Raw genomic sequence first — 72089 nt, forward strand, 5'->3', positions numbered from 1 at the left:
TGAGGTCATCTCCTTTATGCACTGTACATGATCATCATCATTATTATAGAAAGTGTTTATCACTTTATAAAAATCTTGCACCACCTCAATGTTGGAAATCAAATCCATATTCCAATATTCAGGATCTAACATGTAAGCAGCACTGTGCAGTGGTGAATGCGCTCCAATCCATCTAGCATGAAAGTACTTCAACAGAACTTTTCTTTGTCTACTGGAGAATGGTACACGTCATTGCTTTTCCACCACTGAATGCTCTAATTTCTCAGGACACTCCAAACTCTGCTGGACAGTCCACCATTGCATCCATGCTTTTCCGAGATTAGGCGCTCTTTGATCAAGACTTCGTACAGCATACATAACAGGCATCATTACATGGTATGCATCCATCACACTATTCCACTAACTTCTTCTCTCGTAAGCGCTCCCTTCAAGACTTTGATTTTCTCTTTCACTTTTTCAAGTTGAGTGTTCTCCCAGTCATGAAATGCCATGCATGTAAATGTTTCACAAACTGCATCTTTATTTCTAAGAAGAGACTCAAAAGTGTAAAAGTGAGTGCAAAACCTAGTCTCCGCTGGAAGCTTTAACATAACTGACATGCGAGGTCGAAACATATCTAAAACTCTCTGTCTCTTGAGCATGAATTTCACAAGCTGGCGAGCAGTGTCGACGATTGAGGCAAACCATTTGGTATCATCAAATTTATACCAATCTTTTAATACAAGATTCAAACTATGAGTATTACAGCCTACCGAAAAAATATGTGGATATTGTCGCTATAGGATTCTGGATGCATTTTTATAATTTTTTGCATTGTCCATGATGACTTGGACTACATTTTTGGCACCCACTTCCTCTATCACAGAGCTAATGACTTGAGCACTGTAAGCCTCAGTTTTGATTGAACCAGCTGAATCCACGGCACGGATGAAAGTCTCACCTCTAGGTGAAATAACCATTACATTAATTAATGGTTTTCTTTGCGCATTAGACCATCCATCACTTACTATACTACATCCAGAAAGCTCTATATTGCTAAGAATTATTCTTTGTACACGTTCTTTTACCTGCGCATAACATTTCTCTAATAGATCATTTCGCATAGCATGGTATGTAGGCGGTGAAAACCCTGGTCCAAACTCACCAATTTTCTTCCATGCTCTCTTCCAATGCTCACTGTCCACCATCATCATAGCACTCCCAGAAAAGTAGATCGCTTCAGCAAGGACGAGTTGTGCATCATCGAGTTGACCTTGACGTAGGCTTTCTTGCAATGAAGTTTGACGCATGGGTATATTTCCTACGTCAAAGTTTCGCTTGCAAGAAGATGCACTGGGTAGATTACTTTTTGGTTGCACATTGCCATTCGGGGTACAAGTAGGCGATGTAGTGGGAGTTTGATGATTAGAACAACAGTGTTCTTGCTGCCTTGATACATTAACGGTAGGAGTGTCATGTTTTCTTGAATCTTTCTTTTGAATTTCTTCTCTTATGCGTTTGGCCACTATAGGTGCAGAGGGGTGGGTACATGACTTTTTCTTCGGTCCGCCTAAAAAGTGTTCTCTTAGTCGAGGCGCCCCACCTGATTTTACTGCATGGCATAGCTTACACTCCCAATCTATGAATCGATCACCAACGTTAATTGCATATTGCTACTCTATCCCAGGTGCCTTTTTTTTCCTGCTATTTGAAATTTGGACTCTATTGGAGGTATCACTGGATCCAACATTGTCCTCCATCTCAACAAATAACCTATTCAACCAAGCATATATAATGAATACACAAATGAAAAAACAACAAATCACTCACGTATAACAAAACATACATCTGCAGGACAAAGTACTTCGAAACTATCTTGACAAATACAAAAGATCATCACATAACACAAAACTACTTCAAACTATCTTGCAAGGTCTTATTACAAAACTACTTCGAAACTATCATGCACATTGCACCCCCAATGAAGGATGCCTTTTGTACCCAATTAAGGATACTTTACACAATCAAAGATCTATGCTTGCCCAATACTCTAGTATAGGACAATAGACCTTCTCTAACATTCACAAAAAAAATCAAAGATCTATGCTTGCCCAATACTCTAGTATAGGACAATAGACCCTTGTCTACTCTAAACTATATCAAGTATCAAGAACCAATACAAGCCCTAAGCAGGACTCTTGGCTCCATCAAACCATTCATAAAACAGAATGAGGTAGATTACGTACGTGGCTCAAATGCAAAGCTGAATGACTCCAAATTTGTCCCTAAATCTCCGCAAGTATTAGCTACGAACCACACCCTGCCCCCAGTTCAAAGAACTAAGGACGAGTGGCTCAATAGCCTTAGGAGTGCCTACAAGGAAAGACGACAGCCCCTAAAATAAGGACGTTCTTCCCAAGAGGACACTTCTAGCAACTCGAGAGCTCTACAAGTACTTTGAGGAGAGATATAACGCCCACAAGGACTATCTTCCCAAAAGTTGTACGATGGGTGTCGGGCAGTGTTTATATACAGAATAATACCCCGCCGGTGCTCCTTGTTTTCCCCGGCGGGCCCGCTGGGCTTTTATCTTTCCTGGCGGGCCCGCCGGGAAAATTACATACCTCGGCGGGCCCGCCGGGAAAGATAAAAGCCCGGAGGTGTTACTGGACTAGTGGGTTCCAGCAGGTCATTTCTCAGGTCATGTGAATATACATTGTGATCACAAGGTTTAATATGTTAACACTAGGTTTTGTTAACGTGATCACGAAATTGTGAAGACGTTAATGAAATCCTTGCCCCCAGGCCCAATCCGAAGTGGAATTGCCCCAGTCTTTTTATGCAAGCTTTTGCAGCTTTGTAGTTCTATTGGTGCTTTTTGGGGTTTTGTTTATTTCATCTCTGAACTTCTTTTAGTCATTATTATGACAAAGAGTACACTTCATTGGATGCGATTCTTTTGTGTTCCTTCAAATCACCTCCTTCTTCTGATGTTTCAAGAAATATACCATTTTGTGTAAAGGTGAGACGCTTAGACAAAGAGTATGCTTCACAAAATGTGACTCTCTTGTGTCCCTTCAAATCACCTCCTTCCGATGTTTCAAGATATCTACCATTTTGTTTAGCATCCAAAGGTAAGATGCTCATAAATTGGAAACTCTCCATGTAGTTGTTGGAGGATATTATTATTATTTTCCTTTGGTTGTATCCTAAAGTCCATCATGACATCTTTGAATTCCATGTAGCATAATTGCCTCATTCATGAAAGTATGGCATTCCCATTTGAATCCATAATTAGGCCCCGATTACCATCAATGGAATATTGAATAGGGGCATCATCATTACATGGGGCATCATCATCACATGAGGAATCACCAACGCATGAGAAATAGCTAGCACACGAGGTGCTAGTATGAAGGGAGTCATGGTTTCTAGTGCATGATGCTTGTGATGCCTTCTTTGTCTCATGAGACTAAGACCGCATGCCCTCAGACCTCTCATGCTCTTGCTCCATCTCCCATATAATTGCTCTTGCTCATGGGGTTGCAAAGAAGATTTTTCACTCTATTAGAAAGAAAAAACTTTTAAGTTTGATTTGCTACTACTCCCCTTTGTTGGACGCTTACCACAATCAGTCCACTTGAGCCACTGCCACTAGATGCCACATTGTAGGGATGTGCTTTTAAAACAAAGACAGTCCCAGTGAGAGGAGATATTCTAAAACATCCCATCCCATTTTAGCATTTCCAAAAAACATTTAGTAGAAAGAAAAAAGATCAGATTCTAAAACTGATGCCTTGGGAGGGGGGATTGGGAGGGATGGGATAAGAAAGATAGAAAAATGATAAATTTAGAAGGGGAAAAAGAGATGAGAAAAAGGATGGGATGAGAAATGGATGATAAATGGAAAGGGATAAGAAACAGATGGGAAATTTAGAAGGGGGAGAAAAAACGGAGGGGAAAAAGGGATGATAAGGAGGGAGGGATCAGATGAAATGGGAAAGAGAGGTTACTGGGAAATCAAAAGAGCAAGAAAGGGATGAGAAATGTATGGGAAAGGAATGAGAAATGGAGGGGAAATGGATGAGAAAGGGATGAGAAATGAATCAGGGATGAGAAATGAGGGAGAAAGCGATGAGAAATGGGAGAGAAAGGCATGAGAAATGGATGGATGAGAATGCTATGAGAAGTTTAGAATGGGGAGAACGGAGGGGAGAAAGGGATGAGAAAGGGGGAGAGAAAGGGGGATGGGGAAATTTTACAAGGGGGATGGGGAGGGCAATAGGAAATTTCAAAGGGAGAGGGCAATGGGATATTTAGAAGGGGAATTGGGGATGGCTGAAATTTAGAAGGGAGATGGGGGGAAATGGAGAATTTAAAAGGTAGATGGGTATGGGGGAAATTTAGAAGGGGCATGGGTGTGAGGGAAATTTAGAAAGGGCATTCAGGAAATGGGAAATTTAGAAGGGGAAAAAATAAGTAGAGGAGAAAAGTGGGGGAAAGAGGGCAATGGGAGTGATGGGGAAGAGAGGAGAATGTGAAATTTCTAAGGAGAAGAAAAAAAGAAGGGGGATGAGGCAAAATAGGAAATTAGAAGAGGGATGGGAGACAATGGGAAATTTAAAAGGGCAATGGGGGGAAATGGGAAATTCAAAAGGGGAAGAATGACGGAGGGGAGAAAGGAATGAGAAATAAGAAGGGGGAGGGCCAAGGGGAGAAAGTTGGGGAAATGGGAAAATTAAAAGGGGGATGGGGGAAATTTGGCTAGCCTCGAGACATTAGGGAAAAAGGGAGCTCATTTTGGGGCCTTTTACGGTTTGGAAAAATAAGCTCTCAACCAATGAATAGAGGGCCAACGTAACATTGAAAATTCACAAAAATAAGAGAAAATAGATAAAAGAAACAATATTTTATGTAGGTACAAGCGTGCTACATTAATGTGGAGATTGGTTTTTTATTCTCACAAGATCTTTGGACATGAAGATAGAATCTAGTCTGATATTTTCTCTGACAAGGGCCTTCCCGCTTCCACCTTCCTTTGAACTTTGAAATGTTGTGCTGCCTTTCCTTCGAAAGGTCTACCATTCTACACCACTGCCTCATTGTGCAGCAGCCTCTTCTTTTCCAAAACTGCTCCCTTGATCCTGTTTGGCTTAGAGTAAGATGTTTCTTGTCAACTGTCTGCCTGCCCACTTCCTCTTTCTTGAAACTTCACTTTGTTATCTTGTTTACATTACTTTGCTGTGGTTACAGATTCATAAGGTCTCCATGGTGAATAAAAACTATGGCCATTCTTGTGGAAGACGCTCTGTGGATGATAATGCTATGAAGGCAGAATTATACCACACATCCTTACCTCGTCGACCTGTTTCTTCTATTTCTTCGGTAGAGAATTCAAGTACAGTCAAAACGGAAGGAACTTAGGAAAGGTTTAGTGTTTCGAAAGGAGCATGGGTGCTCATGCAACCTAGCAAAAGAAAGAGACCCTAGACAAAAAACATTTTCTTGGCATCATGGAAGGGAAGAGTACGAGATTTTAAAATCACCAGAGGGAAGATATCGGTGAAAGAAGTAAATTGTATATTTTTCTATTGTGGTTTTGTTCTTTATGAGGTGTATGGATTTTTAAGATAAAGCTTTCTTTCTTTGCTTATTGACATTCTTGTGTTATTTTATTTCAGATTTATACCCTTCATCGTATGAGACATGGCAAAACATCGATTGTATTCTGGGATTTATAGATGTTTTGCATGGATCGATAGGAGAACAACAATACCAAGGTCGATGTGCAACAGAGCTAGCTCAATCCGATATATTTTTTACTGATCATTTTTATCAGTTTGCTAGACAATGCAAACACATATGGTGTGTTAAGAAAACAAGACCTTCCGGCATGGAATTCAGTGGATTGGCCTCTCCCACATTTTAGTGTTACAGAGGCATATAGGGCCAAGCTTTTCAAAGAAGTACAGAAAGCTCTGAGGCCCAATATTGCCACAAGGATAATAAAAATTTCTTTATGCATGCCTCTCACAGTTTTTGTAGACTTGTTTAATACCTTTCCAGTGAAGGTTTCAAAAACAATGTTCACAATTAAAGCAACAAGTCTGGCATGCATGCCACTGTTGGAATTAGGGTTGCAGGAATGCACACACAACTTCAAGAAGATGAGGAAGCTTGAGCACAACACAGTAGTGTATTATGAGTGCCAAAAATGAAAGATAACAAGCCCTAGAAGATAATGGGCGTATATACAATGCACGGGGGAAAAAACCTCCTAGTGAGGGAAAAAGTGCCCCGGCGGTCCTAAGTGTGTTCACACACATCACTACTATAATATGGTAACAAATCCCCCCTGGAGTGATGCGGTGAACAAGAGCTAGCACTCATGTATAGGGAAGTGTCTAGCTATGTGGACGAATCCACAAAAGGGAGTAAGCCCAAAGCTTTGCGAAAAGCTTCGAACTTCTCACGAGGCAGAGCCTTTGTGAAAAGGTCTGCAAGGTTATCCTGTGTTGGCACATAAGCCAAACTGATCTCTCCTGCAGAGAGTCTCTCCCTGACATAATGGTAGTGCACCTCAATGTGCTTCGTACGAGCATGGAACACTGGGTTCCGCGCAACTGCCAATGCGCTCTGACTGTCAGTGAAGATGGTGGTGGCAGATGGCTGCCCAACACCCAAATCAGCCATAAGGCGTCTGAGCCACACACACTCAACCGTAGCTGTGAAAGCTGCCCTGTACTCAGCTTCACAACTAGAAGTGGCCACAGTAGGCTGCTTCTTGCTCAACCATGATATGCATGAGCTTCCAAGCATGAAGCAAAAACCACTCGTGGACACGCGTGTGTCATAACAACCAGCCCAGTCAGAATCTGAAAAAACATGTAAATCTAGCGGCAATGATCCCCCCTTGGGATAAAACAACCCAAGATGCCGAGTACCACTCAAATAGCGAAAGATACGCTTCACTGCCTGCCAATGCTTAATGCCTGGGCTATGCATAAATCTGCTCACCTGTGAGACTGCAAACTGAATGTCTGGCCTCGTAATGCATACATAAATGAGACAACCAACAGCTGTCTGATAGAGTGTGACATCAAAGTGATCTCCAGCATCATGAAGACTCAACTTCAAACCTGTCTCCATTGGAGTAGCAATAGGCTTGCAGTCTTCAAGGCCAAATCTCCGCAACAATGTTTCAATATACTTTGTCTGACACAAAGCAATACCTCCATCACACTGCTTAAATTGTATCCCCAAATAATGATGCAAATGCCCCAAATCTGACATCTCAAAAGAGGCATTCAAATCAGCCTTAAAATCAGCAATATGACTCTCATTTGGTCCTGTGAGCAGCATGTCATCGACATAGAGAGCAATGATTAGATGTACACCATCCACACGTTTAACATACAAAGTGCTTTCTGTTGGACTATTCTGAAACCCATGTGCAGTCAAATATGCATGTATTTTTTCATACCAAGCTCGTGGAGCTTGCTTTAAACCATATAAAGCCTTTTTTAACCTGCACACTTTGTTTTCCTGCCCTCTTTGAACAAAACCACGAGGCTGCGATACGTACACCTCCTCATGCAAATCTCCATTTAAGAACGCAGTCTTTATGTCCAGCTGATGTACATTCCAACCATTATGAGCTGCTAATGCACAGATGCTACGAACAGTGGTCATACGACATGTGGGAGCAAAAGTCTCATCAAAATCAATGCCCTTCTCTTGAGCATAACCTTTTGCAACAAGCCTAGCTTTATGGCGATCCACTGTGCCATCAGGCTTACGCTTCAATTTGTATACCCACTTAGTGCCAATGGCCTTCTTGCCAGGGGGCAAGTCACATAAAGACCATGTACTATTCTTCATAATAGCATCGTATTCTGCTTGCATAGCAGCCATCCAATTTTCTGAACTTTGTGCCTCATCAAATGAAACAGGCTCACTTTCATCGCACATACTAGAAACAGCCAATGCATAACAATCTGATGCATAAGAGGCACCATGAGAGCCAGAACGAGTGCGACTAGACAAAGGGGCATCCAACTTGCTGTCACGCAAAGTCTGCACCAGCCATCTAGGCATATTCCTAGAGCCCTCAATCTCTTGTCTCTCATCCTCAAGTGCATCATGCACATCTGCATCAGATATAGGCTGATCTGTGCCATCATTTAAAACCTGCATAGGCTGAAAAACTGCCTCATGAGGTATTGCACTTGAGTGTGCACCACTGAAAAGAGGCAACAATGTATCATAGACATCACGTGAGCTGATATCTGTCTCCTTAGTACATGAAACCAAGGGCTGAACTGCATCTTCCACAAATACAACATCACGGCTAACCAAAATGCGCTTTGTCTGTGGATGATACAAACGATAGCCTTTGCTCTCAGCACTATATCCAACAAAAATACATTTGACAGCTTTGTCATCCAATTTTCTGCGATGTTGCACAGGCACTAATGCATATGCCAGGCAACCAAAAACACGTAAATGGCCAACAGATGGCTTGCGGCTATGCCAAGCCTCATATGGAGTGACAACCTGTAATGCTTTGGTGGGACACCTGTTTAGTACATAAGTGGCACACATGACAGCCTCAAGCCAAAAACCATGTGGTAGACTTTGACTCTTAACCATACATCTTGCCATTTCCATGAGAGACCTGTTTTTTCTCTCAGCCACACCATTTTGCTGTGGTGTATACGGCACTGTACATTGGTGTTTTATCCCACGCTCAGCCAGAAATGCATTAAATTCTGAAGACATATACTCCCCCCCTCGATCTGAACGGAGGGTGCCCATCTTACTTTCTGACACATTTTCAGCCATAACCAAAAACTGTTTGAAGCACAAAAACACTTCGGACTTTGCCTTCAAAGGATATACCCATGCATGCCTGGTAAAATCATCAATGAAAGTCACGAAGTAAAGGTAGTTTCCAAATGATGGAGTTTGCATGGGACCACAAACATCACTGTGAACAAGCTGCAATCTGCGTTCAGCTCTCACTGATCCATCTTTGGAAAAGGAAGCACGCTGTATTTTACCCAATATGCAGCCCTCACAAACATGCTTGACAGGTGCCTCAAGCTTAGGCAAAGAAGACACCATTTCAGATTTCTGCAGGCGCAGCAAACTTGCAAAATTTAGATGACCAAAACGTGCATGCCACAGTTTTGCATTTGAAATAGCCTGCGTATCCATAATAGCACATGCTGAATCCTCTACACATTTGCCATCCATATTGAGCTTATACAGCCCTCGACATAGTGAACCAGATGCTACAATGATGTCACCACAAGAGAGATCATGAACAGTACATCTGTCATCCATAAATTTTACAACCAAACCTGTTTTGGCAAATGCGGAGACTGACAGCAGATTCTTTTTGATCCCTGGCACATACAATGCATCAAAAAGTGTAAAGGTGTTGCAATTTGCAACATTCAGCACAATCTGTCCAACTCCTTTAACGGGATAAGAGGAGTTATTGGCACAAGTGACAGTATTCCCTGTGGGAGCAGACTTAAGGAAAGTGAATAAACTGCGCTGCGAGGTGATATGCTTAGTGGCACCACTGTCAAAGTACCATACATCTGAATCTACTGCAGACATACATGTGTCATGCAAAGATGGGTCATAACTGCACTGCGCATTGAATGCCCATTCTGTATCTTGAACAACATTAGCAGATTCATTGTTAGAAGGAGAGGCATCTGCAACAGCCATACCAGCCTCTTTCTTCTTAGCCTCTTTCGCAGCCAGCTTAGGACACGCTTTGATGACATGATCATTTCCCTTACAGTACTTGCAAAATGTCTTCTGTTTGTCACCCTTCTTCTCATCTTTGTCTTCCTTCTTTGGTTGCGCAGCATTTGCAGATTTCTGCTTACTAGAAGAAAAGCCAGCTTTACCTTTCCCGCTTCTCTGACTAGCAACGAAAGCTTGATCTGCGACACGCATAATATTCCTGTTTTGCCTTGACTGGTCTTCTTGCAGCAAAACAGAAACTAACTCCTCAAATGATAAGGCATTGGGATTGCCTTTCATCATCAAGCGAAGAGTGGAAGCAAAACCCTGATAAGAATCTGGTAGACCATTCAAAACAGTCTGCACAAGTGAACTGTCTGACAGGATTTCATCTGTAGAAATGAGCTGCTCTTTGAAATCCTTGATCTTTGTCAAAAAGCTATCCATAGAATCACCTTCGTTCATATGCTCACTCTCCAACTGTTTTCGGAGGTAAGCAACACGAGCCTCATTTCTTGCCTGATACAATGTGGCAAGTACATCCCAAGCATCCTTAGAAGTCCTGCAGGAGCGAATATGTGGGATAATGGTACGTTTGACAGACAGCGCAATCAAGGCATGAGCCTGCGCATCTCTACCATCCCAACGAATCTGCTCTGCTGAAAGTGGTGGTTCTCGAACAGCTGCTACAGCACTTGTGCCTGCACCATCATCAACAGTACCTGTTTCTGATGTCTTTGCAGCATTCCCAGCCACAATAGGACGTGCATCAATACCCTGCACAATGTTCCATAACCCCTTTGCTACCAATACATGTCGCATCATATATGCCCACAATGGATAGTTGGTGCCATCCAACTTATCCTCAGCAGCCAACATGCGGAATACATCATTGTTGTCAGCCATGGCCAATGACTGTACTACTAGATGTAAATGCTGTCTGTAAGAGGTAAACCTGTATAAAATCGACCTGTGCTATGTAGCACAGCCCAAAACAGACGAATGGGCACCTGTCCTGCAGATTTTAATCTTGACAGAAAATCTGCACAGCAGGACGATTTTGCCTGCGCAGTACTTGGAATGCAAAAACGGAGGGCGAAATGACTTCAGATCAAAATTCTGAAACGACCGAGCCCTCGTCGCAATCGGAGGAGATGAAGCGGCAGGTGCCGGTGATGCTGCCCGGGAGGAGGAAGCCTGCTCTGATACCAATTGTTGGAATTAGGGTTGCAGGAACGCACACACAACTTCAAGAAGATGAGGAAGCTTGAGCACAACACAGTAGTGTATTATGAGTGCCAAAAATGAAAGATAACAAGCCCTAGAAGATAATGGGCGTATATACAATGCACGGGGGAAAAAACCTCCTAATGAGGGAAAAAGTGCCCCGGCGGTCCTAAGTGTGTTCACACACATCACTACTATAATATGGTAACAGCCACAATTTTTGGATAAAGGTTGGGATAAGAAGACATGTAGTTCAGTGTTTTGTGAGGTTGTCCAACCTTCTATGCAACTGAAGTACATGGTTGCATCACAAAATTTCATTTTTTCTTTTTATTATAAGCGCAGTTGAGAATGGTGATGTGCTAGTCAATATCTCATTAAGACAATGTTGCTTCCTAGCTCAATTGCGCAATGACATTCTATTTGAGACAGAAGGTTCTATTTCAAAGGACTTTTTATTTATCTACAACAATAAGAAGGTATACCATGTGACTTATCCTAGTCTCATTAAGCACTGCTATTAGTTTACTTTACCCTATTGTTTTATATTACTTTTTTGCAGGTGCTCAAAAGAAGAGAGAGTTCAATAAAATGCAAAGACATTGAAAATTTGAAAATTGAGATAACACAAACTCCATAAACAAAGGTATTATATTCAATAAAGTAAAATTTTATACAGAAGTGTTTAATTATATATGTAGAACATATTCTTGACAACAATTTTCTATTTATCTAGAGGCTGATCTAGAGGCTGCTCTACATGGTCCAAGCTCACCGTATCATCTTTATTTGGAGAATCTATTTTCTGCTGCTCCATCCAGTCGTGTACAGTCTCTTGGTGCTGCTCCATTGTCTCCTCTACTGCCCCTGGAGCATCTGTTTACTGCTGCTCCATCATCTCCTCTACTGCCCCTGGAGCATCTGTTTGCTGCTGCTCCATCATCTCCTCAATAACATCAGCAGCAGCAGCAGGTCCTTGTTCTTGTGGCCTCTCCTCATCAGCACTAGGTCCTTGTTCCTGTGGCACCACATCTGCATCATCTGTGTCATCAAGGTGTATGATACCTTCTCAGACTTTAGAGCTCTCACCCAACTCGACAGTAGGCTGGTACAATAGGTTTGGGGGAGGCATACTTCAAAAACTTCTAAATTATATCAGCTCTGAAACTATATACATAGTTCGAGTTGGTACAATAGGTTTGGGGGAGGCATACTTCAAAAACTTCTAAATTATATCAGCTGTGAAACTATATACATAGTTCGAGTTGGTACAATAGGTTTGGGGGAGGCATACTTCAAAAACTTCTAAATTATATCAGCTGTGAAACTATATACATAGTTCGAGCTGAAGCTATCTTCTCTCATCTGAAGCTATCTTCTCTCATCTGCAATGAGATATGATGATTTAGAACACTTTGTACCAATATCAAATTTTTTGAAGCTAAATGAAAATTATTTTTTCTTACAAGCTCTGGCTGTCCTATCTCAAAATAACTTGAAAGTATATATTTGGTACTAATCAGCACTCTCCAGCCGCCGTAGCTACTTGAATCATCTTGTTGTGGTGTCTGGATAGTTGGAAAGATATGTTAGAAACTGTTAATATCTGAACAAAATAAAATTATTCAATAAGTTCAAAGGCATAGCATGAAATAGACATCAGTAGAGGGAACAACTTTCTACCTCTAAATCTATTGGCTCTATTGAATCCAAAAGATTGACATTAGGAGGACAGTGATCCAATGCATCTAGAAGCCTTCTAATACAACTGAAATACATATAATTCAGTTAGTGTGTGTTAAATCCAAATAATGAAGTTTAAAGTTAAAAATAGCACACAAACCACTTACAATTTGACCTCTGTGTGTGTGTTTCTAAGAGAGTTAAATAAAAACCATTGCTTCTGCTGGATGTCAATAGAAGCAAAGCTCCAGTGGTCACTGCAAAAGGAAAAAAGCATTAAGAAATCAAAGGCTACAAGAGTTCTCAATCTTGAAGAAAAATCCCAAAAGAAGCAGTCACCCACATACTTGTTATGGTATGGAAGTAGCAAAATATCAACATGATCAAAATCACAGTGTTTGAACCAATTGAAAATATCCATGGGAGTTTCCTTTGGATCTCTTAACTTGAAGGAAATTGCAGGATCAATAATATGAACTGTATGCTGTACAGCATGGTTAAGCCAGCTTCTCATCATGCTACATTGGACAAAACAATAATTAGGGTAAGGTGTAAAGGAGGAGGTACAATAAGGATTGTTTTGCAAACAAATATAAAATAAAAGACACTTACTAGAGCATTGCAAGAATGATAGTATCTGAGCAATACTCATTCTTATGAGCCAAATTATGCTGCCAAGCATGGTTTTGTCAAGTCAAAATTATTCTCTGAAGTTTCATCTTCAATATGGACAACTATGTTAGGGCCCAGCTCCTGCAACCTTCTTTGTATCTGCAACTCCATCTGTACAGTCTCCACATCTATAGTAGATTTAGATTCTTCTATTTGCTGCTTCAGTGACTCCTCATAGGCAGCTTTCCCTCTGGTGCTCTTTGAGTGGGTTACTTCAACAACCTTCACCTTATCTACCTTCAATTTCCTTGTAGGTGTGGAATTAATAATATGTCTCTCATTTTTATGTCCTGCCGTTCCACAGGATGGACCAGCTTGTCATACCTCCATCTCACTCTGGACAAAGTGTTGAAGTCCTTGGCCATCAGAGTTACCCTGTAAGCATGGGCTGCTACAAGCATTGCATCTTCAAGTAATCCTCTGCCATTTCCTGTAAGGAAAGAATGGCAGTCCTGTTCCACTTGAAACCAAGGTGCCAACTATCACATATTCCTCTCACTAGTCTCTGAAAAGGGGCCTTGGGGAGATTGCAAAGCCTATAGCTTTTTGTTGCTTTCTGATCTCCTTTAGCACACCTGCAGAATGTTTTAATCTCTTGGACTTTTGCTGGAGCATGCTCATTGGCTTCGCCTTCCTGCCATGTGCAACTCTTCCCTTTGGAGGCATACTAGATTCTTTGATATCTGCCCTAGTTGCTGTTGCTGCAAGCCCTGGCCCCTTGCCAGCCATCCTTGCAGTTGCCTTGGTTCTTGCCATCACTCTGAAAAGCTGCATACAAAGCAATGGAAAAAGATTACAACCATGGAGAACATGGAATGATAAAAGAAGGCAATGACAAATTGGATAAAGCAAAATTTAATAATTTGTAACAAAACGCGATTATGATACTTCGAAATTTCTAACAGTTCACCATCGCGTTTTTCTGCAAATACTTGAAACAACATGCTATTGCATTTCTACAGTGAATTCTCTGTCTTTACAACTACAAACAATATAGATTGAGTTTATGCAAGGAGTATACAGCCTTGAATAGCCTAGAAAGACACAAAATCACAATGATAGGGGTGGATGAAGCAGCAGTTTCAAATTTGCAACAAAATGTGATTTGGGCTGTTTGAGATTTCTAAAGTCACCTCCTCGCGTTTTATTGCAAATTCTTGAGGCAGCATGGTAGAGCATGCCTTCAGTCATTTCAGTGTGTTTACAACTTGGTGCAAGATGGATTGAGTCTACAGAAGGCAAGAAGTGATCAAGCTCTCACTCAACAAGCCCAATTAGAAAGTCTTCCTGCTTCTCCTTGCAGTGGAAAAAGCTAAGAAATGCATATAATATTTATCATAATATCTAAGCTACATCACATCAATCAGTACCTTACCCTAATATTCTATTAAACAAGAAGAGAAGGAAATAGAGTGTCTTACTGACCTGGAAGCTATCTGTAGGTGTGCTATGTTGGTGATGAGTATCCTGTGCTGGGGATGAGCCTTTGCTCTACTGGTCAGGATGCTGATCGACACTACAAGAGCTTGAGGGCATACCAACGTTAAAATACCGATGCAAATGTCGAACGTCGGTATGCCCGTTGTAATGTTGGAGGAGACAAGTCGGGCGGGGTAATTTGAAATTTTCGTATACCGACGCGTATACCGAAGCACATACCGACGCTTATTCCGAAGCATATACCGACGCATATTTCGAAGCATATACCGACGCATATTCCGAAGCATATACCGACGCTCGTAAGTTTTTTACAGCCGAGAGCGTATTTTCTCTGTTTTTCGCAACGTTGCAGAGAAGGTATGCAACGTCTATTTTCTCTCCTTCTCCTCTTTTCTCCTCTCTCCTCTTTTCTCCTTCTTTCTTCTTTTCTCCTCTTCTCCTTCTCCTAATATGTTCTTGCTTTTGCTTTTTAATTTAGGATATAGGACGTTTAGGGTTTTGTGTTTTTTTGGCTCTCTATGCATGTTGAGAGCTCTCTATGTATGCATAGATCTCCTAATGCATGCATAGAGATTTTAGGGTTTTGTATTAGTTCTTATTCTTGTGTTTAATTTACTAATTATTTTGTTTAATATTTTGTTTTGCAGCTCTTTCACCAATCTTTCACCAATCCTCTCCTTCAGCTTCGCAAAAAAGAGGTAGATCCTCTTTCGATTTTCCTTGTTTATGCTTTTTTTTATGTATTATTGTATCCTTGTTTTATGGTTTAGGGTTAGTTTAGGGTTCTTGTAAGCTTATACATAGGATTAATTCAAGATCTATGCATAAAACCTATCATAAGCTTGCAATCTCTATGCATAGCCTTCTTGTTGCAAGCTTTATGCATAAGCTCTATTCATAGAGCTTGCGAGCTTGTGAAATCTCTATGCATAAGCTCTATGCATAGGCTTTATGCATAGAGTTTGCAAGCTTATAAAATCTCTATGCATAGGTTTCTTGAAAGCTTGCATGGACATTGTACATAGAGCTTGCATAGCCTTCTTGTTGAAAGCTCTATACATAGCCTTCTTGTAAAAGCTCAATGCATATGCTCTATGTATAGGCTTTATACATAGAGGTTGTAAGATTATGAAAGCTCTATACATAGGGCTTATAAGCTTATGCAAGCTCTATACATAGAGCTCTATGCATAGAGCTATATGAATCTAGCTGAATGCATGAATTAAGATCTATGCATAAAGCTTAATACATAATGTTTTATGTATAAATCTTATGGATAAGCTTTATGCATAAGGCTTCACATGCGTTATGTTTTTATGCATAAAGCTTTTTTTGATGAAGAGTGCCTTGCATGGATGGAGAGCATAAGCTTTTTGAATGTTTATACTCTCTTATACATATAACATATATTTCTTATGCTCTGTTTTTCTATGCATAAGGTATTCTCTTTGTTCATAGAGTTTATATATGTTATCAAGGTAAGATCTCTTATCCATGTAAAACAAGATCATGTTTATTACACCATTGGGTGATGGAATTAAGGGTTAGCATAGTGCATAAGGCTTATAGCATAGAGCTTATGCATAAGACTTATGCATATGGCTTATGCATAGAGCTTACGCATAAGACTTATGCATATGGCTTATGCATAAGGCTTATGCATAGAGCTTATGCATAAGATTTATGCAGTTGGCTTATGCATAAGTCTTGCAGCCTTATTATGCACGCTTATACTTAAGGCTTGCAAGCCTTACTATGCATACGATTGTATAGGCTTCTATGCATAGAGCTCAATGTGTAGGCTCTATTTACAGAATCTATGCATATAGATTTTTGCATAAGGCCTTTATAAATAGCTATTTATGAATAGAGATAGCTTCTCTCTCCATCCTTGTCTTAATTTTGTATGGAGAGAAGATAAGCTAATGTATAAGTTATTTTTAAAATCTCCCTCAACGGCTGGGGAAAAGAAGCCCCTTTGACGCTTTTTTTAATATTTTTAAAGTCTCCCTCAACGGCTGGGGAAAAGAAGCCCGTTTGACGCTTTAAATGTTATTTTTTAAAATCTCCCTCACGGCTGGGGAAAAGAAGCCTTGTTTTATGGTTTACATAATGCTTTGTGTAATGCATAATGATTTGTATTTAATGAGCTGCATATACAGGTTATCCTGCTAGATGGAGCCTCTCAATCTTGAAGAGAGAATAGCGTGTCCATGCATACGATGTAAGTACCAAATCTTTCGAAAACGAAGGATTTGCAACCAGCATGTTCATGACACTGGCATATTTTCAATGGAGCGCTTGCAAAATTTATGGTTTCAATTGTAGAACCAAGCAAGTGTGCAGCCGCATCATCTTGATAACATTGCGCCTGTGAATTCTCGCTCCCGAACAAAGGATGAGGATATCGCAGGAGGGAGTGACAGATGGAGCTCAATTAACAACACCCGAGGGAATGGAAGAAGGTCAGGAAATGGAAGAAGGTCCAATGGAAGAAATGTTGGATGCCTTCATCGAGCAACAAGAAGCTCTCTTCGAGGAGCATGAACATGAAGATCATCAACCACGACATTCTCAACAACGATCAAATTATGAACCAGAGGAAGAGGCCATGCGTAAACTTGCACGCCTTCCATTATACAATGGTGCCAACATATCTGTATTGCATGTCCTGTATGTGGTCCTCGACTTGATTCAAGTTTTTCCCTACAAGTTTATTAACAATCCAGATGCATCTGCTAGTTCATGTTGTAGATGAGGTTGCAATTGCTGGAACAGTCCATTCAAGATGGATGTTCTTTTTGGAGAGGTTTATGAAGACATTAAAGGGATTTGTTCACCAAATGGCTCGCCCAGAGGATAGTATGTCAAAAGGGTGGCTGATACAAGAGTCCCTTGTTTACATCACTGAATATTTAAGTTCCTCAGATCCAGAGATACCTCGACTATGGTCTCAAGAGTTTAACAGGTGAGTCATTGGTGAGGAACCTCAAGGCCAAGGCATTAAGAGAAAGATGGATAACAATTTGAGGGAAAAAATCAACAAATTTTGCATCTTGAACTCTCATGTAATGGAGAAGTGGATTGAGACATATGAAGCTCTCAAGCGACAGCGAGTACAAGATCGTTTAAGTTTCAGAAGGAATCGCACTACAAGAAATCTCCCATATCCAGAAGGTATGCAAGCTCTTCCGGACTTTCCCACAGGTAGGTAGATGGCTAGAAGCTACAATTTTAGAAGCCAAACGTGCTGGTTTAACTATAACAGAGGAGGAGGAGGAGCTTACAAAAGGATGCGACTGGCATGTAAGTGTTTAAGTTCTACATGTCTCTCTTTTTTTTCTCTACATGTCTCAGTGTTTGATTCTCCATCAACAATCTTTATGTGCTATTTGTAGTATCACAAATATGGGGCGTTTTGGTCACATGGACGTCATTTTCGAGTAGAACGAATAGACCAAAGAAGAGCAACCTTTGATTGTGGTGTCACAGCACAGTTTGTTCAAGAAAGTCGTGCAAGTGCAAGTGATGATAACACAATTACTGGAATGCTTGATTACTTTGGAACCATTCAAGATATATTAAAGGTTGGCTTCAGAAGTTTTGAGTTGTTTATCTTTGATGTGAAGTGGTTCAAGGTAATCACGAATGGGCCACATGTAACTGTACGTACAAGAGTGGCCTCATCCAAGTGGACTCCACAAAGGTATGGACCGATCAGCAAGATACTTTTGTGCGCCCAGAGCATTGTGAGCAGGTTGTCTTTAAAGCGGATCCAAAAGATCCATGCTGGCTATTTGTGGTTCAAGTCGCCCCCGGCAGTAAGCAAATTTTTGAAGAATTTGAGCTACAACAAGGTGATGTGGATGCACAGGGTGGTGGAGAGCAGCAAGAACAAGCCGATATCAACAATGAAGAGGAGCAAGCAAATGAAGAGGAGCAACCAGAGCAAGATCCAAATGAAGAGGTGCAAACCAAGGAAGCTGAAAAACATGTTGAGGAAGAAGACATAGATGATGAAGACATCCTTCATCAAGGTACTTTTAATGATGAGGATGCTGAAATGTACATAGACATAGATCTCTTTGGGGCTATTGATCTTAATGAGGATGATAGAATAGATAATGATTTTTAAAATGATGTATCTTAATATTATGCAAATAGTTATGACATATTTGTAATGGTTTTATGACATTGAAGGTCCTTTCATTGTTTACCATTGTTAATGTTTACCATCATAATCACTACTGTAGGAGCAAGTTGATATAGTTTTACCAATGTTGTTTATCATTGTTAATGTTTGTCATATGGTTCTTTCATTGTTTACCGTGTAATTTTCATTTCGCACAAGTTTGTCATATGGTTTTTTGTCCGACAGGCCATGGGTGACTCACCGCCCTACGACTACAGTCCTGATTTCTCATTTAATCCTACACCGCAGGGCATGAGTCCCCAGTAGTTATATGGTTTTCTTTCGTCCATGACTCCAGAGCAGAGAGCCATGGCTGAGAGTTATTGGGGTTCTGGAGCAGGGATATCTGCCTCACCATCTGGCTTCCCGACGCTAGTTCCCACACCCGTGGGTACGACAGCAGCTCCCACACCTCATACCACACAGCCTTCCACTCCTCTTACAGCTCGATCTACCACCTCTTCACATAGACGGCGCTCACGTAGTAGGTCTTCAGGGGGAGGTTGTTGTGGTGGTAGTGCCATAGATGCTGTGACACCACCACCACGTGAGCGTCGTCCTTCGCTCTCATCTGTTGATAGCACACCCATAGGGTCACCTTCCACTCCTTGGGGTGCACATGACCATGACAACAGTAAGATATACACAATTAGAGATGGGGCACCAATAATGAATAGTGTAGGGAAGGCAATGAAGACACGCATTCGACAATTGTGCACTATACAGTTTCACGACTCTGTCATGACTAAATGGGATCAGCAAGATAAGGGGAAGAAAAATTATATAAATACAAAGATAAAGCAAGAGTTTCAGCCATCTGACCCTATGAGTGGATACAGTATACAGCTCGCATTTTGATGGGGCATCGTAGGTCAGAGGCGAGGGACGCATTTAGAGAGGGGAAAGAGAAACCTGTTTGGCTAGATGACAGGGAGTGGGCAGCCATTGCTCAGGAGTAGGGATTTCATTAACGTCTTCACAATTTCGTGATCACGTTAACAAAACCTGTTGTTAACATAAAAATTCTTGTGATCACAATGTATATTCACGGGCATTTTTTATGACCTGCAAAAACCTTCTCTGCCAGTAATCCCGCTGGGAAAATGTAGTTTTCCCGGCGGGCCCGCCGGGAAAACCCATTTTCCCGGCGGGCAAATAAAAAAAATAAAAAAATAAAAAATAAAAAATAAAAAAATAAAAAAATCATGTTCACAGTCATTCTTACCATTTTTGGGCCTTCTGGACTCATTTATGATGTCAAAAGTTCAAAATTCTTGGCACAAAAAAAGTTTTGTATAGTTTGCTGGCCTTAAGTTCAATTGACACACCAATTAAATCTAACTATACTTACATCAATTGACTCAATTGTCCATGACATCATTGCACTCAATTGAGCCCAATTGGACTCAATTACACTTGATTTACACTCAATTGATATTAATTGGGTGTCAATTGATGTCAATTGTGCCTAATTCGACGTAATTGAGCCCAATTTACACCCAATTTGTATTAATTGGGTGTAAACTAAGTATCAATTGAGTCGAATTGGACTCAATTGATAATAATTGGATGTTAATTGATAGTAATTAAGTCCAATTGACTTCAATTGGGTGTTAATTTATTACAATTAATGTCAATTAAGCTCAATTGAGCTCAGTTGACATCAATTGGGTGTCAATTAATATCAATTGAGCTCAGTTGACATCAATTGGGTGTCAATTAATATCAATTGAGCTCAGTTGACATCAATTGGGTGTCAATTAATATCAATTGAGCTCAATTGGGCTCAATTGCACTCAATTGACACTCAATTGGGTGTTAATTGCATCCTATTGTGCTCAATTGAGCCCAATAGGATGCAATTAACATCAATCGGGTGTCAATTGATCACAATTGATATCAATTGGGCTCAATTGCACTCAATTGTGTGATCGATTGTGTGTTAATTGATGTCAATTGAGCCTAATATGATACAATTGAGCTCAATTCATGCCCAATTGGATGTAAATTGAGTGTCAATTGAGCCGAATTAGACTCAATTGATAGCAATTGGGTGTTAATTGATATCAATTAATATCCAATTAACATAATTGAAGTTAATTAAGTCTAATTGACTTCAATTGGATAATTTGGGTGTCAATTGAGCTCAATTGGACGTAAATGACATTAATTGGGGGTCAATTAACATCAATTGAACCTTATTGACATCAATTGGGTGCCAATTAACATCAATTGGACTCAATTGACATCAGTTGGGTTTCAATTGAGCCAAATTGGATGCAACTGACATCAATTGGGTGTCAATTGATTACAACTGAGCTGAATTGGGCTCAATTACACTCAATTGATATTAATTGGGTGTCAGTTAAACCTAATTCCATGCAATTGAGCTCAATTGACATCAATTCACATCAATTGATATTAATTGGTTGTCAATTGATGTCAATTGAGCCTAATTCGATGCAATTGAGCTCAATTCACATCAGTTCACATCAATTGGGTATCAATTGATGTCAATTGAGTAAAATTGAGTCTAATTGGGTGTCAATTGAGTCAAATTGAGTATAATTGGGTGTCAATTGATATCAATTGAGCCAAATTAAGTCTAATTGAGTCTAATTAGACTTAATTAAGTCAAATTGAGTCTAATTGGGTATCAATTGATGTCAATTGAGTCAAATTGAGTCAAATTGGGTGTCAATGGAGCCTAATTGACATCAATTGGGTGTCAATTGATGTCAGTTGAGCCCAATTGAAGCTAATTGTGTATCAATTGACACACAATTGATGTCACATGGGCTCAATTGACACACAATTGATGTCACATGGGCTCAATTGACATCAATTAACACCTAATTGATGTCAATTAATATCAATTGGGTATCGATTGATTATAATTGATGCTAAATTGAATGAATTGAGTCCAATTGACATCAATTAAGTCTAATTGGGTATTAATTGATCAATTGGGCTCAATTGATATCAATTCACACCCAATTGGACTCAATTGACATCAATTGGACTCAAAAGGGTGTTAACTGATGTTAATTGAGCCCAATTGACATCAATTAAGTGTTAACTGATGTTAATTGAGCCCAATTGACATCAATTAAGTGTTAATTGAGCTCAATTGGACACAATTAATAATAATTGGGTATGAATTGAACTCAATTGACATCAATTAGGTGTCAATTGAGCCTAATTGCATCCAAGTGAACTCAATTGACATCAATTGGGCAAATTGCATCCAATTTAATTCAATTGACATCAATTAAGCCTAATTGCATCCAATTTAACCCAATTGGACTCAATTGAATCCAATTGGACTCAATTGACATCAGTTAGGTATCAATTGAGCCTAATTGTATCTATTTGGACTTAATTGACATCAATTGGGTGTTAATTAAACCTAATTGGAGTCAATTGATATCAATTGGGTGTTTATTGATATTAATTAAGTTTAATTGATATCAATTGGGTGTTTATTGATGTCAATCGAGTCCAATTAGATGCAATTGGACTCAATTGGGTGTGAATTAGACTCAATTAATATCAATTGGGCTCAATTGATATCAATTAGGTGTGAATTGATGTCAATTGAGCCCAATTCGATGCAATTGATATCACTTGGGTGTCAATTAGACTCAATTGGCACCCAATTGATGTCAATTGAGTCCAAGTGGATGTCAATTGATATCAATTGAGCCCAATTGATCAATTGACACCCAATTAGACTTAATTGATATCAATTTGACTCAATTAGGTATTAATTGATATCAATTAGACTCAATTGGATGCTAATTGATGTTAATTGAGCTCAATTAGACTCAATTGGATGCTAATTGATATTAATTGAGCTCAATTAGACTCAATTGATATCAATTAGGTACTAATTGAGTGTAATTGATGTCCATTAAGCCCTGTCACTTGGACTCAATTGGCACCCAATTGATGTCAATTGAGTCTAATTGGATGTCAGTTGGTACCAATTGAGCCCAATTGATCAATTGACATCCAATTAGACTTAATTGATATCAATTTGACTCAATTAGGTATTAATTGATATCAATTAGACTTAATTAGGTATTAATTGATGTTAATTGAGTCTAATCGAACTCAATTGATATCAATTACGTGCCAATTGAGTGCAATTAATATCAATTAAGCTCAATTCCGCTCAATTGGCATCAATTGGGTGGTGTCAATTGACTACGATTGATGTCAATTAAGCTCAATTGACATCAATTGGGTGTTAATTGATGTCAATTGAGTCCAATTAACATCAATTGGATGTTAATTGAGCCCAATTGACATCAATTGGGTGTGAATTGAACCGGATCGGACTCAATTGACATCAATTAGGTGTGAATTGATGTCAATTAAGCCCAATTGGATGCAATTGATATCAATTGGATGTCACTTGGACTCAATTAGCACCCAATTGATGTCAATTGAGTCCAATTGGATGTCAATTGATATCAGTTGAGTCGAATTGATTAATTGACACCCAATTATACTTAATTGATATCAATTTGACTCAATTAGGTATTAGTTGATGTCAATTGGACTCAATTGGGTGTTAATTGATGTTAATTGAGGACTCAATTGACATCAATTGGGTACCAATTAAGTGCAATTGGTGTCAATTCGGCTCAATTGGCATCAATTGGATATCAATTGACTAGGATTGATGTCAATTGAGCTCAATTGACATCAATTGGGTGTTAATCGATGTCAATTGAGTCCAATTAAGCCCAGTTGTGTCCAATTGGGTGTCAATTGATTAAATCCAATTAAGTCCAATTAAGCCCAATTGGGTGTCAATTGATTAAATCCAATTAAGTCCAATTAAGCCCAATTGATTAAATCCAATTGAGTCCAATGGGGTGTCAATTGATGTCAATTGAGCCCAATCGATCAATTGACACCCAATTAGACTTAATTGATATCAATTGGACTCAATTGGATATTAATTGATGTCAATTAGACTCAATTGAAAGTATAATAAGATCTAATTGATGGTAATCGAGCTTAAGGTGATAAATTTAGAGAACTTTTTTTGTACAAAGAATTTTGAACTTTTGACATCATAAATGAGTCCAGAAGGCCCAAAAATGGTAGGAATGACTGTGAACATGAATATATTTTGATCATTTTTTAAACTTTTTTTCTCGCCGACGGGCCCGCCGAGAAAACAAAAAGCCCGGCGGGCTCCGACAGGTTACCAGGTCACTGGTAACCTGCTATTTTGAGAACATGAAAACATGAAAACATGTGAACATGTGAATAACATGTTCACAAGTGTTATTAACAAAAAAAATCTTGTGATCACGTGAATATAAAATCCCTGCTCAGGAGCTCACCGAGACACCAGAGAGGTTTCAACAACAAAGAGAGGCGGCAAGGGCAAGACTCTAAATAGTAGGGGCTTCTCATCTTGGGAGTGGTGGTTACGAAACCATGCGCCATGAATTCGTAAGTATTTGTAGCAATTTTATTTATGTAAATGTATGTATGTGGGCTAAATGTTGATTTTTAAAAGTTATAATTGTTAATCGTTTGTGTAGGAGTTGGCCATGAATCGCCCTCCACCAAGTAGGCGAGAGGAGAAGTACGCTCACAAACATGGCCTTGTGGCCTTATTTGAGATGCTTGAAGAAGAAGGAGAGACCGTCAATTGGGAGGCATTGCCATGATGTAAGATGACCTTCAAACTAATGGTATATGATCAAAACATTCTTGAGTATTAATGTTTAATTTAATTTCTTGTTTATCGATCTGGAAAATAAAAAAACGAGCACGGTTGTTTTTGTGCTCTATTTTAGACAGAATGGTGCTGTCTGTTTGCTGCTGTTGTTGATCCTGTTCATTGCAGGCAGCCAGGCATTAGCCAAGCAACACTATTCTCCCCAAAAATTTTTTTTTGTACAGCGTCGGTATATTCCCCGGTATGCACATCGGTATATTCATTGGTATATCTGCTGCTGCCAGTACTGGCGTCGGTATAGAGCTCGGTATACACCCCGGGGGATACACCCCGGTATAGACCCCGGTATAGACGCCGGAATAGACGTCGGTATTAGCGCCGGTGAGCATCGGTATAGACACCGGTATAGGCGCCGGTATTACGCTTATACCGACGTCGTGGTTCCGGCGCGTATACCGGCGTTTATACCGATTTGACGGGGCTTTTTTAGACCCCGTTGAATGACGTCGGTATAAGCAGGCTAACATGTAGTAGTGTGATGGTGTAGAGTAGGGAGGTAGAGGGCAAGAGAGCTGAGTTAGGAGAGATTAAACAGGAGTGAATAGATTATTGCAAAATACAAATAAAGTAGCTATTAAATACCACACGTGTGAAATGTAGTCGTTTTTTCACACGTGTGGGTCCCACCCAGATCTTTTGGAATTTGAAATTTGACACGTGTAAAAGTCACTTTTTGCCTTGGAAATTGTGCCAATCATCATTTCATAATCAGATCCATTAACACTTTTCCCTCCCCGTCTTCCATCCCTGCCACCAGCACCCTCCCATCATCCTTTTCCTTCCCCCCTCTGATCACTTCCTACCCAACTCACTCCATCCACTCTGCAACACTCTGCAACCTGTCTGAAGACTACTACCACTGCCAGATCTCTAGGTTACCTAGGCAGGTTACCTAGGCTGCAGCTCAAGTTTGGAAGAGAGCAAGAGAATCACCAGGGCAACTCCAACAGTATGGAAGAGAAAAAGAAAGGTCAGAGATCTATATTCTTTTCAATGTTTTTTGATATATATTTCTTCCATCTATAGAATTCTTGAATCTTGCAATCTGGTAAATCACCCTATGATTTGATTTAGTGATGGATATGAATAGGACTTAGAATTTTGCAACAAAATGCGAGGAGAGTGCTTTACATTTTCCAAATGGTCCAAATCGCGTTTTCATACAAATTCTTTTATTAGTTTTAGTTTTTATTTCTTCCTCCTTGTTTTGCTCTCTTTTGCCTTGGGGAATTCCTCCTAGTATCATTTACTGTCCAGAACATTGTAAGATGTTCCTAGCATTTAATTGGAGATGGATGTCAATAGAAATGGAGAATTTGCAACAAAATGCGAGGAGAGTACTTGACATTTTCCAAATGGCCCTGCATCGCGTTTTCTTGCAAATTCTTGTGTCACTTTTGGTTTTCACTTCTTCCTTATTGTTTTGCTTTCTATGTCCCTGGGGATTTCTTTCTTAATGATGAGAAAAGTTTTTGCTTTGGAACAGTTGATTCTCAGGCCCCTCCTTTCAAGAGGAAGCTGGACTTTTCTGCTGCTATACTCAGACCACAGCAATCACCAGGTGATTTATGTGTGCTCATGAAGAGAGTTGTTTGGTGATATCCTATACATTCCCTGATTGCATATGTCAGCATATAGAATTCATGATATATAAATTTTTGTTCAGGCAAAAGCAAGAGACTGGAGCAGAAAGGTGAGTCTTCCCTTTCAAAGCAAAGGGAACCAGAAGAGGACAAATCTCCAGATTTGCTCCTATTTGACTTTCTTCACAAATGCAAGGCTCAGAGGAACTTCCACATATACCACAGTATTTTCAACAGGGAGTTCACTATGAGCTCTGTTTTGGAGCATCATAGAGATTTTCTTTCAGACCATTGGGATACCTTCAAACAACTGACAGAGGCAGGAAGAATTGTGAAAGGTGAAAAGGTTTTTGTGCATATAAATCATATTGTCTCCATTGACAGGCTGAGGTACCATGTGAATAGAAGATTTGATAGCCTGCCTGAGGAATATAAATTCAGCTGTAACTTGCACACCAGAAAGTGTAGAGTGCTTGAGGAAACCATGGCATTCCTTATGTACATTGTCTTCCATCAGTAATCTCTAGAAGAGCAAGGGCAAGAGGCTGAAGAAGAAGATATATCTATAGCGGAGGTAAAAGAGGATATTCCTGTGGGGGTGGCAACAGATATGGCAGAGCAGGAAGAAGATATCAACCTCGAGGATGAGGGGCTGCAACAAGTGGCTGCTCTTGACCTTGTTCAACTGAGGACTGAAACTCTTAGGGCAGCACAGCCAGTTGAAGATTTTGATGTTCAGAGTAGCAACTATGCAGTGCCCATGCTTCCAGGTGTCTTGATTGGTGGTAAAGATTATGTTTTCCTCCATGATATAGAGTGTATGTTCAATTTGAGGGAGGACTATGCCATTTCTCTAATTGCCCAGGCTTCAAGGCTTGACAAGGAGGTTGGCATAGAGGATGACCATTCACTACTAGCTTTGGAAACAACTTTTGATCCTGCAGAGGCCCTTACTATTTGTTTCAAAGAGGCTGAAAATTTTCAAGAGCCAGATGAAGCTGCCTTCCAGCTCACCCAGGAAGCTATGAATCTCTCAGCACTTCATAAGGAAAAGCTTAAAGAAGAGGCTGGACTGGAGGGGAGAGGAATAAATCTTTGGAAAGATGAACTTCTTGCTGATGAAAATGAGAAGGTATGAACACCATATTAGTGAATTTGGGAATTTCCCAATTCCCATTTTTGAATACTTAAAAAAGGGGACATGGATAACATGTTTGTAAGTTTCTCAAAACCCTATCATATGACCTATCATTGGAAAGCGCTTGAAAAATGGAATCTAAAGAGCTATAAAGCGCTCATTTTGGATTAATGGTGTTCAAGTTATGGTTAATCCAAACTTTTGACCACGTGTCCCAAACTTGTGGGAAATTCCCATATTCCCCAATATGGTGTTTATGATATTATTACTTCAAATCAAATACTTTATCTTGTGTTTAAATGTTTGGTAGTTATGTATTATTGTCTCACTCCAATCTTTTGATACGTGGCAGCTACAAATTGAGGATGACACATTCCTCCAGAGAACAAGTGGAAGCAGGCCGGCTGGGTTTGGCAAAATGTCAAGCCTAGCTCATTATATTCATGATCTAGGCAGTGCTAAGATCTTGATTTACCATAGGCAGTTGAGCAACAATGGAGAAGCCATTGTTTACTTCTTTAAATGTTTGTCTAGGGTTTTAGGTGGACATGATCTTCCATGGCAAAAGGAAAAGATCATTTTAATAGAGAGGTTGTCCGCCATAGATATATTTGGGGATTATGTGAATAAGCAGGCCTCTAGGGCCTCTTAGTTTTTGTCTTACACTTCTTATGCATTAGCATGTGGTGTTAAGGAGCCCAAATGTCTGGAGGGCTATGGAAAATACAAGCTCATAAGGTTTCGAGAGCCACCCATGATTGTACGAGGCCACACAATCCAAGAAGAAGAACACGTGGAGATAGCTGAAGACAAGGATACCCCTGTCAGACAAGCAACAGAGGCAAGCATTGATAAACAGACAGTCGACATCAAGCCAACAAGGAAGAAAAAGAGTCCAATCAAGTTCAAAAAGAGAGTTCCGACTGGCAGGCCTTGGGAGTAATAGGATTTAGTCATCAAATATAGCACAAACATTATGTTGAAGTTGAACTGATTTGTACAAAGTCTTTGATCCTCATCAGTTGCTTGTCCGTACGGACGATCAGTACCCTTTTGCATTTGTCCCATCACCGTACGACACTTCAATACTCTTCCCACACTCAGTAGCTTCTAAAAGCGTTTGACACTTAGTACCTTATTGGTAAGGATCAATAGTGTGTCTAGCATAATTAAGTAGTATTGATTGAATTTTTTGTGTGTAGCTCATGGATGTATTGATGTTTGTTAATATAGATCACATGTTTCACAAAAGAAATACTTTTGATGGAGTCTCAAAACATATAGGCATAACACCAATAGTCACTTGTTCCACAGAATAAAAATCTATTGATTGAGTTTGAAAACATGTGGACATAACACCAATAAGTTACAAACTGCTATTCATGTTTACTTGTCCATTTATGGTTTCTAAATATCTTCGAATCCCTCCATTGTCTATGTCTCTCTGTTGCCATTGAATTGTCCAAAGTTTGTCTTCGTCTTTGCTTTTGGGCTAGAATAAAAGCAAGCTTGACTTTGGAACTAGCAACTTTTCTTTTAGCATGCAGCCTTTGTAGAATGCCTCGGTAAAACCATTGGAAGACTTCCTTCAGACTATTTGCCTTTTGACTCCCTCCATAGTGTTGTGTGTGTCTGAAAAATGCATTACGTGCCATGTAGTGAGACTTCTCCATGCCTTGGGTAGACCAAATTGCTGGGCATCCATACTTTTTGACAAAATAGGGAAGGTGGTTGTAGATGATATGCTGTTTTCACAGAGACATAAGAATGCATAGTAAGTTATAAAAGAAAAGAGGATCACACTTAAGTAAAAGAAGAAATCACTTTACCATGTAGTGAGTTATATTGCAGGCTATCCACGCGTCTTTCATTGACTTCCCAAAATGTTTAATTGCCTCTTCAAAGTTCTTGTAATCACTCTTTGTCCATGTTACATTGTCACAGAACATGAAGAGTTGATCAAGAGACCTCCACACCTCTGCCTTCACATTTCGTGCTTCCCCATCTGCCTCATGATCTTTCACGGCATTATGGACTTGCTTCCACAATCCATAACTAATCCTTGAAACTGTTCTGCCTTGCCTTACTTGCTAACTACTGTGTTTGGGTCGAGACAAGAATCTTCTTGCCTTAACACCACTAATAGAGGGCTTGATTGGTACCTCCTTGCCATTGGTAGACTTTTTAAAATCCTTTGTGATATGAACATCACCTCCATGCAGACCTATATCGGATAACACTTTTTCCAATGCATGAAGAGCATCCTTTCTATTTCTTTCGGGACGGAGTTTCCAAGCAAATCCAATATACAAAAATACCAATTTCTCAATAATTTGACATAGAGCATGCAATGTGCATATGTGAACATTACATAGTGGAATGTCAAGAATGGCCTTGAAGTCAGGGTCAACTTTATCTCTATTAGGGGTGCTCTCTTCTACCATTTGGAATCCATTACTTGAGCTGATTCTTTGCAGTAAAGACAAGGAGACTTTGAGTTACCTCCTTTACTAACGTTATACATGCACTTAAGTGTTTTAAGATCCCCCGCCATGTGCCACTCTACTTGAAAATCACCTTGTCCTGCAACATGGAGATTCTTTCCTTGCACTTGTCTTTTAATTATTCTTGGTATTTCCGTGTGGTGAAACACCCAATCTAGTGTTTCATGGTCTTCTGTCTTCACCTGTGATTATACAAAACAAAAGTCTTACTATAAAAGATTTGAAAACATTGACTAAAATCAAGTACGAAACAAAAAATGATCATACCTGGAACGAGTCTAACCACCATATGTGTTTCTCCGACTGCACACTAAAATACTTGGAACTCGCTTCAGTCAATGATGTATCAAGTGCTCCATTCATCAATGTAATAGTAATCCTTTCCATTTTCTTTTCCTTTACAACCTCACACTCATCCAGTTTGATAACAAATTTCAAAATGCCTTTGCACTCTTCAAATGTTATTCCATAAAACTCGACCATTCTTCTTTGAAGTTGTTGTAGATCTACAAATATATTGTTCCAAGGGTCATACACAGTGGTTCCTTTACCACCATGAAATATTTCTTCAATATGGATATATTGTCCAATAAACTCATCTATACTTTCATTCAAATGACCTCTTATCTTCCACACGGTTGCTGGATTTGGCAGTAAAACCCGTTTAATCCTTTGATCTCTCAAAGTTGAGGATATCGCATGGAAAATTGAACTATATCCCTTCCTGCTAACTCCACTAACATCAAGAGCCTCTTGGATTGTAGTACCATCAACTTGATTATTGGATATAAAGTCCTCTACAACATTGCGTTTGATTGTTTTGTATTTTTTTCCTTCAATCAAACCTTTTGCTACACCACAAGAAAGCAATCCTTTCATTTGTTTAACTGGAAGAAGGTTGGGATCCATATTTTCTTTTGCAGGCTCCAATAGTTTCCTATAGTAACAACACAATATGCCTATATTATTCAACACTTCCAATCCTGTTTTGTGTTAATGGACAAAATAGATATAGTCATTTGAGAGCATTTTTGAGTATAAAAAATAAAAAATTACAAACTAGCCTTGCTTCCTGAATTCTTCGCTTGCATCTACTAGTCCCAGCCTTCAAATTTGCAATGTTTTTAATCTTCCTACTTCGTTGTCTGTCTCCAAGCACGGTTCTCTTCCTTCTTGATCTTGTCAACTCTTTTTTATTCTTTGAATGCTCCTCAATTTCATTTTGCAAACTGCTGCTCCAATTTTGCACGAATAGCTATCTCTTGAATCCTGGCCCCCTTTTCTTGTAGGTACATTGTTTTATATGTTTCTGCAAATGCAGACTGTGCTGAAATATAACCAAGAAGTCCATTTTGTCCATCACCCACAAACCTCAGTAGTGTGGTTGGATTGACAAATGGAGGTGTAGAGTTTTTTACTAGACATTTTGGATATATGCTTCCATCACACCATAAGTCAATATGTTGGAGCCCTTCTCTTCTCATATTTTCCCGTTGTTGAGCATTCAGCACCGTATCCTTTCGTCTTTTTTGTGCTGGAGCATATTGTTCTTCTAAGTCGATGTGAAGATGGTGTAATCGCTTCTTCTGAGATTGTGACTCACTAGTATCGACCATTTTTTGTGCTTCTGAGGTTGCAAAGTTTGCTTGTCAATCTCATAGTCTTTTTCTAACATGAATCGTGGAAGTGTGGCCGTATCCATACAATCATTAAGTTCAGTGATGGATACACGTTGTCAAAAGAGATGCGGAATCTTCGGGAAACAAAAAAAACTAAGGAGATATTTAATGCAAAATCGTGTTAGTTAGACAAAAGATTATCTTATTCTTTTCTGAACTGACAGTTCGGTAGTCCTTACTGACAGTTCTGAGCCATGTTTCCATATTTTATTATTTTTGAGGTCTTTTAGGAGAGAAATAAATCGAAAAATAGTGAATTTCTTACAGGGCCCCAAAATGAGCTCCCTTTTTCCCTAATGTGAGGGGAAATGGATAATTTAGAAAAGAGAGAAACAAACAAGGGTGAAAGAGGGGAGAAATATGGGACAAAGGGATGCATCATAAATTTTGAAGAGGGAGTGGACGAAATGGGAAATTCAAAAAGTAGAGAAAGAAGAAGGGGAGAAAGAAAGAAAGAAAGAGGGCAAAAAGGGATGATAAAGAAGGAGGGGAGAAAGAAAGAAAGAAAGAGGGCAAAAAGGGATGATAAAGAAGGAGGGGAGAAAGAAGTAGAGGAGAAATGATAAAGATGGGAGAAAAGAGGAGAAAGGAGGAAGGAAGAGGGAAGAGAAAGGAGGAGAAAGAAGGAAGGAAGAGGGAAGAAATGAGGGGAGAAAAAGAGAACAAGGGAGAGAAGGAGGATGGATGGGAAAACAAAAAATTAAAGACAAAAACAAAGCTTATCCCTTGTGTCCTTTGGAGTGCAAGATTCCAAGATTGATGTCTCTATGTCCTAGCTGACTGTGGAGAGGATGAGGGTTGGATGGAGCGGATGGAGGGTTGGATCGAGAGAATGAAGGGTTGGATGGAGAGGACGAAGGGTTGGATTGAGAGGATGAAGGGTTGGATGGACAGGATGGAGTATGGGAAGGAAATAGTTACTTTTCCCAAGTGGGAGGAAAAGGGTAATAAACAAAGGTGATTTGATTACTATTTTAGGATGATACCATTGATAGTGCCATCGATATAAGCATCAAAAACTTCTCAATAGCATTGATATAACTGCCAAAATTTTCCCCAAATATGCTTTGACAATTTTATCAATTGTATCATTGATGTTTCTACTGGAGACATAATGATAGCTATTACAACGTTGATAATCATTACAAAAAAAATTATCTCGATGTTTCTATTGGAGACATAATGATGGTTATCACAACGCTGATAATCATTACAAAAAATTTGGACTAATAAAGGGCCCTGTAAGGGAGCCCTTGGGCTGGTAACATGGAAGAATAAGGTGAAGAAACCCCAATATAATATTGGCTAGTGGAGGACAATAGAATATTGGAAGTGGCCTAACTTCTCTACTCGGGGGGGTCACTTAGTGTAATATAAACCATGTACATGGGGTTTTTTTCAATATTAATCTATCTCTCAATGGCCTCCTGGAAACGACATTTTGAAAATATAATTTTTCCTGTGTGAGAAGACCCTAATTCTTATTTATTCTTGAAGAAGAATGTTTGCTTAATTTATATAATCACAAATCATGGCTTAAGGTTTTGATGTAATATGTTGGTTGTAGGATATCTTGTGGATCGATGAATATGTTGGACGCAAGGGTGGAACTAGAGGGTCTTCTCGGGGGGGATGGCTTCAATTGGCCACTATATCATTCCTGTTGTTCAAAAGGTAGATATAGATGTTGGTGATGATGTACTTGTGGTTGATGTGATCATTGATGGTCAAGTGATTTCTAATGTGTACATTGATGGAGGTGCATCGATTAATGTCATGAGTGAGAAGACCATGATAGATGCTGATTTAAACAATCAATAGCAAGGCAAGCACGGTTGCAAAATTTCTCTTTGATCAAATTTGTTCACGCTTTAGTTGTCCTTTGGAAATTCTCACTGATGGAGGAACCTCTTTTAGAAATGAACTAATTGAAGATGTGGTGCATAAGCTAAAGATAAATCATAGCATGTCCACGCCATACTATCCCCAATGTAATGGCTTGGCTGAGAAAACAAATGGATTGTTGTGCAATTCAATGGGAAAGCTTGTAGACACCAAGAAAAGGCATTGGGATAGGCACTTAGCAGCAGTTTTATGGGCTTACAGAACCACACACAAGCTAGCTACACCATTGCAACTAGTGTATGGAATAGAGGCCATTTTGCCCATTGAATTGGAGATAAATAGTCTTCGCACTGCTGTTGCAAGAAAAGAAGTACAGGAGGATGCATATGCTCACAACACTTGGTATAGCTAGAAGCCTTGGATGAATGTAGATTGTAGGCCTTACAAAACTTGGAAGCTTCTCAAAATAGGCGCAAGGCCCGTTTTAACACCAAATTACGCAAGAAGAAAGATATTGCAGAAGGAGATTTGGTCATGAGATTTGATGGCCGTCTGGACAAGCGGCTAGACAAAAGGTTTATCGGCCGATGGGAGGGACCATATCAAGTCAAAAAGAAGTTCACGAATGGAACCTATCAGCTTGAGGATGTTGACGGCATCGTGATACCCGGACGCACCAATGAGTATTGCCTTAAATTCTTCTATGCTCAACCACCTTGAGGGCCAGCAGACCCTTTCTGTCACTAGAGAGGATCTGCTGGGGGGGGAAAGATGTGACGCCAAAAATTGATATTTTTTATTTGGCATTGGTATTGTTTTCTTCTATGTTTGATAAGAGTTTGAGTATCAAGTGATAGCCTAGCGGCTCTCACTTATTTCTACTTTCTAAGATATTGTATGGGATTGAGAGGATGAGTGGAATGGATCATTGTAAATAACATAGGTATGAATTATAAATACCTTGGTATGGGATGAGAGTTATTTGTGTTGTTTGTAGTATTTTGAGTTGCATTGGAGTGGAGTCTCACTCTATTGGTAATGAAGGTCACTTCAGGTTCTCTCTCTTGAGTGTCTCTTCCCTTTTCCCATTGTTTTCTCTTCCAAAGTGCTCAAAAGTGTTGTCTATTCGGCCGTTCATTGCGCATACATGGTTTATCTATTTTCCAAGCCAAAAAGGGAGCTCTTCCTTCCCTCCTAGGTGACCTCTATGGGACTTGGATCGTTGATGAAGTCTAAGCATGGAGGTAGTAGAAGGAGTAGGTGTTTTTCATGACAGTTTGACCCCATATCAGTATTTTTCTCATAACTTTATGCTCCGTTGTCTGATTTGGACGAAACTTATATCAGCGCGAACTCTCTTCAAGGAGCATCATCCTATGTCTTGAGTTATTTTATTAGAGTTTAGAATGAAAATCTATGACTCTCTGTGTGTGACTGTTTTTTTTTCATACAGTTTTTACCCTCGTCCAGTAAACTGCCCATATCTTCTCGACTGCTTCTCTGTTTCTTATGAAACTTATATCAGAGCAAAGAACATTTCATATCATGTCTGTGCTGAAAGTTATGGGTCTCTGTGTCTTATGAGACAGTTTGGAGAGTGTTTTGAGCTAAGTATAAAGGTGTCTATGAAGGAGGTGCAATGTTTCCTCAGAATTTGCCCATCTGACCCAATCAGCCGCTTCAAACTCCTCGATATATATCAGTTCATGTCATGTTGAGCCGCAAGATCTTCTTTCAACAACGTATCACTCTTCTCTTTGGCGCAGATCGGCTTGCTGAGATTATGGCCTTCGCTGATCCTTTCCTTCTCCCTATGCTTGAGTACAACATCACTTGGGATGTTACAATCTTCATTCTCATATAAGGGAGGATAGTATGGTGTGGTCTCTTGGTATAAAATCTTCTTTTTAATGTCCCTATCCTAGTGATGAATATCTCTATCACTCAGTTCAAAAGCAATAAGAAGTGAAGAGGTGCATGAAGCTTATTAACCCCAACTTCATGTCACAGTACTGACATTCATGTGGATGGATGCTTTTGTCACATAAGTTGCATACGCATTTCACAAGATGGGAAACCATTTAGAGGCTTTACATGCCACCATTGCAAGGGGATAGTTAAACTTGTTGACCTTAGAATGAGATTGTATAGAGAAGAGAAGGTTGAGAACAAGAGAGGAGATAGGGGTACCGATTGTGGAAGAAAGCTAGATTATCTTACAAGGAGTGAGCTGAGAAATGCAACTCTTTTTGTAAAAGGCGAGTAAGAGAGCTTTCTAAGCAACTATGGTGGACAAAGTCTTAGGTTGCCATTCTTTCTTTAAGAGAAGCTAGCATAGAGTCTCTCAATCAAAAGGATGTAAAAATATTTTGCAACAATATAATCAAAGCCCATAGATTGGAAAAGTTTGGTGGTAAAGTTTCCTTATGGGACTTTCTACAAGATGTTGCAGCCACAAACATAATCAAGTCAAGTGCAGGATAAAGATATAGTGAGAACACAAAGGCAATATTTGAGGTTGCAAGGATGTGGGAAGGCCCAAGGTTACATGACTTTTTGAGTTCCAACCTCAATGGACCTTCTTTATCAACAACAAAGCGAGGGCAAAGACTTGCTACTCAATTTGTACCTAGTATACATGGATATATTTTTTATGCAATCACTAAAATTTATGAAAAAGAAAAAGAAAAGCATGGAATCATGTCAAGGATTCCCTTCATCATAGTGGAAGATGAAACTGCAATAAAGAAGCAGATAAGGTAACCATGTCAAGCTCCTTTTTATCTAAATTATTTTCATAATCTAAATCTTGTTTTTAAATGCAAGAGGATTGCATGTGAGCTTACAAACTTGTGCTTATTATTGCTTGTAGGTGGAATCCAAAGGATGACATGCTCATGGGTTTTGATGGATATAAATTAGATGATCATGAATGCATGACTACATGCATGATCAAAGTGGGAGAAGGACAAAATGATATGATCATATTATTGATGCATTTCAAAATTGTTTTATTGGTGGACGTGCAAGAGTTTTTCTTGCCAATCCATTGCATGATGTGCTTCCACGCTTGGTTCTCGGTTCTCGCACTTCATTGCACTTGCGACAGTCAATTTGATGCAAGTTTTGTCCGCAAACAATGGGATGCTATTTTAAACTTATGGAATGAGAAGCTAAAGACCACGGTTGGTCCAATTATTGGACATGCATCTGCTGATGGTGATAGTCGACGAAGAACATTGATTATCTCCAATTATCTAGATAAAAGAGAGAGTAGATTTGGGATCAAATGGGATGGATGGCTTCTCTCAGCAAAAGTTTTAGAAAATCAAGTTTTTGGTCTACATGATCAAGATTTTGTGCATAATGGAAAAAAGTTAGTCAATGTTCTTGACAAGCCTAAGCGTCAATTGGCTATTGGCAATGTTTGGATCACCTTAAATCATGTCATTATTGTGTATGATGCTTTTTCTATGGACAAGAATATGCTAAGGGAGGGAGACATTAGGCGGGATGACCGCCAAAATTGGGCTGGAGCTCAAAGAATAAGCAGTAGACAAGTGCAATGGTGCTTGGGAGAATTGGCAAACAACAAAATTCATAGAAAAGAGAGGAGAATGCTAGGAACACAAGCTTATCTTGAAATTGATGGAGACTACATCGACATCTTCTTAGCTCCACATTTGAATTTTGTGGATCGAGTGTATCTTGCAAGCAAAGTCTCTTTTTTCTTTCAAATTTGGAGGTCTTGGATTGTTCATCATACCAACTATACGTTGAATAGAAACTTCATAACTAAGGAAGCCTTCTTAGATGTGCAACTCTCATGCCATTTTGTGGTCCTATTGATCAAGTACTTTAGAGAATTTTTTCCAGGCTTAAGGTGACCTTCACATCTTACAGGTTTAGATGCAGTTGAAATCTTCTTCAGCAAGATTGGAAGCATGGTGGGACAAGAATGTGCTTACGACTTGATGGATATACATAGTGTAGGTAGTATGAATAGGCTTGCACACTTTGAATGCAAAGAGGATAGTCCTCTATTTACTAGGGAACATAAGAAGCAAGAACATGTCTGGAGGGAATTGAATCTCAAAGAGAACATGCCAGAAGCTAATCTAGGAGACTATGAGTGTGTGTCACCTGATGATAGAATCATCGAAGCATTGAAGAAGGGACTGGAAAGTGCTCAAGAAAGGTGTGAAAGTTTGCATATGAAGCCAAAGGGTGAGAATATGAAGTGGTGGATATAACCTTGGTCAAATGGATTTGCAAATCCATATTCACAAGAATCCGATTCTAAAGAACAAGACCAACAAGTAGATTATGTGTCAGAAATAGATGATAATGACAACGATGCCTCCATAAGTGAAATCAAACATGTGGTGGATTCTCTCCTAGATGAACAAGAAGCAGTGAACCCAGTTGTTACCATTGATTGTAAAAATCTCTTCAAGTCCACATTGGTAAGCCAACTTAATGGAATTCCCACACTCTCTAAAGATAGACTCACAAGGGTTCGCCAAGGAGTATACTACTCTAAGGAAGATATACCTCTTGCTACATCACATGAGAACCTATTTGGAATAGGTTTCGATTGTGCCATATTCTCTCAAGAAGAAGACAAAACAAGGAAAAGCAAAAGGAAATGCAATCCAAGATCTTTGCAAAGAAAGAAAACACAAGCTATATGGTACCTTGGATGAGTTCAAAAAATTGAGGAGAAAGGTTGGTGGGGGGTATGTGGAATATAAGAGAGGGTTCAACCTCTCAGATAGACCTTTTGGAGTAGAAGTCTACCTTGGGTGGTATCAAAAGGAAAAAAGTTCAAGATGCTTCACATATAATGATGTTATAGACCTTGACATGGTAAATACTGAGAGCGTAATTGCATTGGCAAACCTCACCTATGAGTGTAATAGCAATAAGTATACTTTAGATGAGAATGATTGGAATGTATTCAATGACTTTGTAAAGGGGCATTAAACGCACTTGGTAAGGGCTTCTTCTTTGTAGTCTTTCTAATATGAGAAAAGCTACATTTATTACTATTATTAGTATGTGTTGACTTTTATTTGATTTGTCTTGATGGATTTTTTAAATTATTATTTTGCAGGACCTTGAATCACACGTGGATGGTACTTTTGTTTATATGAATGCCATAAAGCAAGTTTGAAAATGCTATTTTGGCAATGGGTACAACAAGATCTTGTATGAATGTAGCCTCTATGGTTTTAATACCATGGTTTGATATGACTAAGGGTCTTCATGGAAGAAAAAAAGTGGAAAGGTCTTCTATAAATGTGGCAAAGCAGAATGATATTTCCATGTTTTGCTTCTCTAACAATCAAGACATGGAAAAAGTGGCAAGTCGTATGTGAATGTGGCCAAAAGCATGGTGTTTCAGTTTTCTCTTCTCTAACAATAAAGACATGGAAGAAATTAATAAGTCTCAGATATGCAACGTTTAAACAGGTTTCCAATCTTTGACATGAGAAAGCTCTAGATGTTTGTATTTGGCAAGAAATAAATATTATACATTGTCATCGAATGCTTTGTAAAATTGGCTAATCTATCATCCCTTCTCCTAGATAAAACACCCATACATATGGTTTTGTAAAAATTTAAAAGATATATAGCATTTGTAAAAGCTCCCAATCTTTCATGTAGTATTTTTATAAACGTTGTTTCTTGAGCTCTTTAAGTGTTTCAAGTGACTTTGCACAATTCTTTGCTCTTGGTGTATGGCACACATGATTTGACTTGTTTGATCTTTGTTCCTCTTAATTTTTGCACATATGTCTTTATTCTGTGTTTCTCTTGCCTTATCGCATCATCAAGACACAAACCCAGCTTGAACTTATCCATTTCCCATCATTGCAGTCGATAGAGTGTAGATTCAAATAATGAAGGTGATGTAGACATCTTGCATTCTAAATATCTCATCCTACCTAAAAGTGACTCCAAAAGTAGTAGGGTATGACTCACATAAGGACTTTTAAATTTATAAAATTTTCCAAATTTTATAGAGGGGATACAAGGAAATGCTAGAAATAGGTTACATAGGGATTTAGAAAAGAAGCCTTGAACGCACGTGATACATTTGCAGTGGGAGTTGTTAGCCGGTATATGGCTAATCCAAGAAAGAGGCATTGGGAGGCAGTTAAGTGCATCATGAGGTACATGAAGGGTACCAAGGAGATGTGCATCTGCTTTGGTAGAGGAGACATGCGTGTACTTGGGTACACAGATTCAGACTATGCAGGGCATGTGGATAGTAGGAGATCCACTTCTGGTTATGTGTTCACCTTTGCAGGTGGTGCAGTGTCGTGGATGTCTCGCGCACAGAAGTGCGTTGCTTTGTCTACCACAGAGGCTGAGTATGTTGCAGCCACAGAGGGTTGCAAGGAGGCTATATGGCTTGATCGGCTAGTGGGATATTTGGGGATTCATACAGGTGTACCGACATTGCATAGTGATTCCATTCAGCTAGCACAGAATCCGGTCTTTCATGGAAAGACCAAACACATTGAGGTCAGGTACCATTTCATCAGGGAGGTACTTGAGGACAAGCGGATAGAGCTTGTCAAGGTTCATACAGATGATAAACCTGCAGATATGCTGACAAAGAGTCTACCTAGTCAGCGGTTTGAGTATTGTCATGTATTGATGGGCATTGGTGGATAGTATGCTCACTCGTTGTTCTCCCTTAAAGGCACATTGTCCTTTAAGTGGGAGGTTGTGGGGGTTAAAGGTCACTGTGCCTTTACCCCGGTTATGTACAATACTCAAACACATATATAAATGAATGAAAAAGAAGATTAGGGTGTTTTTCAAGATTAATCATGCACATGGAATATAATCTCTCAATGGCCTCCTGAAAATAATATTTTGAATATATTATTTTTCCTGTGCAAAAACCCCTAACCCTAATTTTGTGAACAAATGGAGTGTCAAGGGCGTGGCAGGGGGTATGGGAGTGGAGAGTTTTAAGTTATTCAATTTTAAATGGTAGGGAATAAAAATAAGGTTTAGGGTTCAAAACCCAACAAAAAAAAAACTTTTGCACCCAACTATCCTGCAGGTATACCAGGTATGGTTATGGTTTTTCAGCCCAAAATATGCCCTGGAAGCATGATATCTGACATCGTGCAACCAAGGCCTACTTTTTGAAAAAACAGGGCCTTGGACGCATGATGTTGGATATCATGCTTCCAGTGCATATTTTGGGCTGAAAATCAATATCCATACCTGGTATATCTACACTGGTATATCTACATGATAGCTTGGGTTCAAAAGGAAAAAAATTTGTTGGGTTTTGAACCCTTAATACTATTTTTTATTCCCTACCAGTTGAAGACAAAACATGGATTTTCCTTGCTAAAATAGAACCTAGAATTATAGAGATGATATTGAATAACATGATAAAGCTGGAAAAGCTACATACCTTTTCTGCCTCATCGTGCGAACGGTGTTAGCTGTCCATTTGGACTTCCTTTTGTGGTTGGTCTTGAACTTCATGATGGCTTGGAGATGCCAGCTTCTTCCTCTCTCCCCCCGAACAATGCCCTCTGAAAATTCACGAACTCCTCATCGGACATGTCATACTTTGGTACGGCATCCTCGATTGCCTTCTGTGTTCTTTGGATTGCCTCCAGATCAATGAGGCTAGAGTCATTGAAGTGTGCAATCTCAGGGGGTCCACTACTTAGAGATCCTAGGTATCATTTGAAGGGGTATTAAAAAACCCCTCAACTAAAATCCCCCCCCCAATAAAACCACCCCTCTTTAGTTATGGAGTAATATTTTTTTTCTAAATTTGAAATTAAAAAACCCTCCTTTTATTGTAATCCTGTAAATTTTTTTCTAAAGTGGGATTAAAATACCCCTCCTTTTGAATGCATGTGGGACACTAAAAGTTTTAGGGGTGAAGCCCCCGAGTGTGCAATCTCATCGATTACTAGATCGATCGGAGCATCAAAGTCAATGACATCATTAAAGGTCTCATTTGAGCCAACATAGCACCTCATCCTCTTGAAGACTCATTTCTTCCATCACTTCCAATAGGGTAAGGTATTCCTCACCCTCAATCCTGATTGGATCAACCAAAGCGAGGTGTGGCTTGGTTACTGTCTCATCTGGATTATAGGTGAAGGATGAATATGCACGAGTCGGATATGATGATAAGATTACCACTTGTATATGCAAAAGGACCCTCGGGTTGTTCGCCAACATCTTATCAACCTTGCTAGTTGGAAGGAGAATGGTAAGGGCTGCATCTCTCTCAATCAAATGAATTGGGGTAGATGAATCATCCCCAATGGGAATAGCGTACTCACAGAGAGCTTGATAGGGACATTATCCATGGCTGCCCTCTCTATTAAAGTTAGCACTCTGGTCAAAAGAGCTCTTGGAGAGAGGGATTATCAGTAAGAAGGAGAGCTCTCAAGTGAGACTCAAGATGGAATGCCTTGCAGAAGATAGGGTAAACTTGATCTGTAGAGGCATGGCAATCAGCTGATAAAATCCACTGGTCAAACGCCTCCCTAGGGGAAGCCTTGACTACTGCTCTGCAGGATGATGCTTAGGAAGATGAAAGAGGAGGCTGTGGAAAGCAAGGTTACTCAAGAGTGGGAAACTCAAAATGTGAAAATGACCTTAGAAGTGTACTTTATAAAATGGGCATTGCCCTTAAAAATGCTTTTAATTAATATATTTTTATATTTATTCTTTTTACTTTGGAAACTCTCTCTCTTTCTCTCTTGTTCCCCTTAGCTATCTCCCTCTCCTCTCTTCCCCCCCCCCCCCCTCTCTCTCTCTCTCTCTCTCTCTCTCTCTAGCACCCAATGACCATCTTGTTTCCTTGTTGCCCTTAGCTATCTATCTCATGGACATTGGACATTGGACTTAAACAAACATCCAAAAATAGTCTTGTAGTTTTAAATATCATCTACCTCAATCTCTCCCTCCTCCTTGCCTTTTGTAACAAACATACATATAAAGTGAGACAAAAACATATCTAATTAATACAAACAAAACTTTCAAGCCAAAATCATTGCATTAACTAGAAAGTATGTGTTCCTTCTTCTGGAGTTGACTCTCTATACTTCAAAAAGGGAGAGAAAGATCCGAAAATGATAGAACGCCCATTTTCTCACTCCTTCCAAGCAAATTCAAGTTGCAACTTTGGTTTCTAGGAGAGAGTGCCATAAGTAGAGAATGAATGGAAGAGAATAGGGATGAATAGAGCTTGGGCAAAAGTTTCTCTGAGAGATTTTTGTAGGTGGAAGAAACATGTGAGCAAAGAGGAGAGAGAGAATGACTAATCAAGAGTGGAATGAAGATAGTTTGAAACCAGCTTGTAGAAAGTGGCGGGAATGAATGTTTGAAACATTTGGGAAGAGAGACAATAGTGAGAGATTTGGTTGGGAAGTCAAAGTTTGGGCCAAATGGTTGAACCAAATGGAAAACGTGAGCATAGTTCTATCTAGGGGATAGTTTGCCATGGGAGGAAGACAAGGAGGCCTGACATGGTTAGGGTAGCCCTGCCAATTTTTTTTTAAAATTGTGAATCACCAATGAAGTTTTTTGGGGTATTTTGAAAAACAATTGGAATTTCCCCTAGATTTGGGGATCCTTTGTTACAAAGTCCACATGGCATAATCTCCTTCATGGATACCAGATTCCCTTATCCAAGCCTCTAATATTTTAATAGTTCTCCAAAGGGCCCCCTTTTTAGTCCAATTTTTTTGTAATGGATGATGCCTAGGGTATTTGAATATGCTTTAAAATTTACATGTTAGTAAGAGTGAAAACTTACTCCAATGGTGTGAATTCATGAAAGGTCCAAATGATGAATCTCCTTGATGCAAAGTTTTATCTTGACTAGACATCATCAAGCCATCTTAAAACTTGCCCCTTAAAAATTTTAGTGCTTTATGTGTAAATGACTAATTGAATTCCAATGGTGGTGCAGCATTGCATGTAGCACTATTTGTGTGCCATTATTTATGTGTGCCATTATTTATGTCAAAAATTAGCCCTTGAGGAAGATGCTTAGTCCACTCTATGTGCTTACTTGATGGAAAACTTGTGAGAACAAAGGGACATTTGTCACATGGAACCATTGGATAATAATTTGTATAATTCTAAATTGCCTTTGAGAATAATGGGGCCTAGATTAACTTTCCATGGTCTAACTTGATTTGTTTGCCCATTGTATATATCCATATTTTATAGAAAAAAATTAGGCCCTTGGGGTGAAATCACATCCAGCAACACATAGACAAACTAAGGTGATTATAAAAGCCCATGTGACAAAGCACATGAGTATTATAAAGATCATGCTTTAACATAAAAGTTTAGGCAAGTAAAGTTAATCGACCCTTGAAAAGGGGTTCTGTACTAGTGATGTTGTGTTGGTTTTACTGGGGTTACTAGTTTTGTATCAATGAGTATTTTCATGGTTAGGGGTTTACATCCAATTATTTTAATGGTTAGGGTTTTGCATCCAATTATTTTGACACTTAGGGTCTTTGTTTCTCATTTTTTGGATGAAAACTATATTTTCTATGAAAGGTAATCATTTGTTTTGCATGTTTTGTAATAATTTTCATGCAATTTTACATAGTTTTGGCAGTTCTTACACAGTTTTGGCACAATTTTACACAGTTGTAAGATTTAACACACTTTTCAATAGTTTTAGTATAAATTCACCATCCCTTCCCCCCTCTTTTAGGTATGTATCCACTAGGAGTGTTCATGGTGTTAGTTTTTATTGGGTCTATGTTCTTCATGGCCTCTAGTGGAGTGGTCACTTTGGAGAGCGTGAGAGTTTGTATAGATCCTTTTTGTCTTGAAATGCAAAAAAAAAAAGTTGTTTCCATCGAAATATGTATCGCTAATAGTGCAAATGTTTATTGTGTTTTGTTAGTTTGGTGTAAGAGATCAAGTACGTCACTTAAAAGGACAATTGTCCTAACAAGTGTAGCCACAACCTCCTATAGGTCTCTAGAGTGCTAAACCTATTGACTAGGATGTGCTAAGGTCTCTACAAGATTTGTTCTAGTACTTCACCAAGACTAGGTATTTTGGGACATTGTGCAAAAATACGTTATTCTTGTTATATTAAAAGGAGGACACAGCAACATTATACCAATTAGTATTCTCAATAGATGGGATTGACCGGTGTATCCACTCTTTACCACACACTAGGGCATGCAATTTGTTACATTAATGTGAAATTGTTAAAATAACTATTCAAACACACTTCCTTTGGCTCTATAATTTCTTAATATTTGTTAGGTATCCTTCTCTTACCTTCTACAATGACTATAAGACTTTTACTCTCACCCAATTCATCTCTGTTACCCTTTGTCATGGACTTAAAGAAACCCTTGTAGCATTCAGTAAATATTGCATCATGTTGTATTTTAGCAATAAAGAGTATCTCACATTTTGTATAATACCTCAAGTTTTCTCCCATATATATGAGTTGTCAAACATAATTCAACATTTTCCAAGAAGATTATCATAAAATTTACTTCCTCTAAGTCAATGTGCGCTAGTACAAAAGTATTTTGAGAATGTTGTGTTCAAAGCATGTGGTGTTTTCATATTGACACATCATGCAAGCTTTACGTTCGGTTAGTATTGGTGAACATCACTTGTGTCTGGCTGACATTTGCAGTGTTCAATACAAGTTTAGTACCTTGAAGTTGTTTGGTTTTTGTTAGTGTGGATGGGCATAAGTTTCTACTTGTATTTAGACATTTTGGTCTCTGATAGAGACGAGCATAGCGGAGCTTTAGTTGTTCTTCCAAGTCAATTTGTGAGCTTATATAGATGAGTGTGAACAAACATATTGTCCCTATTATTATTTATGAGCTAGATAATGATTAATAGATAGCTACATAAGCTAGCAATCATCATCGATAGATGTCCAATGAGAAGGCTTTGAAGTCTCAAGTTACAAATCATGTTTTTTTTTTTGCATATTTTTTTATTTTTCTAAAATAACCAGCTAACTTTGGTCAGACCTAAAAAGACCTAGGGACATTAACATCCCATGAAGCTCTGCCAAGAAAAGAACTAATTTCCTTGACTAATTCCATTATCCAATTCCTTGTCAAACCACATTGCTTGCCTTAAAAGGCTTAACTAGTTCTTTAACAGTATCGGTAGCCAGTATGGGGAATGGATTTTGCTATCCCTCACTACAAATAGCAAAAAAGGTTGGTCCTCTAATTGTTGCAAGCCATATCTAGAATCTCTTTAAGAACTAGAAGGCTCTTTACGAACAAAAAGGGTATTGCAATGCAACAATCATTGTATTTTAGCCAAGCCTTTGGATTTAAGATCTTTTTGATTGCACAAACTTCAATGAGACATTTGTTAACATGTAGTAGAAACGTGGTCCGAGCCATTGCTACTTAGTGATGCTTATTGGCTGTAATTCAAAATGTTCCATATTCTCCTTTTTGAAAATCAAATGTAATTGCGAAATCCCTTGCTAAAGCTTAAAAATAGTTTAAAATATTAGAGTTGAGCATGGACTACTCCATCCCTCCCTCTACCTCTCACTTTGATATATACCACTCCCTTTTTCACTCCCTTTTTTGCCTGCCCTTTGGGTAGCCTTAGCAATGATGCAATTTTGGGAAAGCAGAAATTAGGCATTTCTTGAATTTTTTGGAAGTGCATTTTTCCTATTGGCTCTTCTTCATTGGACTTTAATGCAGTCTTTAAAGTGGTTGACTCTCTCTCTCTCTCTCTCTCTCTCTCTCTCTCTCTCTCTCTCTTGCCATCTTTATCTCCTCAAGTCTTCTTACAGAGGATCTCCACCTTTTCTCCCACACCCTCCCTTCTCTCTCTCTCTCTCTCTCTCTCTCTCTCTCTCTTGCCATCTTTATCTCCTCAAGTCTTCTTACAGAGGATCTCCACCTTTTCTCCCACACCCTCCCTTCTCTCTCTCTCTCTCTCTCTCTCTCTCTCTCTCTATCTCCTCAAGTCTTCCTCCACACCATTTCCAGTGGATTCCTTTTTGTTTACTTTCTTTATCTTGGGCAAGCCTTATGAATGATTGAATATTATTCACCTTGTTGAAGGAGCGTCAATTAGTAAAATACGTCACGAAAGTGTAAGAAAAGATAATGAAGCTTGGGAGTGGCAAAAGGAGTGCAAACGATCTCATCTTTCTCATGTATGCAAGGGGACTTCTAAAGCTTAACCGTCAAGGTCGCCGCTCGCATAAATAAACAATGAAACTAGGAGAAACGTCTTTATGGTCATTGTCTGACCGGACAAAACATCGCCTCCATCACTTTCAAACCGTGGTTGTTTCTTTCAACGCTCTTAGTCGCCCTTGACGTCAAAAATAGTACGTGGGTTGACTAATAGGCTCCCAGCTACTAGCGCAGGTCGCCTGCAAGCCTCCCTATGACCTTAGGGCGTTTACACACTTGACCAAGGACAGCCCGCCAATGGTTCAAATGCATTTATTGCATCTTGGGCGCCCACAATGTGTAAACACCAAGCCTTTTTTGAGGCCTTTGCTCTGGCTTTCCTCAACACTTTGCTCAGCACTTGGCTTGCCAATGTTTCTGCTTTGCCTTTCCTCGACATTTCCCTAAGCACTTTGCTGGCCAATGTTTCTGCTGCAATAATCCCAGCTCCAATATCCTTACTTCTTCTTGTGCTGCTGCTGCTGCTGCTGTTTGCCTGCAGCTCACCACCATTGACGCCCAGTTTGCAGTTTCTGCTGCAGGCTGCTGATGCTAATTAACCTCCTCCAGTCCGCCTCTCCTTCCCTGCCTTCTTTGACCTCATATATCTCCCTCGTTAGCTTCATCAGTTGCTCAATCATCTCCTCCTCTGGATACCCGCATCGCTTTGCCAATCTGTCCCTTGCTCTCGCCGCCAGCCTCACAAAACCCACTTGAAGTATCATCAATCTCAATGCGCTTCTATTCTTGAAGTATCATCAATCTCAATGCGCTTCTATTCGCTGGGAGCGTCTCCTGTAGCTGCAACATTTTAGATACGTAGTTCGCCGGCTCCAGCATGTTTGCCAGGCCAGGGAAATCCTGCAGATATATAAACACCTTGCGTACCACCATGTCTTCCACAGGGCACCCACAAAAGTTCCGCCAGTCGAAGCTGTTGTCGTCTGCTACGAGGGGCAACATGGCCACAAGCTCGCCCAGATATGGCGCGCTTTTCGCGTGGCGTTCGCTCATGAAGCGAAGGACTTTCTTGTGAACCTCTTCTCGCATCGCAGAGTGTCTGTTCCCAAGGTGGATAAGCAGATCGACAAGGAGGCAGTATCCTTGTAAAGCCTTGCGAGTGGCCCTAAGATCGCAGTCCTGAGAAACACACCAGCAAAAATTGTGTCGATCACAATTCACGACTAGGTTTAGTACGACGGATGGCTGGCTTACCTTCATCATATCCACTATCATCTGGTTCATGAGTTTTGGAATCAATCCCACCAAAGGTACGGAAGAAATAGGGCTACTCTCTGTGCTCCTTCGATATATTTTACCCAAGTTCGCTTTAAGGATTGGTAACGCTCGTGAGAAATGGTCGTCGTCGAAGGCCAGAGGGAGAAAGTACTCAAAGCTCTCGCCGTAGACGCCCTTCCGCAAACCGCAAACCTCGAATGCCTCCTTCGACAGGAGATCCAAGGATTTTACCTTGAACTCGGGTTTGCTGAGGTTTTGCGTCTCCATACGTATACGCACTCCCAGTACCGATTCTTTAAACGTTTTGCGTAGAAAGAAACACAACAGGTGCCGCCGGCCAACCACATTGTATTCCCGAGCAAGCTTTCCGATCACGCGTGGAGAAGCTTGTGAGAGGCACATGAGATCCTGATCCGAAAGCCGATCAAAGATGTGTAGCAATAAATCCACAGGCGCGCATTCTAGCATGCATAGCTCTGCAAGTACGTTATCGGTGTCACAACTAATAGCTGTCCCTGTTATCGAACGTCGTCTTGAAACTTCTACGTCAGGCTGGGTGACCCTTGTTATTGAATCAATCGTGTTATTGAAGCCGCACTTTCCACACACATACGCCGCGTCATCACGAAACCAGCTGGGAACAATAGGAACCTTCTGGCCATCGTCCTGCTCCACCTCTTCAGATGAAAACAAGGTGAGGAGTTGCAAGAACAGGTATTTCAAAAGGTATCCGGGAGTGTAACCACCGATATAGGAGTTAGGATGATGGCTAGCAGAGTGGTCAACAGATGTCGCCGTCTGACAGTACGTTGGGGTGAGGGACAGGGGTCTGGATGGAGACATCGGGGGGGATCTGAGGATAAGCAGGGGGGATGAAGACAGAGAGATGGAGGTCCACGCGCGAATGAAAAAGATAAATTGGAGGTAGTCGGTTTCTGGCTGGGCGAGATCTATGCCTCCTGCTGCAAGGGTCTCTGCTGTGTCAGGACCCATGAAAGATATATCTTCCTCAGTCTCTCCTATTGCTAAGAGAGTCAAGGATGATCAAGCGACGAGAACCACTGTCAGTCACGAGTCCGACGACGACGAAATGGAGATCCTTGAGGGCAGCGCTTTCAACCGTCAAGGAGTCACGGACGAGATTTCCAACGGCCTGGGTAAGCTTGCCCAGGGTATGCCGAATGATGCTGTTGTCTTCAAGGCCTCCGTTTCGGGAAATGCAATCATCCGCGAGTATGCGGAGCTTAGGGAGAAAGGACTCTTTGTTTTTTTTATGGGCAAAACATACAAGGAGTCGGATCTGGAACGATGGAGAGCGAGCCCCGCAATGCGGAGGTTTGGTATTTCCACTGTCTCCTATGTTGGAAGGGGCTTCTATTTGCTCCGTCTTCGCTCTGCTGAGATGGTTGAGGAGATCCTTGACAAAGGCAGCATCCCGTTTTACGGCTCAGTGGGATACGCTGTTGCATTCCATGCTGAGTTCGACCCTGCAACGGAGCTTCAAAGCGTGTGTCCTGTGTGGATCTCTTTCCCCGGCTTACCTTTCATGCTCAGGCCCGTTGTCCACGAAGTTGCAAAGGAGTTGGGGCAAGTCATCTTCGCCCCCCCGCCAAGGGCTGTTGAGACGAATCCTACCCCCAGAGTTTGTATCCTGTGGGACATTTCCCAGAAGCCTCCTGAGATCATTGAACTCGACACAGGGGATTTCGAGCCTTTTCGCATCCGTGTCCGCTTCAGTCCTTTCCCCAATGCATGTTTCGCATGCAGAGAGATTGGACATTTTGCAAGACAGTGCCCCCAAAGGGAAGGGCAGAAGAACTCGACTCAGAAGGAGACCCAGGTGGAGGACATGCAGGTGGAAGCGCAGGAGCCAGTATCTGGTCAAGCAAGCAAAGAATCGCCTCCAGCCACTGAAGCTATGCTGGAAGATCGCATCAAAGCTAGAGCCCCTCAGCGTCCAATCCCTTACGAGCCACCCTCCCAAGTCCAGAAGGCAGCACCGTTGGGGGAATCCTCCAAGACTAATCGGATGGCGATCCCACAGCGCCTCGGTCTCTCTGAGGATGAATTCCAAAGCTTCAACAGAAAGATCCCGCAGAAGGAGATCCAACCTGGGAAAGGAGGAGGGAAGAAAGGGAAATCGAACAGACAGAACATGTTCGATGTGCTGGTCTCTCTGAGGATGAATTCCAAAGCTTCAACAGAAAGATCCCGCACAAGGAGATCCAACCTGGGAAAGGAGGAGGGAAGAAAGGGAAATCGAACAGACAGAACATGTTCGATGTGCTGGCTAACCCAAACCTCCCTTGTAATCATGCAGGTTAAACTAGTGACGTGGAATGTTCATGGTCTGGGCCTTCGAGCTAAGAGATGGATTTTAGCAGAGAGGATTCGTTGCTGGAAAGCTAATGTGGTCTGTCTACAAGAATTGAAGCTGGGAGAGGAGGATGTTTTTTTCCTATCAGTTTGGTACAAAACGCATCCATGCTCAAGAGAAAGTACGATCTAGAGATGCTTAAACAAAGCAAAAAAGGAAAGAAAAGAGGAGCAGGAGGCTCAGCTATCCTCTGTCGAAAGGAGCTTAGAGCCACGCAGTGCTTGGTGCATAATGAGGGTTCAGCAGTAGGTGTTGACATCGATGCTGAGGGAGAACTTCTATGCATAATCTCGGTGTATGTTCCTACAGATGCTGGGGAGGCGAACCAATTTTGGGACTGGATGGGAGACCAAGAACTCAGTGCTAGACTGGTGACAGTCGGTGACTTCAACCACTCTGGAGCTGCGCCTGGTCCACGATGCAGGAGCAGCATGGATTTGTAGAAGCACGTCAGCTAGGCCTGTTGGATACGAGACCTACATGGTACAGAAGAAGAGCTTGCAATCTGCAGTCAGCTGTGCTTGACCTTTGCTGGTTCAGTGGGGGTGCTTCTTGGATCTGCCCACCTTGGGAAGGGGAGGTAGACCGCTCGCAAACCTTCTCCGATCACATGCCATGTGTGAGGTGAAAAAAAGAAAGAAAGACTACTTCCTCTATAGCCCTTCACCTCCCAAACTTAGAAAAACAACACGAATGAGGCACCACCGTGAGAAATTGTTCCAGCACTTTCTCACGGTTGACCACTCACCCACACCAAAAAGACAGCTCAAAACCACGGTAGACAATTGATTATCCAGCAAAACACACAGCACCATTCACATTTCAAACTCAGCATTTACACCAAAAACCAGGACTCTGGCCAGGATTAACTGCCAAGGGAATTCACCCATTGCGTCTGACAACCAAGCCTCTGTCTCCCGGTCTCTGCACTCTTCACTAGAGGACGCCCCACCAGCTAACCCTCATTCTCTGCTTCCTCTGTAGCCCGGCTAATCTTTGTCCAGCTGCTACCTGCCAAGTGTCGTAGGCGAGCCCCACTGTCTCCAGCCCACACATCAGCACCTCTACTGCAGCCAACACACAACACCCAAGGCTCCCTCTCTGGTCAGCATCCACTCTCTGCCCACACAAAACTAGCCACTCTCTCTTCAGAGGGCGCCCACACCAGCTAACCCTCAACTCAGCAGCTCTCACTCTCTGTGTGTCGTGACCGGCAGCTTCGCCAACCACCAGAGCCTCTGCAGCTTTCCCTGTTGTCAGCTTCTCTCTCACAAGGCAGCAACCCCTTGTATCTGGCCCATCGACCAGTCCATCTCTTTGCCTGCAGAGCAGCCAGCCTTCCTCAATTGACCACACCAGTCCTTCGTACCAAGGCAGCTCCTAACCTTCTCGTCTTCAGCTGAACCACCAGCCACCGGCTACCAAACCTTCACGCCTGCTTGCTCTCCACACTCGTTGTTGCAGCACCTTCAGCTCCCAAGCCGTCTTCTACAGGGCAGCTACCAAACCTCCTTCACCTCAGCACCCAGTTCCACAACCAGGCGACCACTCCACAGCTCCTCTGCAGAATCACCCGAGAGGCCCCGTAACAAGGCGGCAACTCCTCTCCTTTTGTCCCCGTAGTTCACCAGCCAGCGATCTCCAGCACCTGCAGAGCCTCCGGCCACTGTTCCACAAGGCGGCTTTTAACCCTTCTTCAGCTCTTCACCTGCACCTTTGGCTGCACTCCACGTTGCTACGATCATCGCTAAGGCCTGTACGCCGACGTTTCAGTCGCCCCACCAGCAACCACGTTGCTCACACCAGCGCCGCGGCTGCAGCTCTTCGCAAGGCGGCCTCCAGCACTTGTAGGCTACCCTCTTCACCTACACGCTCTGCTCTCGAGCGCCTCAGCAAGCGATCTCCTTTTTGACCCGGGCTCCATTCCTTCGAAGCGGCCACCTTCACTCTCTTCGTGTCTTCGCCAGCCTTCCAGATGATCACGCTGGCAACGCACCAAGCTTCCACGTGGTCCTTTATAAGGTGGCCACTTAATTAGTGTATATATTTTTTATTTTTAAAGCCTCAAAGCCTCAAAGATGGCCACACTCTCCTCTCTTATTTTGTGCTTCAGATTCACGTGCGCGCTCATAACCTTCCTTCCAGTGCCAGAGCTACCCATGGCCTTCCATCAGCTGCACCTCAACTTACCAGAATACGACCAATTCAGTCGGTGCCCTGCAACAACTGCAATAAAAAACTTCCAATCTCAAGCACCTGCTCCCAAAAAAAATGACACGCATACCAGCTCACTGCAAAACCACCCGCTCTATACATTTGCCAGGGCATTCAGAGCAAAACTTATTCGTAAACCACGCACACCATATGTACACAGACCCAAAACACTTCTCAGATTTTCACCTGACACCATGCATTGTTTCTTTTGTAGTTGGGATGCAGCCAGTTAGGTCAAGGACCCTACCGAGTAACAAAAATGAATCCCATCGAAGCTATGCTAATACTAGAAACATTGGATGGAGTCCAATTCAACACAACCATCTACGGGAGCTAGCTGAAGCGCTACTACTTTAACATGCAAGCCATCCCTGATAAAAATGAAGATTTGGGAAACCCAAGCCTTCCTTAGTTAGGATTAGATTGTATCATGAGCACTCACTTGCATATGTATGTCTTCGCACATATAGGTAGCATCAACCAATGTCAACCTAGGGCTCAGAAGTGATGCGTGAGTTCTAGCTGCCCTATGAAATCCATGCAACAACAACAAAAAGCATATAGCTAGTCCCTACCTAGCTACTAGATCATGTGCACTCACACGCTTTCACTTAGACACATAGTCGATTGCATGAATAATTGTGCCACACACTTTCATTCCACACTCTCAAAGCATGTGTAAAAATAAGATCTCTCACAAACACACAAATGTCAAACTTGCATGCCAACTAATCTAATGATCAATGGTACATTATATGCACATGGATGCAGGGTCAAAAACAATGCCGCCACTAAAGAGGATGCGTAGAAAGAGCCCACCGCCCCAACAATGAGACTCCCTCTAGAGTTTGCAACTATCTACCTCCTCTCAACCACAGTGACCACAAGCATTTGTGGTTCAGAGCAATAGCTCTGAGAAGGATTCTGTGCATGACAGGGAAACCCAAGAAGAACAAATGCCACCCTAGTCACCACCAACCTACACAACCATTGACGGGGCCCAGTCATTGGAACTTGTGTGACCACCTACGACTTATGCTCTTTCCAATGCAACAACATCTTTCTTAGAGCAAAGGGGTCTGGGCAATTTGTATGAGAGCCAAAAATCCTTGCAGGATAGTCCTACAATGACCATATACATCAGGGACTTTCTCCATTCTTACCACTCCATCAATGCACAGGTTGGCAAGTATGGCACCATCACTGTACAGTAGAGCCCACTCAACATTATCCTCGATAGTACAGTCATTCAAAGGGCCTTCTCACTCCCAAACACAAGGTGCCAAACACCCTACAAGGCCTTCTAATGCTAAATTTCTCGAAGTACAACCTCTCCTCTCACCAAGGGCACAATGTTCCATAGGGACGGCATATTACTTCGCACCATCATTAATCCTCGCCTCAAGGAAGAAACGCAATTATTATCTACAATCCTGGGGGTTAAGTGTAGCAAGAATCGATCCCTTCCACTCCGCACATTTGTTTTGCTAAGTAGGGAACTAAAGCAAGACTGGATCCAGCACTTAGTCTTCTTCACAAAAAAACTAGATGGTTCATCAAGTCAAAAATGTAAAATTCCACACTTAAAGAGCTACAAGAATGAGAAATGACTTTGCCCCAGTCACACTGTAACCTATTGGGGAGTTGGACATTCCCTTAACCAGTATGGGAGCCGTCACCAACTTCTCCTATTCTAACATTGGCAAATGCGGATACCTCACAAGAAATGCCTATTGTGGAGATTGGGATCGAGGAATTGCCCCACGAGATGCTACAGCTTGGTGCACAACTGCACCCAATATATCTCCAACAACAGCAGTAGCCAGAGCTTGAGGCAAGATCGGAACCTGAGCCTGAGGCAAGATTGGCACCAGAGCCTGAGACTACATCGGCACCAGCACCCTGCATGCTAGTCCATGAGCCACAAGGGGAGCTAGTGCCAGATCAATAGTATGACTAATGTGACATAAAGTTGGGGGTAATAAACTTCATGCACCTCTTCACTTCCTACTGCTTTTGAACTGAGTGACAAAGATATTTATCATTGAGAAAGGGACATTAAAACGGAGCTTTTATGCCCAGATACCACAGATACTTTTCTCCCTTAGATGAGAATGAAGACGGTAACATCCCTAGTGATGTTGTACTCAAGCATAGGGAGAAGGAAAGGATCAGCAGAGGCCATAATCTCAGCAAGCCGGTCTGTGCCAAAGAGAAGAGTGATACGTTGTTGAAAGAAGATCTTGCGGCTCAACATGACATGAACTGATATATATCGAGGAGCTTGAAGGGCCTGATTGGGTCGGATGGGTAGGTTCCGAGGAAACATTGCACCTCCTTCATAGATACCTTTACACTTAGCTCAAAACACTGCAAATTGTCATCAGACATAGAGGCCTATAACTTTTGGTAGAGACATGGTTTTAAACACATTTAGAGATGCAGCTTCGCACTAATATACATTTCGTAAGAAACAAAGAAGCGGCCAGAAAGTTATGGACGGTTTATTAGATGGGGGTAAAAACTGTCATGAAAATAGACTGTCAAACACAGAGACTCATAACTCTTTGCTGTAATATCTGATTCAAGGTTTGATAACACAAATGCATGCACCTTGAAGAGAGCTTCGCGCTGATATAAGTTTCATCAAAATCGGACTAACGAGCAGAAAGTTATGAGCAAAACACTAACAGGGGGTCAAACTGCCATGAAAACAGATTGTCAAACACAGAGACTCATAACTTTTTGTTGTAGTATTTGATTCAAGGTCTGATAACGTAGAGACATGCACCTTGAAGAGAGCTTTGTACTAATATAAGTTTTATCAAAATCGGACTAACGAGCGAAAAGTTATGAGCAAAACACTAATAGGGGGTCAAATTGTCATGAAAACTTCGCTCCATCCATGCTAATTTCGCCTGAGTAGGATGCTCCCTCAAGACTCCACCTTTATCGATCCACCACTCATAGATTTCGCTTAGAATAGGGTAAGTAACTCCGTTGGTGGCTCGAGAAATGGATGGACCATGTGTGTGCAATGAGCGGCCGCATAGAAAGAACTTTTAAGGCTTTGAAAGAAAGAAAAGGGCAGAAAGACTCAAGAGAGGGAATACGAAGTGATCTTCATTGTCAATAGAGTGAGACTCCACCCCAATGCAACTCAAAATACTACAAACACAAGGGAGAAGAAGAGGTTTCATATGCACAAGAGGGAGCAGAAGCTCCAAGACTACTTATAGAGAGAGAATGAACTAGAGAGAGATGGACTCAAGAGTCTACATAAGAGAATATCTACAAGAGGGAGAGAAGGCTCATGGAAGAGGCTTGAGGAGACTAGAGCTACAGCAACATGAGGCCTAATGGTGGAGAGATATTGAACAAGGGAGAGGAGGGCTCCTTTTATAGAGATTTTGTAACCCTCCTTCACCCATTTACAATTGCTGCCTGTAGATTCCTTTCCCCATCACTTTGAGAAGGACACCTTCTTTCTAGGGCGGCCTGGTCCACGGTTTGGAGAGGGGTCCAAGGTGGTACAACTTCTTTTCCCGAGGTCAAGGATCTCTACGTTAGAATCCTCGGTGCCTGATTCACTTAGAAGATTCACCCTTGGAATATTGGGACATTCCGTGCGATAATGACCCTTCTGGTGGCACTCGTAGCACACAACATTGGCACGTTCTCTTGGAGGGCGATTGGCTTGATTTTTGATGCCCACCATCTCAAGCTAAAGATCATTCAGAGCCTTGGCTAGATCATTGACTCCGGGTTCTTTAGCAGGAGGGGCCGAGAGACTAGGAAGGAGGGGGGCTCGTGAGCAAGGCTGGGGAAATCTTCCAAGCGGAGGTTGAGGATATACTCCTTGTTGAGGGTAAGCATCTAAGGGAGGACCATACATTTGAGGTGGATACATCCCTAATGGGGGGTGGGGGTATGAGGACCCCCCGGGTTGTTGCAAGAATTGAGGGGGTTGCAGAGGGACAATCATCTTCTTTGAAGCGGGGTCAAATTGAACTTTATCAAACTTTTGAGCAATCTCATGTGCTAGCACCATGGTTTCTGGATTCTCCCATTTAATCTTGAGGTGGAAGTCATCACTTGCTCTCCTGCTATACGAGGTAGCCCAGCACACGTTGAGTCATTCCAGCTCAAAACGTGGGAAGAACCAATAGCCATCTATCTTCAGTAAGAAAGTTGAGAGAAACACAACGGCGCTTGAAGGCCACAAGATACTCATTTGGATTTTCTTCCACTCGACCACAGAACACGGGAATGTCAACCATGCTTGGAAGATGGAAAAGAGAGAGATGAAATGAGGCTTATCTATTGGCAAACAATGGAAAGAGGTAGCTTGAACTGAAAATCAGGTGAAGATACATCTACAAAGCACACATAGGCAGGGTAGGGTGTGACTGGTGTATTGTGAAATATTATACGGAAAGAATCTTCAGCATAGAATAGCTCATAGACAATCTTAAAAGGACCAACCCTCATTATATTGCATCCATCTTTACAAGCGAGGGTTAGAGATGCGGCGCTGCATGAGGTTGTTCATCAAGGTAAACAAGAATGCCATGACAAATGTCAACAGTTGGAGAGCTTGCACATCACCTTCAGCTTCTTCCAGTTCTTATAGTCGCCATGTTATTTCTTCAAGGGGTGTGCGGTTTGGCATCCTTCTTTTGTGAAATATCCTTAAGGACCTTTCTGATGATCTTTTGAAGTCGGTAAACTCGTATCAAATATACCCAACACTTAGTTTCATGATGACCACAACCTTTGCATTCCTTACAAATGATCACACTCATTCGTGGCTTGCGGCTTTGTTGGGGCGGTGCTTCCACTCGCTTCATGCGTGATTGAAGCACAAGCTTCACGTGCTAAGAAATCAGGAACTATATTTTGAGCTCGAGGGATATGCTGAATTTTTACCTCTTCAAATTGTTGGCAAAGTTCCAATGCTTGTTGATGTCGTGGAACCAAGACTTCGCTCCACACCTTCCACCTTCCACTAACTTGTTCACACACGAGTTGAGAATCTCCTTGCACCTCAAGTTGCTTGATGCGATGTTCTTGCACCTTTTGTAGCCCAAAAATGAGTGCCGAGTACTCAGCTTGGTTGCAAGTACTTGATGGTGCAGACTTGCTATAACAATACACCTCACCCCCTCTCGAGTCTTTGGAACCAACCAAGTGTGCCCAAATAGTAGCCCCCACATTCTTGAAGATATGCATGGGATCCAAGAGATGATTGATTTGTAAAACTGACCCCAATAAGGAAGCTCGTGAAAGATCGATAGCCTCTTCATACCATGAGGAGGTTCCTCTCCATTTGCCCTCCAAGCCTGAATCCAGTCACTTGCCTTCAAATATGGTGGTGGTGGATCAAGCTGACCTCCACGCGCGAGATGGGGTCCAGCGGAAGGTATCGAGCATGACCTTCATAAACATTTTTCCTCATATGTTTGAAGTATCGTGCAAGCGATTTCAAACCCGGTCCACAAACAGGACAAGCATGGTACCCACTTGTAACAAGTCTTGCACGCGTGCATGAATGTGTTAGTATAAGACATGCTTGCGAAAGAGAGTCATAAAAGCATAATCCTATATTATACATGTAAAGACACAACCACGTACCTACACAGTCTCTATAAACATGAAGGTATCGAGCATGACCTTCATAAACATTTTTCCTCATATGTTTGAAGTATCGTGCAAGCGATTTCAAACCCGGTCCACAAACAGGACAAGCATGGTACCCACTTGTAACAAGTCTTGCACGCGTGCATGAATGTGTTAGTATAAGACATGCTTGCGAAAGAGAGTCATAAAAGCATAATCCTATATTATACATGTAAAGACACAACCACGTACCTACACAGTCTCTATATCCTGGGTAGTCATGCATGGTCCACATCAAGATACCCCTGACCAAAATATCATTGGTATGTCTAGGAGCTCTGGAAATATCAAAGACCTGCACTCCTCTCCATAAGATCTGTAACTCCTCTATCAAAGGTGCCATGTACACGTCCATATTTTTAGCCTCTGGCACAAGTAGTGCAAGCATGTGGTGTCCCTTCTTTATTGTTAGCCATGGTCTCGGGGGGGTCACTATGTATAAACCCTCTATATCACGTGCGTTCAAGGCCTATTTGTAAAATCCCTTATCTATAATTTTTCCATTAATAAAATGTACCCTTTTTCTATACAAATCTGTAAAATTTTTCCAAAATTATTTAAAAAACTCCCTTATGTAAATTAATTTCTATAAAACTTAGATATTAAAAATATCCTTCTGTTGAACTCACGTGATAGGTTTACATATGATGCCTAACCTCCCCGAGGCCATGGTGGGATATTGTAATTCACCAAGACTATGGGCCATGTCGACCAAGATGTCGAGCGTAAGCCGAAAGGATTCACGCCATCCATGGCGAGCCCAAGATGTAAGTTGCGTGGCTCCCTCGCAAAGTCCGATTCACTGATTGTCTATGTGCTTCCAAGCTACACAATCTGCGGGAATCCTCAATGTGTCATCAGTGGACCAATGAGATGCATGCCAAGTCATCAACTCCGCTATGGATTTGCATCGGAACATGTGCTATATTATTGCAATGATGGGAAAGTGTCTCAAGACCTTTACTGGTATCTGCTCACCCTGCAAGTCATCTCTATATCGTGGTTCCCCACACTTCGGACAACTAGCCAAATCTCCATGATCACAACGAAAGAGAATACAGTCATTACGGCAAGCATGGATGGTGTCATAATCCATACCCACCGTTGTTAGCATCTTCTTCGCTTCATCTCTTGATGCGGGCATGGTATTTGGTGTAGGCAACATCTTTTGGAGCAATCTATCACAATTCAAACATACATAGGCTTCGAATAATGATGATCCTCAAACATACATGATGATTAGAATACCTGTAAGACATGCTTAGAATACCTATAAGACATTGAGCAAGCTTAGAATCCTACAGCCTGACATTGAGCAAGCATTTGCAAACTCCTGCATTCTTTGAATTAGAGTGACAGAAGTCTGTATTTGCTTGCTCAATGGTAGGCTATTGAAGCTTCACGAGGGGAAAAAGAGAGAAGAAAAGAGAGGAGGAAAAGAGAGAAGGAAAAGAGAGAAGAAAAGAGAGGAGGAAAAGAGAGAAAAAGAGAGGAGAAAAAAGACAAAAAAAGAGAGGAGATAAGAGAGAAAAAGAGAGAGTGAAAAGAGAAAATGTGGGGATAAAAGAGAGAAAAGGAAAGAGAGGAAAATAGAGGAAAAGAGAGGAGAAAAAAGAGAGAAGAAGAGAGAACACCATATTCGTGAGTTTGGGAATCTCCCAAGTCCCATTTTTGTAATACTAAAAAGGTGGGACCCGATTAACATGTTTATAAGTTTCTCAAAACCCTATCATGTGACCTATCATTGGAAAGCGCTTGAAAAGAGGGATCTATTAAGCTTTTAAGCGTACAATTTGGAGTAATGGTGTTCAAGTTATGGCAAATCCAAAGTTTTGACCACGTGTCCCAAACTTATGGGAAATTCCCATATTCCCCAATATGGTGTTAGAGGAGATAAGAGAGAAAAAGAGAGGAGAAAAGAGACAAAAAGAGAGGATAAAAGAGACTCACAATTCAAACATACATAGGCTTCGAATAATGATGATTCTCAAACATATGATGATGATTCTCAAAACAAACAATATCCAAATAATGAGTCAAATTAATGCGGGAGCTAACCTCATTAAGGCCGAGACACTTGTATCCGACCACCCATACTTTGCTTGCAGATTCAAGATTAACACTAGTTCTGTAATTGGACACTAAAGTGTCCTGAGGACACTAAAGTGTCCTGAAAGTTAGCATTTTTCTTGAATTTTTGTGGGCAATCTATTAAGAGTTTTGAAATGCTTAACATCCACAGATGTTCCTCAAGACCCAAAAAAAATTGAGATTTTTTAAATTGCACTTTTCTTAGCTTTTGCAAGGCAATATTTTAATTTTCTTAGACACATGCTGATAAAACGCATGATTTTTGCTGTTTTCAAAATAGTAGTAATTTGTACATAACTTTTAGAAGGGACATAGTTTGATCATGAAACTTGGCTTGATGGAAAGCCCATGATGTAAACTAAATCTTGGAATCATCAAACGATAATTATTGGATAAATTTTTGACTCGCTAATATTGAAATGACGTTTTTTATACAGGTGGAGCATGAATTTTTCTCCTTCCATATGCAAGCTAATAATGTAAAACTTGAGGTGCACCCATGTTATATAGGGTAAATACTACTTTGTTTTGAATTTTCCAAAACTTTATAGCCACTTTTTGGGCCTCTTCTCATACATGGCCTTTTGCGCAACCTGTTTTTAATACATAAAATGTCTAATTATGAGCCTAATTTTGATTTTCATCAAAGGGGAAAGCTGTGTAAGTTCATTATTTATTGTAACTATAGGTGTAGACTACTTGTGCAAGCATAGTTATGATTAGTTTTTGAAAAAAGATGATCAAATTTTGTATTTTTATTTTTTACAATTTTTTTAGAACTAGGCGATAAGAACCTACTTAAGTAGAGGCTAAGTTAGTGTCATACACATCAAATTATGGCTTATTTATCTCATCTCAAGCATAAAAACCAATAATCAACATTCTCATTGATAGGGCTACAATTTTTTTTAGTGGCGTGATTGAGTTTTGATAATACGCGTTACTTTTGCTGATTTTATACAACTTTTTTGGAAAAAATTCTAGGAAAGGAAAATGATTTTTTTTGGTGAACTTCTACCTCCTTGGACTGATGTATGCTATCAAAATATCTTGGGAAAAATGCTATTGATATCATTGGATTTTTTTTTTGAGAGAATGATGCTTGCATATTTGTAAAAATCCTGAAAAATCCTGAAAAATGTTCATTTTCAAGACATATGCTACTTTGTTGCTTATGTACTTCCAAATAAAAAGGCATTTTATATGTTTAGCATTTTTTACATAAGCATAGGGTTATGTTCTACATGCCCAATGAAGCATTTTGGTTTTAAAGCCTACATTAGGAGTTTGATTTTTTTTCGCAACCCCCAAAAAAGGACACTCAAGTGTCCTGTTTTGGTACCAAACTAGTGTTAAGAAACAAACCCATAGTTTAGACATCCTAGGACCCTCGTACAACTGTGTTGATTGCAACTCTTGCATATTGACCTCAGACTCTAACATCATGTGTACATGTGATGTAGTGCCCCTAAAAATAGAATCCATCATGTCCACCATACCCTCGTCATCATCTGGCACATCCGAGAGACTATAGTCTTGCACAAAGTGTGAAGGTATGTGCATCCTCGCCACCCTCCTCATCCTGTCTCAAGATTTCGTGTAAATATAAGATCTTGTCTCAAGGTTTCGTGTCATAATGGTATCCAATATTAATCATGAACTCAAATAGCATTGACTTACTGATGATCCATCACCACGTGCAACACCAACGGTGAGTACTGGTTTGGTCTCCTCCCCTTGGTCTCCTCTCCATACATCCGCAACAAGTGGCGCATCACAATATGACATTGATGTCATACTTCTCACTTGCAATGAGTGCAATGACAATATAACCTCTCCGTAAGCCACTCTGGGATCCTGGGCATTGGCGCATCATTTGACGAGCTTCCACTCGTCCCTTCCATCTGCACACTTCCAAAATCACAACATGAGTTGCAAGGAAATCTATTAAGATCCAAAAAATAGCCACCCATGAGCTCCTTTTCTCTCTTCTAACAATAAGTGTCCTAAATCGTCGCTATATAGCGACGCTTTGCCCTGTTTCATCGCTATATAGCGATGCTTTTTGGATATAAACGTCACTATATAGCGATTGACCAACGTCGCTATATAGCGACGCTGGGGGCTTAAACCCAAAACCCCGTGCTTCGTCTTTCACATCTCTATTGTGGGAAAAGCAAAAATCTCTCCTCCCACCTTATATTCGACGACCTCGCTTTCCTCCTCTCTATTCCCCACTCCTCACCCCTACCCAGCCCCTCTCCCAACACTTGTGCTCCCTCTCCACCCTTCTCCCTCTCTGCTTGTGTGAAAGGAATTTTTTCAAGGAGGAGCATCTCTTTAAGCAATGTAGGTTAATTAATGTGAGATTTCGTTTCGTGAGTGTTGAAGCATGTTTCTCCTTATATTGCTAAGGCTATGTGCTAATTTTCATGCTTGATTTCGTTTCGTGATTTCGTTTCGTGAGTGTTGAAGCATGTTTCTCCTTATATTGCTAAGGCTATGTGCTAATTTTCATGCTGGATTTTCAGAGGTTAAGGACAAAAAACAAGATTTGGTGAATTTCACATCTCTATTGCGGGAAAAGCAAAAATCTCTCCTCCCACCTTATTCGATGACCTCGCTTTCCTCCTCTCTATTCCCCACTCCTCACCCCTACCCAGCCCCTCTCCCAACACTTGTGCTCCCTCTCCACCCTTCTCCCTCTCTGCTTGTGTGAAAGGAAGTTTTTCAAGAAGGTGCATCTCTTTAAGCAATGTAGGTTCATTTTTTGTGAGATTTCGTGTTGTGAGTGTTGAAGCATGTTTCTCCTTGTATTGCTAAGGCTATGTGTTAATTTTCATGCTTGATTTTCAGAGGTTGACAAAAAATGAGATTTGGTGAAAGAAGGAAGATTCACCTCTTCTCTTTTTGGTATTTCTCTTCCTGCTCTTTTTGGTATTTCTCTTCCTGCTCTTTCTCCTTGTTTGTAGGCTTATGCTTTCTCCTTGTTTGTAGGCTTCTCCAAACTCATCCAATCCCTTTGAAATGTTGCTTCTCCAAACTCCTCCTTCCTCTAACTAGTTATCTGAAAAAATGGTATGTTTTCTCTTTTTTGTAGGGCCAGTCCACGAAACACGGTTCGGGACTTTTCCAGGTAAGAAAGTGCTTCCTCTTTTTCCCTTTTGTTATTTCCGTTATTTGCATTGGCCTGCAGCAGCTAACGTCTTAAGCGCTAGCTGTAGTGATGGGCGTAGGAACCCTCTCTTTCCCTCTCTTCTCTTATTCCCTCTTCTTCCCCTGTTTTCCTCTTTTCCTCCCTCTTTCCTCCCCTCTTTCCCTCATATGCTCATGCATAAGCATAAGCATAATTTTTCTCTATTTTTCTCTTATGCATATGTTTTTCCTTCTCTTATGCTTATGCTCTTTTCCCCTCTTCTTTTTCCCTTCTTTCAATCTCTTTTCCCCTCTTCCTTCTCTTATTTTCCACTCTCTTTTTCTCCTCTTTTCATAAGCATATGTATATGCCTATGCTTATGCTTATGCATGAGCATATGCTCATATGCTCATGCATAAGCATAAGCACAAGCTTATGCTTTCTCTCTTTTTCTCTTATGCTTATATGCTCATGCATAAGCATAAGCATATGCTTTCTTTCTTTTTCTCTTATGCTTTTTCTCCTCTTCTTTTTCCCCTCTTTCAATCTCTTTTTCCCCTCTTTCAATCTCTTTTCCCCTCTTTCAAACATATGCTTTCTCTCTTTTTCTCTTATGCATATGTTTTTTCTTCTCGTATGCTTATGCTTATGCATGAGCATATGTCTCCTTCTCCTTCTCCTTTCCTTCTCTTCTTTTTCCCTCTCTTTTTCTCTTCTTTTCATAAGCATATGCCTATGCCTACGGCTATGCTTATGCTTACGCATGAGCATATAATCATATGATCATATGCTTATGCATAAGCATAAGCATAAGCATATGATTTCTCTCTTTTTCTCATATGATCATATGATCATATAATCATATGATCATATGCTTATGCATAAGCATAAGCATATGATTTCTCTCTTTTTCTCATAAGCATATGCTTTCTCTCTTTTTCTCTTATGCATATTTGGTTCTTTTCCCCTCTTTCAATCTTTCGTACCTATGCTAAAATAGAAGGAAAGTTTCCATAAATTGTTAAATCAAAGTTTGACTAATGGGACACAACCAACACATGGATTTGCATGTAGCCACCCAAGTATTCCTATAAGAATTATTGATACCAAGGAAAATAAACACTTGATGTTAAGAATTATTCGTAACAAGAGATCCTATAAGGATTATTGGGTACATGCACACATGGGTGTGCATGTACCCACCTAAGAGATCCTATAAGAGTTATTGGTAACAAGGAAAACAACCACTTAATTCTACTATCCCCTTCAATCTCTAATATATTTACACTTTTGAAACCATGGCAAGTAGGATTTTATGAATGATTTAGCTTGTCATGTGTGTGCGTACCCTAGGAGGTGGTGGGACAATATGTTATACCTTCTCAACACTTATTGAAATTTCTTTAATTGGACAATCCAGTACTTTCCTTCCTAGAACTAGCTTAAACTAGGCTAACTAGGTGCAATTAATACATGGATGTGCACAACCCAAGAATTGGGTCGAGAATGGTTTCTATAAGGCCAAATTATGAAAAGATTTGGTTCTCCCTTGCAATCCATATGAAAACTCATTTTTTGGGTAAAATGTTTTACCACCATAGGAGGCTTTCAATGAATGACTTCGGGCTCCCCTTCATGGGCAATCGTTGTCTAAATGGTACATAGGTGTGTAAAAGCCTAGGAGACAATGCAAGAATGTCTTGTGCAAGGCCGAGTGACCAAAGGTTCTCAATTTTTCCTTCTAGATCATGAAGTAGAACTTCCCTCAAGATGATGATTTTAGGATTTGAAGAAGGACTAAACATGACGATTGTTTCTAATATCTTATCTAGGTTTTACAAACTACACAATAAATAAAAAGTAGATATAAGTAAATACCATTTAAATCTTATCATTGCTAAAAACAATAATATAAATAATCATAGTAGTAAAAGAAAAAAGTAAATATGAGTATACATATTAATAGGAATTCAAACATAGGAAACAAAAATAGGAATTCAAACATAGGAAACAAAAATAGGAATATAGGAAATTTTTAAAATAAAAATAGCATGACAATTATAGTTACTATCATTCCATCGAGCCCCATCAAAGTTTAATCATAGCTTGGGGGATTTACTACGTGAAGATCCCAAATAGCACACTCATTCAAGGAGCTAATATAGATACCCTTATATTACAAAGTTTTTGTCTGTCCTTCAGAAACTTTTAATGTTTTCAAGATTTTTGTAAAAGTCAAGTTTTGAATTTTTTTTCAAGGAAATTTTGTAAAAGATGTGTCAAAATTTTAATAAATGTACATTTTGATTTACATATTCCTTAGTGGATCCAAATAATTATTCCTTTTTCATTTTTTGAACGTTTCTTTTCCTTTACAGAAGTGGAGTGAGTGTACTCTAGATCTTGTATTGAGTTCGTTCTCAAACCCTCAATAAATACCAACTTCCTTTTACATTTATCAAATCTCTGCTCCTAGCCCCTTACCTTTTTTCTCCATTTTTTCTCTTGCACATTGCACGCTACTTTATATGAAAGGGAAAAAGAGGAATAAATGCATAGACTTTCATTACTGTATGAATGCATCAATTTTTACTTAGTTGTTAAAATAAAAAAATTTACATCTCTTTGTAGCGTCAATGTAGGTGTCAAAATAGATGGCAATATCATTTACATTAGTGACGGATGTGATTTTGTGTTGGAAAAGTGAAGGAGTTGTTTTTGCAAGAATTCAACCTAGTTTTGGCATATATCCTTTTAGAAGGCTTAGTCATAGCAATTTTTGTCACAAGGGTTCTTAGCCTTCACCTTCAGATAAATAAAGCACATGGATATATGAAAGCTATTGGAAATGTTATGCACTTGTACATTTAAAATAACATATCACATGGGAAAGAGATGAGATATTATACAAAACACATCTTGGAAGGATCATACAAATTATTGATTGCCTTTAAATTGAAAATGGAAATGAGATTGTGCAAAAATAAAAATATATAACTTGAGATGAGGCAACACACTGGATGCTTCATGGAGCTAAGTTTTTCTACCCATGGCATGTCGACAAAAATGTATGAGAAGCTCAAAAATTGAAACTGAGAGCAAGTCAAAATTTGCAGCTCAGACCATGAACATGGGGTTGCACCTATTAGATTCAATCATCACAATGAAGTTTTACAAGCATAAGAGTAGGTCTTATGGCAAAATGCAACAAGCATAAGATTAGGTCCTATGAAAAAAGGCAAACATATCCAATGGAAATTGTAAGATCTAGGAAATGATTCAGGGTGTAAAATACATGGCTATAATGGTAAAAGTGCAATAAATGCAAACACATGAGCAAGTAGAGGCCATAGATTCCCAAGTTGTAAACAAATATTGATGCAAGAGGAGAGAAAGAGAAGAGAAAGGATCTAGAGATGCAATGAAGAGATCAAAGGAGGGATAGAGGGATATGCATGTGAAAGATGAAGCCGGCCCCAAACAGAGCCTCTTGTCCAAATTTTTTAAATCCTCTAAGAAGATGAGCAAAAATCCATCCACCGTTTCCAAGCCTCCAATATGGCAATTGAAATTGTGTTATTCCTCTAATTGAAAGTCCCTATCCTCTATTAGTCCATGCAATTTTAAGATTTGTACTATGTAGGATACCTGGGGGGTCACTTAAGAAATATGTAAGATAGCACATGTGCAATCAATGGAATGGGTTTTATATTTTTATGGAGTTACAGAAAGTATACATACATAAGGGGTTTTTTATTTCAAAAATTGAAAGTTTTCATACTTAACGGATACTTTAATCACCTTAAAATTTACAAAAGGGGTGTATATAGGTTATATAAATATGTAGGTAGGGGTTCTCATCCTCTATGTTGATGATCTTATCTTGACAGGTGATCATGTCAAGAAGATTTCATAGGTCAAGAAGCTACTCATGTCTGAGTTTGAGATGACTGATCTTGGGTTATTACATTACTTCCTTGGGATTGAAGTAAAGCAGGCCAAAGACAGGATCTTCATTTCACAAGAGAAATATTGCAGAGAACTTTTGAAGAGATTTCAGGGGAAAGAAGAACCTGTTGAGCTTGACTCTAGTCCGACTTTGTGAAATGACTTGAGAGGTGTAGAATAAGTGGGAGCTTCTGGCACAAGTGAAATACCACTACTTTTAACGTTATTTTACTTACTCCGTGAGGTGGAGGCGGGGCTTGGCCCCTGCTTCTGGTCTTAAGGTGTTGGAATTAGGGTTGCAGGAATGCACACACAACTTCAAGAAGATGAGGAAGCTTGAGCACAACACAGTAGTGTATTATGAGTGCCAAAAATGAAAGATAACAAGCCCTAGAAGATAATGGGCGTATATACAATGCACGGGGGAAAAAACCTCCTAGTGAGGGAAAAAGTGCCCCGGCGGTCCTAAGTGTGTTCACACACATCACTACTATAATATGGTAACAAATCCCCCCTGGAGTGATGCGGTGAACAAGAGCTAGCACTCATGTATAGGGAAGTGTCTAGCTATGTGGACGAATCCACAAAAGGGAGTAAGCCCAAAGCTTTGCGAAAAGCTTCGAACTTCTCACGAGGCAGAGCCTTTGTGAAAAGGTCTGCAAGGTTATCCTGTGTTGGCACATAAGCCAAACTGATCTCTCCTGCAGAGAGTCTCTCCCTGACATAATGGTAGTGCACCTCAATGTGCTTCGTACGAGCATGGAACACTGGGTTCCGCGCAACTGCCAATGCGCTCTGACTGTCAGTGAAGATGGTGGTGGCAGATGGCTGCCCAACACCCAAATCAGCCATAAGGCGTCTGAGCCACACACACTCAACCGTAGCTGTGAAAGCTGCCCTGTACTCAGCTTCACAACTAGAAGTGGCCACAGTAGGCTGCTTCTTGCTCAACCATGATATGCATGAGCTTCCAAGCATGAAGCAAAAACCACTCGTGGACACGCGTGTGTCATAACAACCAGCCCAGTCAGAATCTGAAAAAGCATGTAAATCTGGCGGCAATGATCCCCCCTTGGGATAAAACAACCCAAGATGCCGAGTACCACTCAAATAGCGAAAGATACGCTTCACTGCCTGCCAATGCTTAATGCCTGGGCTATGCATAAATCTGCTCACCTGTGAGACTGCAAACTGAATGTCTGGCCTCGTAATGCATACATAAATGAGGCAACCAACAGCTGTCTGATAGAGTGTGACATCAAAGTGATCTCCAGCATCATGAAGACTCAACTTCAAACCTGTCTCCATTGGAGTAGCAATAGGCTTGCAGTCTTCAAGGCCAAATCTCCGCAACAATGTTTCAATATACTTTGTCTGACACAAAGCAATACCTCCATCACACTGCTTAAATTGTATCCCCAAATAATGATGCAAATGCCCCAAATCTGACATCTCAAAAGAGGCATTCAAATCAGCCTTAAAATCAGCAATATGACTCTCATTTGGTCCTGTGAGCAGCATGTCATCGACATAGAGAGCAATGATTAGATGTACACCATCCACACGTTTAGCATACAAAGTGCTTTCTGTTGGACTATTCTGAAACCCATGTGCAGTCAAATATGCATGTATTTTTTCATACCAAGCTCGTGGAGCTTGCTTTAAACCATATAAAGCCTTTTTTAACCTGCACACTTTGTTTTCCTGCCTTCTTTGAACAAAACCACGAGGCTGCGATACATACACCTCCTCATGCAAATCTCCATTTAAGAACGCAGTCTTTATGTCCAGCTGATGTACATTCCAACCATTATGAGCTGCTAATGCACAGATGCTACGAACAGTGGTCATACGACATGTGGGAGCAAAAGTCTCATCAAAATCAATGCCCTTCTCTTGAGCATAACCTTTTGCAACAAGCCTAGCCTTATGGCGATCCACTGTGCCATCAGGCTTACGCTTCAATTTGTATACCCACTTAGTGCCAATGGCCTTCTTGCCAGGGGGCAAGTCACATAAAGACCATGTACCATTCTTCATAATAGCATCGTATTCTGCTTGCATAGCAGCCATCCAATTTTCTGAACTTTGTGCCTCATCAAATGAAACAGGCTCACTTTCATCGCACATACTAGAAACAGCCAATGCATAACAATCTGACGCATAAGAGGCACCATGAGAGCCAGAACGAGTGCGACTAGACAAAGGGGCATCCAACTTGCTGTCACGCAAAGTCTGCACCAGCCATCTAGGCATGTTTCTAGAGCCCTCAATCTCTTGTCTCTCATCCTCAAGTGCATCATGCACATCTGCATCAGATATAGGCTGATCTGTGCCATCATTTAAAACCTGCATAGGCTGAAAAACTGCCTCATGAGGTATTGCACTTGACTGTGCACCACTAAAAAGAGGCAACAATGTATCATAGACATCACGTGAGCTGATATCTGTCTCCTTAGTACATGAAACCAAGGGCTGAATTGCATCTTCCACAAATACAACATCACGGCTAACCAAAATGCGCTTTGTCTGTGGATGATACAAACGATAGCCTTTGCTCTCAGCACTATATCCAACAAAAATACATTTGACAGCTTTGTCATCCAATTTTCTGCGATGTTGCACAGGCACTAATGCATATGCCAGGCAACCAAAAACACGTAAATGGCCAACAGATGGCTTGCGGCCATGCCAAGCCTCATATGGAGTGACAACCTGTAATGCTTTGGTGGGACACCTGTTTAGTACATAAGTGGCACACATGACAGCCTCAAGCCAAAAACCATGTGGTAGACTTTGACTCTTAACCATACATCTTGCCATTTCCATGAGAGACCTGTTTTTTCTCTCAGCCACACCATTTTGCTGTGGTGTATACGGCACTGTACATTGGTGTTTTATCCCACGCTCAGCCAGAAATGCATTAAATTCTGAAGACATATACTCCCCCCCTCGATCTGAACGGAGGGTGCCCATCTTACTTTCTGACACATTTTCAGCCATAACCAAAAACTGTTTGAAGCACAAAAACACTTCGGACTTTGCCTTCAAAGGATATACCCATGCATGCCTGGTAAAATCATCAATGAAAGTCACGAAGTAAAGGTAGTTTCCAAATGATGGAGTTTGCATGGGACCACAAACATCACTGTGAACAAGCTGTAATCTGCGTTCAGCTCTCACTGATCCATCTTTGGGAAAGGAAGCACGCTGCATTTTACCCAATATGCAGCCCTCACAAACATGCTTGACAGGTGCCTCAAGCTTAGGCAAAGAAGACACCATTTCAGATTTCTGCAGGCGCAGCAAACTTGCAAAATTCAGATGACCAAAACGTGCATGCCACAGTTTTGCATTTGAAATAGCCTGCGTATCCATAATAGCACATGCTGAATCCTCTACACATTTGCCGTCCATATTGAGCTTATACAGCCCTCGACATAGTGAACCAGATGCTACAATGATGTCACCACAAGAGAGATCATGAACAGTACATCTGTCATCCACAAATTTTACAACCAAACCTGTTTTGGCAAATGCGGAGACTGACAGCAAATTCTTTTTGATCCCTGGCACATACAATGCATCAAAAAGTGTAAAGGTGTTGCCATTTGCAACATTCAGCACAATCTGTCCAACTCCTTTAACGGGATAAGAGGAGTTATTGGCACAAGTGACAGTATTCCCTGTGGGAGCAGACTCAAGGAAAGTGAATAAACTGCGCTGCGAGGTGATATGCTTAGTGGCACCACTGTCAAAGTACCATACATCTGAATCTACTGCAGACATACATGTGTCATGCAAAGATGGGTCATAACTGCACTGCGCATTGAATGCCCATTCTGTATCTAGCACAACATTAGCAGATTCATTGTTAGAAGGAGAGGCATCTGCAACAGCCATACCAGCCTCTTTCTTCTTAGCCTCTTTCGCAGCCAGCTTAGGACACGCTTTGATGACATGATCATTTCCCTTACAGTACTTGCAAAATGTTTTCTGTTTGTCACCCTTCTTCTCATCTTTGTCTTCCTTCTTTGGTTGCGCAGCATTTGCAGATTTCTGCTTACTAGAAGAAAAGCCAGCTTTACCTTTCCCGCTTCTCTGACCAGCAACGAAAGCTTGATCTGCGACACGCATAATATTCCTGTTTTGCCTTGACTGGTCTTCTTGCAGCAAAACAGAAACTAACTCCTCAAATGATAAGGCATTGGGATTGCCTTTCATCATCAAGCGAAGAGTGGAAGCAAAACCCTGATAAGAATCTGGTAGACCATTCAAAACAGTCTGCACAAGTGAACTGTCTGACAGGATTTCATCTGCAGAAATGAGCTGCTCTTTGAAATCCTTGATCTTTGTCAAAAAGCTATCCATAGAATCACCTTCATTCATATGCTCACTCTCCAACTGTTTTCGGAGATAAGCAACACGAGCCTCATTTCTTGCCTGATACAATGTGGCAAGTACATCCCAAGCATCCTTAGAAGTCCTGCAGGAGCGAATATGTGGGATAATGGTACGTTTGACAGACAGCGCAATCAAGGCATGAGCCTGCGCATCTCTACCATCCCAACGAATCTGCTCTGCTGAAAGTGGTGGTTCTCGAACAGCTGCTACAGCACTTGTGCCTGCACCATCATCAACAGTACCTGTTTCTGATGTGTTTGCAGCATTCCCAGCCACAATAGGACGTGCATCAATACCCTGCACA

The 72089-nt window shown here is 40.7% G+C and overlaps 1 protein-coding gene across 1 annotated transcript; it reads right to left on the minus strand.

Moving 5' to 3' along the window:
* Positions 1 to 47438: 47438 nt before the first annotated feature.
* On the minus strand, positions 47439 to 48779 carry LOC147624652 (uncharacterized). The gene is made up of 2 exons (XM_086819854.1): positions 47913 to 48779; positions 47439 to 47837 (listed from the first exon to the last, which is right to left on the minus strand). The coding sequence occupies exons 1-2, from the start codon at positions 48777 to 48779 to the stop codon at positions 47439 to 47441; spliced, it is 1266 nt and encodes a 421-aa protein (XP_086675980.1).
* Positions 48780 to 72089: the final 23310 nt, after the last annotated feature.

This window comes from Cibotium barometz, chromosome 25, assembly GCF_041138505.1.
Source record: "Cibotium barometz isolate CiBa-2024 chromosome 25, ASM4113850v1, whole genome shotgun sequence".
NCBI lineage: Eukaryota > Viridiplantae > Streptophyta > Polypodiopsida > Cyatheales > Cibotiaceae > Cibotium > Cibotium barometz.

Excerpts from the sequence above, each read along its gene's own strand:
- LOC147624652 (XM_086819854.1), bottom strand. The coding sequence starts at position 48,779 with ATGTCTCCATCCAGACCCCTGTCCCTCACCCCAACGTACTGTCAGACG. Across the intron at positions 47,838-47,912 it reads TGATAGTGGATATGATGAAG|GACTGCGATCTTAGGGCCAC; the intron begins GTAAGCCAGCCA and ends TGTGTTTCTCAG.